We start from the raw sequence: 69,833 nt of genomic DNA, 5'->3' as shown, positions 1-69,833 counted from the left end.
AATAAGATCATACCTCACTCACATAACTCTCTTTTTGGATGTAAGCAGGGTCCCAGGAAACTCAGAACTCCAGGGAATGCAAAGCCCCCACAGATTGGTTTCATGGAAACACCCAGGGAGAGAGAGACCTGTGGTGGGCTTTTCACTAGAGTAGGACAAGGCTGAGCAACTTGGGCTTGTCTGGGAAGTTTTGCATTAAAAGAACTCCTGTTCTCTTTGGAGAGGGTTCAGCAGATGGAAGAAGCAAGCAAGAGCTCTCTTCTATTTTGTTGGAGAGGTCTTCAAGGTGGAAGGTCCAGCTGGTTTTATACACTGACACAGGCAAAACTGAGATCAGGGGCTTTAGCTGAAGCAGACACCAAGGATTTGGATACTGAGCAGTCCTTGGTCCTTGCTGTCCTCCATCCTGGGAGTGGAGTTCCCCCAGAGCTGACCACCCAGGCTGGCAGCCTGCAGCCAGGCAGGGGCTGGGGGAGGGAAGCAGGAGCATCCTGGCCCGCAGAAGTTTAGTTTAATCCCAGCCCCTGATGCACATGCTGCCCTCCTGAACAGTTTCTTTCTTGCAGCTTGAACACTCCACATTGTCCTTCCCCCCTGTTCTGCAGGCAAGGTCCTTCTCCTGGCTGCTAGTGTTAACACAGGTTTCCCTTGTTCTGTCCCTTGAAATTTCCAGTAAAGCACCTTTAATACAATCTCTCTGTGGCTGCGCTAATTATGTGTGAAATATTTTTTTCCCCCATAAACCAAAGAAAACAAATCAACACAGTAAGATCCTTTCTCTCGGGCTGTTTGGCAGGTCTCACAGTCGTCAAAAAAGTTACCAAAGGTCCACACAGCCTCTGCTGTCTTTTCAAAACAGCTACTTTTGGGTTCCTGTAAAAGGACCCAACAAAGGAAAGGGTAAAACAAATCACAAAGCTCTGAAAGATTATTTCCCACCTGAGTAGTCCCAAGCCAAAGGACAGGCTGTCTGCTCAATGTTTGTGCTACGTGTGGGGGCTGAAGAAAGCAGGGAAAAGGGGTAGGGCAGCACATCCCCACAGCCCTCACTCCCCAGTGGGAGGATTTAGAGTCTGCTAACTCTGCTTCCACCTTTGCAGCCTCAGCTGCTGCTCATTTCCACTTTCCCATGCAGTGGATCTGGCTTTTCCTTGCCACCCAGGACATGAATCCAGCCTTTTTTAACAGTGCTTAGGAAAAGAGGGGATAGAAGGTGAAGCACAAGACCCACGAGATGAAATATGGATGCCACTCCTTCCATGCAAGAAAACATTCTTATATCTTTTTTTTATTTGTTTGTTTTTCTTTTTTTCCCCAAAACCATTTAAGGGAACACTATCCCCGTAGGGAGGGAGGGATGGAGGAAGGGAGGAAGGAAGGCAGGAAGGAAGGAGGGAAGGAGGGAAGGAGGGAAGGAAGGAAGGAAGGAAGGAAGGAAGGAAGGAAGGAAGGAAGGAAGGAAGGAAGGAAGGAAGGAAGGAAGGAAGGAAGGAAGGAAGGAAGGAATTACATCACGTTTGGGCTCCCAGCCCGTTCTCTCTGAGGTGACAGGTCCCCTCCTGGGGACAGTGACGTTATCCTTGCAGCCTGACATCAGTGCCATTACATCAAGTGTCACTTCTTGCCCACTCTCAGCTGTCCCAGGGCTGTGACAGCCAAGTCCCTCAGAGGAAGCAGTTTTGACATGGTTTTGGGACAGTAACTCTGCTGGAGCAGCATCATTCCTGAGCAGATATCAGGGCTCTTGCCTCCAGCCCTCAGACAACTCTGCTCCAGTATCAAAGTCAACTCGTGCATTTTGCTTAAACTTCACAGCATCAGAGCAGTGCTTGCTGTCTGCTTCTCTGAAGAACAGGAAAAATCTCACCCAAACCTCCAAGGGGCAGATTAGGGCAGTGAGTAGAGCCATCCCTCTGCCTCCCCCAGCCCCACGAGGCAGGACTGGCCACACTTCTGCAGCAGTGTGGGGTGTGCCAGGCTGAGCCCCAGCCCTGTGCACAGAGGTTTGTTTCTGGGAATGCTGCATCTGGCAGGGCCCTTCCTGCTTCACAAATATTGACACTGGGATCTCAACATCCCAGCCGAGGAATAACATTTCCAGAGAGCCCTTAATCTGCAGAGCTGCTTGGATGAAGATGGGGGAATTTGGATTTTAGTCCTTTGCTTTCCTCTCCACTGTAGCAACTCCTCAGGTGGATCTGTCCAACCCTGACCCAGATTCAGGCACCAGGAGCCTCTGGAGAGAGGCACAGAAATGCCTCCTTGGAGCTGCAGCCACCTCTTTGCAGGCCAGTGGGGGATGTTTCCCAAAAATGTACAGATGCCAGGAGGCAGCAGCTGTCAAAGAGAGACCTGTTTAGAGCTCCAAGCACGGTCCCAGCTGGGTTTTTGAGAAAGCATCAGCAGTCAGTAAAGTAGAATGGTACAGATTGCTGGGAAGGTGTTCTGAGGATTCTCCCCTGCAGCCTGACTTGGGCCAGGATTGGGCAGTGAGCTCAGATCTAATCCCAGCACGGACGCAAAAACCCGGGGCAGTTCAAAATGTTCTCTCCCAACACAAGCATGAGCCAAGGCAAGTTTTTCTTACCAACCACACCACATGTGCCTCAACCCAGGCTCAAACCTCTGAGTTTCCACCTGGAAACTTAGCAGAGGGCAGAAGGAGACATCAGCCTGAGGGAAGAGCCCAGCAGCAGCGAGCTGAGGAAAGGAAGAGGTGTCTGGAGGTGTTTAATAATGGAAACCCACATGAGCATCTCCCTAACTCTGGATGCTTCTCTGAGAACCCCAGTCCAGTGCTGGGGAAAGGATGGGAGGGGTCACAACCTCCTCTCTAACCATGGTATTATTAATGGAAGGTTTATCTGCCCCCCTGAGCACTCAGAGCTAAAAGGTGAGGCAGGTTATTCATTCCACTGGCAGAAAAAGTAGAGGTGTGCTATTAGGAGTAACCCTGAGGATATTTCTGGGCCTTCTGACCTAAAACTCCAGCTCCACCTACCCAACCTACAATACAGAAAGAGAAATGTCCTCTCTTCTGCAGCAAACAAAAACACACATTTGCTGAAGACTGGAAAACAAGGAGTGAAATTATGGAACCAGAGGAAGAGATTCCATAGTTAAACTGAAAAAGAAAGAGAAAGACTAATAATAAATGCAAGAGAAGTGGAAGGAACAACCTACCTGCTCACTGCCAACCCTGAGGTTGGATAATTTATCAAGGTTTCCATGTGTCATGCCTCAAGAAGCCCCCTACACTCTTTTCCATTTGTACAGGTTTGCAGCTGAGTTCTGACAGCTCCAGCAGTTGCAGATAGCAACATCCAGCACTGATCTTACATCCACATCTGTTATATGTGGGTCTGTGTAATTACTGTCCAGCTGAGTGAAGCTTTTAGTGGGGTTTTGGTTTTGAGATTGACTTTTTTACAACATTTTCTTGTTTACCAGAATGAAACCTCTTTCACTTGCAAATTAAGTGAGATATAAATGGGAAAAGAAAAATGAATGTTCTGGGCAGGACTGAGGGGGTTAAGAGGCTCCAGGGGATTCTTGTGTTAATGGAATGACAGAAGAGGCCAAGAGATGAGTATACACTTCTTGCTGAGGACTGAAAACCAGTTAACTGCTGTAAGAAAAGCCCACTGCCTGCTGTGAATGTTCTTGGACAGTCTGCTTAAAAAATGACCTCTGGGCTGTTGCATGCCAGCAGAGCCAAGTCTCCCTGTGATCCCTTTATTCATCAGCTGAAGCTGCTCAGCCTGGAGGATTCCTGGAAAGCTTTTTGCCACCAAGTGCCTTGCTCTAGTCCTCTGCAGAGGCTTTCAATTACCAGCACAGTGGCCATGACCTTAGGGTGAAAGTACAGAAGGTGTTTCTTCCAGCTTTCAGGAGAAACCCCTCCAGAAATGAGTGACCCTGGGTGGGGAGCACACCAGGCACCCCTCAGCAGTGCTTCATCCCTCCTGTTTTCCAGCAAAGCCTGTCCAGAGGACACACCATACCCCAAGCTTGGAGCAGCCCTTTCCATGGGTCAGGTTGCTGCTGGTGTTTCTCTTGAGCTTTCTTTTCACCATCAACAAATCAACTCAATATTTCCTTGTCAAGGGGCATTGGTGCTCAGGTCAAAAGCCTCTCCTGTGACCTCTCCCACCTCCAAAGCACCTGGCACATCCCACCAAGCCCAGAGAAGCTTTTTGAAGAAGGCAGGTGAAGCTACACCTGCTACCAGATCCTACTTACATCCTGCTCTTTGCACTCCCACATCCACTCCCTGCCTCTTCCTCACTGACCTCAGACACGCAAACACTTTCTACTGGAACAAAACAAATGCCATAAAAAACCTTCTTCCACACAAAGAGCAAACAAAGCTACAGGAGAAATTCTGCAGAATTCCCCTGAACAGCAAATTTTACAGGGGGTCAGGAGACCTCCAGGCTTCTCTGCTGCCACAGGCAGAGGTGGCCAGTCCCCCCTGGGAGCCTGGCAGGGAGCTGGGAGTGCTCAGTGTTTGTCCCCTCCTGCCAGGGCAATGGGGTGCAATGGTAAATAGCCAGCCCAGCAAACCTGCCGGGCTTGACGTAACCCCTGCCCAGTTCCAAGGTCAACAGCGACCTGTTTATACTGTGCAGGGTGAGAAGAGGCATTCTGGGAGAAAAGCAAACAGAGGAGATGTCCCATGCCCGTACAAAAGGGGCTGTATTCCCGTGTTGCTCCGTCCCAAGTTGGGAGGAACATAAAATTAGCACTGTTTTCATTTATTCATTGTACAAACATTCTGCGTGGTGCCCACCCCCACGTTTCCTTGCTGAGCCTGCAAGTCTCCATCAGGGAGGCTGGGAGGGGGGCAAAGTTAGGTTCAGTCCAAGCAGCTGATTAACAAGGTGAGGTGAGGGCATGGATGTGGCAAAAGGGGAAAAAAGGAGAAAGGGACAGGCATGTGTTGTGTGAGAGGGCAGGGAGCTGTGCACAGCATCACCCTGGCCAAGGGAGCAATCCACACTGAGCCTCCTGTACAAAAGCTGTTCCACTGTCACCCAGGGATGGCCAGGAAGGCTGGACATGTGTCACACAGTGTGAGCATGGAGCTGGGCAGCAGGAGGGACAGCACATGTGCACCATGGACTGTGAAGTTATGTCTCATCCCATTAACAGCTGCCACCTTGCCACTGTCCCCTTCCCTCACCTTGGAGATATCAGTGCTTCCCTGCACCTCAAAACACAAGAGCAAGCATGCCTGGGGAGCCCTCCAGAAGTGCAGAGGGATGAGCAGCCCCAGGAACTGGCCATGCCATCCCCCCTGTGTCAAGCCCCATCCCAAATGCTGGGGCGAGCCCTGACACCACATATTTTAAGTGATGGTGCCCATCACCTCCAGACCTTCCCTTTGGCCATCCAGGGATAAAGATGAGATGCTGTGCAGCCAGGACAAGCCTAAGAGGCCTCATCTTGGTCATCCAGTGTTGTCCAGTGCCAAATCTTTAACCAAATGTGTCCATCCCCTCTCCCTTCATGCAGCCCTGTTGCGCAAGCGGAAAGACACCAGGGGGACAAGAGAAGCAAAAAAGAAGAAAATATTTTTTTAAAAAATCCCCTGCCAAACAAACCTCAGTCTGTGTGCACCATCCCACCCTCCAGCCCGGGGTTCTATTTTTGTCAGGGGATGAACAAGCCACAATATCGGGGTGGGGGCGAGCCCCGCTGTTTACGTCTGCCAGCGCCGGGACGGGCTGAGAGCAGAAGGCAGCTCATTCAGCAGGAGCTGGAGCCTCCTGGCCACTGCAGCTTCAATGGGGACTTTGTCCAGCTCAGGAGGTGCAGGAAGGGCAGTGTTTCCAATCTGGGATGCAAACAGGGCTGGGAGAAGTCGTGTGTGTCTATGGGGTTGGCTTTTTAAATATGGGGTGAATTTTCCACCTGCACCGACAAGGCTGATATTCACACTGGAATAAAGGGGCACAGGTGCTGTGTTCGGTGGGGAGGTTCCTCTGTGTCCTTTTTACCCCCAGATGTTGACTCATTTCTTTTCAGTCCTTTTCCATGCTTTCAGGATAAATTTTCAGTAGGGAAAGCCTCTCCTGCAAATTTTTAGGCCCATCCTAATTTTTAACTAGAGGTGTGTCAGCACTGCCCCTTTTCATCCCTCCAAAACCATACAATGATCCCCCCTCAACAACAAAAGCCATGACATGGACATTTCTGTATCACACCATGCTTTCCCCATCGTGGGATCTTGGCTTAGAGAAATGGAGAACCCAAATGTGAGAGTCAAAGCTGACATTTTGAGGTGGCAGCTTCACCCTTAGAGAGCATCACTGCCCAGACACAGCTTAGCAGAGCAGCAAACACTCCTGGGCTGCTGCAGCAGATCAGGGCCTTGCTGGCTTTGAAGGAGGGAAGAGGGCTGGGGATGGAGATGTTCTGGCTCTAACATTGGCTTTCCCCATAGCCTGGAGCACACTTTGCTCCCGAGTGTCTCAGTTCAGTGTGGTGTCAGAGCTTTGGTAGCACTGCAGGGCAGCGAGAGCAAATATCGATCGCTGAAGGGAGCTGATCAAGGAGTGGCTGTTGCAAAGTCAGACAGCTGACTGCAAAAGCATGAACAACACTTTTGGGACACAAGCCCAAAGGTCCTGGATTGACCCTAAATCTTCAGAACCTGATGAGTGTTCATAGACTGAAATTGTGCACAGACAGAATTTGTGCATTAATTATTTACACAGAAGTTGTGCACCCCACTCAACTACCTGTGCACAGAGTAGCTGGGATCCCACAGCCCCTTCTCGTGTCCCCAGTGCATTTTTTAAAAATGCCAAATTAGCTTTTAATAGAACACAATAATTCCAGAAATGATAAGTGTTTTAGGGAAACAATACCCTCCTTTTCAAGCTGAGAGATGTGAGATGACTGCTCTGACAGTTGTAGAAAAGGAGCAGCACTTCACAACCATGAGTGGTTTGATTAGCACAATTTTTTAAAGCAGTTTGAAAGGTTTATTGTTTATTCTACTCTTTTGCTATTTATTTTTTCTTTCGCTCCCTCTCTTGGCTTAAAACCCACCCAACTCCACCTTTCATTGTTTTTGAAAAACTGTGACTATCACCTTAATTGACACAACCTCTTTCTGTCTGGTGTTTTTCCCTTTTCTGGCCATTTTCAATCAGTGACTGCTTCCACTATATAAATTCTGGATATTCAATAATTTTCACAGAAAAGCTATTATCCACTTTTCCTTGGCCACAGGGTTTGTTCTCTGTTCAAATATTCATGCTCCCTGAAGGCTAAACTTGACTGGGAATAGACATAATCCTCATTTTAACTGTATAATGACATGTAAAAACCTTACCTAACTGCAAGGACTTTTGCAATGCGTCACCTGTATTTCAAAGAGCCATGAACTGTTGCTTTCCTTCTTTAAACAATAAACAAAAGTCATCTATGTGATTTTTTTTTTGACCTGGCCTCAGCTTAAAGAACAAACAAACACAAGAGCAGTTTATGAATCACAATTTCTCTGAACATATTTAGCTGTTTTTCCAATCCTTCCTGATGCAGACAAAAAACTGGGACAGCCAGCAGGTACTGAGCAGTTTCTATCCCTTTTCTGAAGCTGCTAAGAAACCACTATGTGTGGAGCATCACATTTTCCTAACTGGTCAGCTCTGAAGTGGAATTTTCTCTGTTCCCTGGCTGAAGCTCACCAAAGGTTCAAATGAGGTTTTCTTTGCCAAACCACGGCAGCAGCAGAGGGTACAGAGGGCTCAGTTATTCCACAGCAAAACAACTAAACATGTACATTTCCCAAAAGATCTTTATGTTTCAGGGAGAAAGGGCTGTGGTCAGGATGAGCTGTTTCAGAGTGTCTCACGTACGTGAGTCTGAGCAAAATCAGCCAGGTCACATTTTATAGATCCTGTCTATGTGTCTTTTACACCCAGCTGGAAATGCCAAGTCCTGCCTAGAGCATGAGCTGTCATGCCCCATCTGCAGTGTGTTTTGCCTGCCTCCCTTCATTGCCATGGCTACACCATGAGGAAATACCCCAGCTAGTGATGGGTGAGGCAGGTGATGATCCAGCACAGCCCTGGCTGTCCCAGCCCACCCAGCACCTGCAGGTGATGGCAGCCCTTGGATGGATAGGTAGGTGGGAAGGGCCCTGGTTTATCTCAGCAGATGAAGAATTACATTTTATATGAACACTCACTGATACAGGCTGACAGGCTTGTGAGGTGGAGGAAGCAAGCACAAATACAGGCTGGGCAGAGAACAGAGTGAGAGTTTGCTCTCACTGAGGAGCAGGACTTGGTATTTTGGATAAGAAGCTTAGAATGACCCAACAATGTGCACTTGCAGCCCAGAAAGCCAAAAATGTCCAGGACAAAAGGCAAAGACCTGGACTGTCCTTTCCAAAGCTTTCCCTCACTACCCTTTGGACTTTTAACACATGGGCACCTGGAAAGTTTTGAAATGGATATCTAGTGCTGCAATACTGGGGGAAAAAAGGGTATGGGGGAGATAATCCAAAGGGAAATTTACACCCAAGATTTGGTATTGAATATCTGAGATGGAATAAGGTACCTGCAGGAAGAAGTGAGGCTCCATGCTCTGTGGTCTGGGAGCATTACCTGTCAGGGTGATGGATGCATGGCTGGTGGTTATGAGCCTCAAGTTTAAAAATGAGGCAGTCAGGGAAGAAAGTTTTGAAGTGAGGCATAGGACCAAAATAATTTATGGAGAGAGGAGAAACTGTTATATCACAAGTCAGACAGAAAAGGGGGATCTTGGGAAAAGAGCAGGAAGTGGAGATATTAAAGATCATATTAAAAGATAAATGGAAGGGGAGATATCGAGGGCAGCCACATGGTTTTGGTGCAAGGAGGGCACAGGGGAACCTGCCTGTACTCAGCTTCAGACTTTGCCTTTACCTTAGGCTGGTGGTGCGCTCTTCCATGTTAGAAACAACAGATTTTTCAAACAGAAGTGCTTTACTCAACTCTGAACATCTCAGCAGTTTCTCACCTGCTCCCAGCTGTCATCTGGCCCCTTCACAAGCCAAGGTGTAGGTCTGCAGTGACAGACCCATTTCCTCCTCCCCACTCACAGCTTTTTATCCATCTCAAAGGTAGCAGCAACCCCACAGAAGAAAAAAAAAGCACATTAAAGTCCTCTCAGCACTTCCTCACAACTTCACTACTGCCAAGGATTCTGTTATGGAATCCTCCTCAGTTTTGGGGAAGTCTCTTCAGGCTCCACCATTACTAGGTGTGTGTACAGGTTTCCATTTCTCCACAGTTCACCCCAAATAACCTTTAAACGAACTCATTCCCAAACACCTTCCTTCTCTGCCTGTATATCACTTATCAGTGACTGATGTTCTGGGTGCTTCCCTTTTCCTAATGCTGAGCATCCCTTCCTTCCCTCCATCACCTGCCTCTCTATCTCAGCACCAAGTGGGGCCATGCAGAAGTTCCCTGGACTGTCCTGTTTGCTGCTGCCTTTGGGCTCTGCTCCTTTCTGCTCAGACTGCAGTGATATTGACTGCACTGCAGACACACATACTTTGCTCAGGTTCCTTAATTAGTTTCATCTTATTTTAGTTTGCATAAACCACGTTCTCTTTTTATTACACAAACTATTCCTTCTCTCTCAACCACTTGTGGTGCCCCAGCCAGTTTGCTTCCAAACCAGAGGGCTAAATTTAATCCCCCCACTCCCCATTTGGCTTTCTCCATTTACAGTATTTTTTTTGGTAATGCTTTTTTTTCCCCTTTCTTTTCTTTTCTGGGTTGGGTGTTTGGTTTAGGTTTTTTTTTTTTCTCCTTCTTTCCAAGAGGCTGGGCTTCCTTTTTGGTCCATAAGCCCTCCTATTTCCCCCTGCCCCCTGGATGCCTGCCTACCTTTACTCTAAAATCCAGAGGAGGATCCAATACCCTTGGAGTGCCAGCTCTTCAAGAGGTATCTAAGGAGGCTGACAGGAGTTTGATGGTCTCTTTTGCAGCCAGTGGCAGCTAATGTGGTCTGAAACCCTCTCTCTCTTTTTTGCCATTCACACACAGTACTTACTCTTCAAGCTTGCTGCTGCTGCCACTGCCTGAAAGGACCTGAAATACCACATAGGGAATTTTGATTTCTTCTGGGAAACCGGGGAAGGAAAAAAAAAACCCAAAAAATCAAAAACGCAGGAAAACTCATCTGGAGATTGTGAAGAAGACATACAGTAACAGCAAGAAGTGGCAAGCTCTTTACTTCTTGAACACTGAAAAAGACCTCATTTCTCTGCCAGGTGTATGGGACTTAGATTCTGGAAGCACTGCACTGAACTGTTAAAGGTAATGTATCGCACTTTCCTCCCTTCTCTCTCTTTGGTGTCTTTTCCTTAACTTTGCTAGGTTGTCTCTACTGAAGCAGGCTCTCAGTCAGTGGATTGGCTGTTTCCCTGCTGAGCAACCAGCAGAGAAATGTGAGAAAAGTTGTAAAATTGATTGAGGCAGAGCTTTTCCCTCCTGCAAGCAGCGCTGCTGTGAAGGGGATCCTGTGCCTGGGGCTTCACCTGGGCAGGATGGGTCCCCACCAGCATCCCACACCTTATGGGGAGCAGACCTATAGCCAGGGGCAACAGCTCTGTGCCAAGTTTGTTGGTGGGCTTGGGGAAGGGAGGGAAAGCAAGGATGGATTCAGAGATCCTGGGTCAGAAATGTGAGGTGGGAGAGCAGAGCCAGGGTTATCCCCATTCTCCCTCCCCAACAGACCCATCGGTGTTTGTGATGGATTTCAGAGCTCAGGGGATGTGTCTGATGCTGTTCCCGAGCTCTGGGGATGGAGGCTGCTGTCCTGCTGATTTGTGGCGAGTGTCCCAAGCAGAGCTGAGTTTTCCTGTGGTCGTGGCTTTGCTCGGTGTCATTGCTGGGCAGGCAAAGGGTGACCCTGAGCTGGAGGGTGCTGAGCTCCAGAGGGGCTGACAAATTCAGAAAGAGAATGAAAAGAAGCAGGATGAGGGTTTGACAGCTCTCCCGTTACGTGAGGATGTCAGGGACTGGCGGCTGGCAGAGTCCCCTGGGCTGCTTCCAGTGAGCTGCTCCGGGTGTTCCTCAGTATCTGCCCGTTTTCCAAACCCAGTCACAGATGAAGCTTATTTTTAGCAGTAGTTTTCAGGGAGCTGAGCTCTTCTCCAGAAGCAGAGCGAGCAAAAAAAAGGTTTTATTTGTCTCTATCAGAAATTACTTCTTTCCATTCATTTACTACTCTTTAAGACTTCGAATTTAAATCTTGTGCTCAGTAGAGCTCTGCACACGGTATAGAGAGTACATTTTAACCTTTCCCTTTTGAGTAGTTTAGCCAAAAAATGTCACTTTGTAAAGCTTTCCTTGGTTTCTAAAATAGCTTTGCCAGATGTGGAAAGGGGGAAAGATCCCACAATGAAATAGCTGGGAGAGAGGAATTTCTTAGCATTCCTCACCACTTTGGTTTTCATCTATAAGCTCCCTGTAAAGGATGTCAGCTGGGCAGAGGGGCCAGTGATTTGGGGACTAAAATTTGTAGGATCTCAAATCCTGCAAAGGCACTATTGGAAGCTGAACTATTTCTTTCTTTGCTTTGGTTGTTTGATGTTATATTTTCCTTCTGGCTTGAAGAGACTGTATCTGCCTGACAGGTCAAAGGGGACATTGCCCCTTTCTGAGATGTTTAAAGTTGTTGTCAGAGTGGAAGAGGGGAGGCATCACCTCCCACCATCACTGGATGGGACAGAGGCTGAGCTCTTTCTGCAGCCTGAGCAGTCTTTGGGGGGAAGCTCCATCTGTTCCACTTGAACTGCTGTTTAATGTTTCATATAATCACCTCTGTGTACAGTAGCCAGGTTTGACAGCAGCACGAAGCCTGGAGGATGAATGGGCAAAGAGAGCAGACAGGATAGGAAATTGAGGGTGTGAAAGAGGTGGAGGGGAAAAGAAGACACTAAACAAAACTCAGCAGACTTGGATTCCATCAGAGCAAACAGCAGCTCATTGCTGTAAAACGCTCCCAAGGGCTAAGGAACATTAAGGGGTTTAAAGGAAAAGAGAATGGATGGTATCACTTACAAGACAGAAACAAATGAATGTACACTTGAAAAAAAAAAAAAAAGAAAGAAAGAAAAAAAAGGTTAGATAGATGTTCAGTGCTCTGGTCTCACCCAGGAATGCACATAATAATTAGGAACCCCAAAACTCCAAAATCCACTCCATTATTGGTCTTTCCTCTTCCCTCTCCGGGGCAGATCCCCTGCAAGTCTAAGTTGCACGGACCCAGGATCCAGTCCTCCCCTTGCTGCCTGCTCCCGGCGGCAACGTGTGCTGGTGCAGAGCCAGCTGGTCCCTCTCGAAAAATCAACGGGACCTTTCTTAGCTGCCTGAGGCATCTTTTCCACCACCACCCCTCCGTCTCCTTGCTTCCCCCTCTCCCTTGCCAGCGGTGGGACGGCTGCTCTACCACAAGACAACCTAACCCAAGCTGCTCTCCTCCTCCTCCTCCTCCTCCTCCTCCTCTCCCCCTCCCGAGCCCTGTGCAGCCTCCACGTGTGGAACAAGCCGGGCTGTGTGTGCCGCTCTCCGGCAGCTTCCCAGCAGCACCAACAAAAGCCGTGTTCATGGGCTCGGGACCACATAGGGAGCAGCGCACGGCGGCTGCAGAGCCCCGAGCAGCCGGGGCTGTTTAAAGAGCGACGGAGAGAGAGGCGCAGCAAAGAGAGAGGGAGCTGTTATATATTTAAAAAAAAAAAAAATTACTTGAGCCCAGCGCAACAACGGAAACCTTAGAGTTTACTTTGAGAAGCTCAGAGGTTCCTTGTGAGCGGGCAGAACAGCCCGGTCTGTGTGTGCGGGGCCGGGCTGCGGCTCCGCTGTGTGCACAGGGGCGGTGTGTGAGCGCTGCCCCCTCCCTGCTCTCAATGGGCTCACAGTATAAATCTAAAGAAGCTTTTTGTTGGCCTCATGAATAGCCAGGGGGTTTTGTCGCGCTACCCGCGCAGCCTTTTTTGAGACGCTTCACACCGAGATTTTTTTTTTTTTCCTTCTGTGTGCTTTTCACTGGACTTTCCTTTTTTAAGAAAAATTCCACGTCTCGCTTGCATGGCATTCCCCCTCCGCGGTGATTGCTCCGTCCAGAGCAGAGAGCAGAAGGGTGGGGGAAGGATGAGAAATCCCAGAATCATTCTGCCTGGGCACCCAGGACTCTCCAGGTGCTTTAGCTGCTGAAATGCCCTGAGGTGTTAAGTAGCAGCCCCATGGCCCGCCTTGCTCCCGCTTCCTTCCCCTGCTTTACAGCCCAGCTGCTGTGCCATGGGCTGTGCCATCCAGTGCTCCCAAAGGCTCAGCACACGGATGGAGGCAGCTGGAGCCCTGTCACTGCTGCTGTGCCATCCAGTGCTCCCAAAGGCTCCAACACACGGATGGAGGCAGCTGGAGCCCTGTCATTGCTGCTGTGCCATGGGCTGTGCCATCCAGTGCTCCCAAAGGCTCAGCACACGGATGGAGGCAGCTGGAGCCCTGTCATTGCTGCTGTGACCAAGCAAGGGTAAGGGACATGCTGTGACTTGAGCATGTTGGGCACACAGCGATGTCCAGAAGGCACCAGGACCCCGTTCCTGCTGTACACACTGCATGGAAGTAGCCTGGAGCTGGCTTTGCCTGTGGTTTCCATAGTTCTGGCAGTTCCTGAGGCTGGCTGAGGGGGAAACCTTGCTGTGCTAGGGAGCTGGGCAGGGGGACAGCCACAGAAAGAGTTCTGCTGAGAGAAGGGAGCAAGAGATGAAAGTAGGGTAATGAAAGACCTCTGACAAGCATAATCCTCTGGGTGTTCACCTTTGTAGTTGCTCTTGATGTTAACCAAGGCACAGCAGCTCCTGGCTTTTCCATCAAACCCAGTTACAGAGCAAGCCAGAGGGTACTTGGGGCAATTGAAGTAGGGAGAACTTTGGGTAAGGCCCAAAATTAACTCAGGTAAATGAATAGCTCTACCTCACTGCTCAGTTCCTAGCAGGCTATACCTGTGTCCTGACTGCCTGGGGCTTGTGATGGAAAGGAGCAGAGATTGCTGTGAAGAACTTGGGCCAGGGGATGTGCCATGAGAGGCAGATCTGCACAGCTTGGCCCTGGTGCTTGCTGTGATATTAGTGAGGCACCACCCAACCCCTGAACACATGGATAGTCCTGGTTGTCACCATGTCATCAGGGAGCCACCTGGGAGCCAGGGACCTCCTGACACCCCTTGGTGTGGGGGAGCTGAGCCCAGCCTTCCTCTCTGCCCAGCGCTGGGTAGGGCAGGTCCTGGAGGAAAGAGGCTTGCTTCAACAGAGCCACATCAAATGACAAGAGACAAAAGGGCATCTGCAAGAGCAACCACCTCATGTCATGAGGATGAAGTGAGCAGGACAGGAAATTTCTTCTGGCAGGGTAGTGCTCACGGGTTAGGCCTGAGAGGAGTAAAATTGTCTATTAAGCCATGCCAAATAAACCTAGTGTACATTAGTGGGAGAATATGGAATGTAAATACTCATGCTTCAAGGCAGAAGGTAACCACTAAATGCCTCGTGTTAAAAAGAAACTTCCTCCTCAGCAATTTACTCCCTATTTTTCTATGATGAGAACTTTGCTCTGAAGTTGGTTATATGGGTCTTGTCTAAGACAGGATACTGGTCTGAAAACACACCATTGGTTTCATCTGGTCTGGCAATTTCCATGTGCCTACACCATTGATTTCATCTGGTCTGGCAATTTCCATGTGCCTTTGGCTTCCCCGGTGCCCTTGCTTAGCAGTGGGAAAAAGACTTGGACACTTTATTATTAGTGTAGACAAAAATAATAATTTTTCATGGGCTGTAGGATATACAAATTTGATTTAATAGGAATAATTTGATAGGACACAAAAATCTGTAGGGGAAACTAAAAGGAAATAACCAAGGAACATCTCCTGCCTGAGTTTAGATCACAGACTGGATGAGAAAGGTGTGTGGGAAAAGATGCAAAGGCCAGCAGCTGATAAACAGATGAAAAGGTTGCTGATCCCTTCCAGCTGGAGCTCCCATCCATCATTTGCACCTCTGCTGAGAGAGCTGTCGCTGTGCTGGTGATTGAATAACCTGTAATCCACAGCAAAACCTGTGGCTCCTGCTGGGATCCTGCACAGGGTCAGGGATAAACACCCCTGGAAATCCCCAGGCAGCACAGGCTTTGCACAGGGCAGGGCAGATTCAGGAGTTTTGCTGGCATAAATCTACTGACTGCAGAAGATTATTGCAGCTTAGCAGTCCTGTGGTAGAGCAGCTGTAGATCTCAGTATAATTAACATTACATCATCCATACCACAGTTTCAAGGTTGAAATAATAATGTGGGTTACATATTGGAAATTACAGAATGGCTTTCATATAAATGATTAACTGTCACTGTTACTTACCCCCAAAAAATAGTTTCTCTGGTGTTTGGTGTATAAATAATACCCTGTACCTCTATAGTGCTCAGCTTCAAAGTAATACTTCAGTGCTCTACCACCACAAACACCTCCCATTCTGTAATAACCAGTCTGCAAATGATGTCTTTTCCTCTGTTGTAAATTATACCATGCAGTTACTGCCACTGCTGCTATTGCATTCGGTCTGGTTAGTAAATAATACTCTTTCCCTACCATTGTATCTGGGGTTTAAATAATAACCTGTCCTCATACAGCAGTTGGCATGAAAGCATCACCCTCATCCTGCCTGGCACTTTGGAGTGCACAGGACATCCTGCTGCTGCAGAACAAATTGTAGCTTTCCTGTCCATAGTATTTGCCCTCTAAATATTGCTCTGCTGTTTTGTATAGCGCTTATTGTATAAATAATACCCTGCTGCCTTGTAGTAATTGATATGTAAGTGATCCTGATAGGCTGCAGGGTTCTTACTCTGCTAATATTGCCTGCTACACCAGCACTGTGCAGGGAGGAGCACTGGGCTCCCAGTTAGCCCTCCACCACTGATATTTGGGCCTTCTCTCAAAAAACAGGGTGGTCAGTGGCCACAGAGCTAATGCTACCCTGCAACCATCACTGTGTGTCAGCAGGAAAAGGGATCACCCCTTTGCTTAGCCAGCCAGCCCATGGGATTGTGACCCTTCCTCGTGTCCTTCAACACCAGGAGCCACGTTCCAGAGTCAGGACAAAATCCTTGTGCCTTCATAATTCCCAGGTTCCCTGCAGTTTGTCTCCTGAAAAAAACCCTTGATGCTACTCATACTCCCTGCCAGTTTTGTTGTGTGGCTTCCTGCCTGTTACAGGAGACATGAAAGGATTCTGCACCACCAATAATGTTGAGATGTGTTCAGCAGAGGACAGAAGGGTCTTCATTGCTCGGCTCTGAATCTGTCCAGTGTTTTGAAATGCTCCAGACCAACCCCAGCATGCCCTTGATCCCCTCTGCAGTGCTGTACCCATTTCATCTGCAAAGTCATTTGTGTACCAGCACAGAGCTAGGCACACACAACTTCCTCTGTAGCCATCAGCACATGAATGTGTTTTGGACCATTTTGGCCATTCTTTTGCCATATCCAGGTAGGAATGTGGATTACAGACACAAAGAACCTGGAGTTAACCAAGATCCTTATTTCAGCTCACCTTCAATGCTCTGCTTCCAGCTCTCACTGGCACATACAACATATCTGAATTATTCGGCCCAGGCACCATCACCCCTCTGAGAAATAAGGCTTCAAGTTCAGTGTGGGCTACAAACCCTTCCTGAGAAATAAGTTCTTGAGTGAGCTGGCCTCTGCCGAACATCACAGTGCCCTTTTCCAGCTTTTAAATCCACACAGGATACCTCACTTCTGCTCTTGTTTTGATCACTTGCATACAATTGCCATTGGCCTCCTACTTGGAACTGACAAACGCATGTAATTCATGAATGTTATGCTCAGCCCTTTCTTTCCTAGATGCCAAGGTTCTCCACTCCTGCATGTTCCATGGCATCTCATCTGTTCAGGTATTGATGGAGAAAGAATGTTTTAGCAACATCAGAATCACAGTCTAGCAGAAAAGACAAGGTTGGGGTTTTTTATGCTAGAAATGGAAACTTTCTCACACTGCAGTCTCAGATTAGCACTGAAGTTTTACCCATTTCTCCATTATGTGTATTGGCAAAAGTGAAGATAAATACATTGGTTGGCACCTTCTCTTCAACCCTGGCACAGTTCATTTCCAGTTTCTTCTGTTCTCCAACTGGATTGCTTCCTGCTCTGTACCATCAAGTGCAGCTGACTGGTTTCCTGTAAATCTGCATGCAGTAGCTCACCCATCAGAGATGTCTCTCTCTTCTGTGCTGTTGGGTATAATTAAACAATAATATTACTAAACTGGTTGGGTATGAGGGTCATTATATGCTCACATACCTGATAGGATTTATCTCCCTTATAAAATCAGTCCTTTTCCAGAAGTTGCTTTAGGGATTCAAAGCCAATTTTACAGCAGAGTACCCAAAGACAGAGAGAAGCAGTTCTGCAAACTCCATTATGTGCCTTGCTCATCCATTTGCACCTCTAAATTCTGAAATACCATGCACAGTTTGGCAGACCATCAGAGTTTTACTACAGTTTTGACATTCCCAGAAATCTCATGAGAGAAAACCCTTTGCTATAGTGTCAAAACTTGTACTCAAGATCCTTGAAAGTGCCAAATAGAAGCAATCTGTTAAATTTGTGAATGACCAGCAGGTCTGGTGTCTCTTGCTTTCCAAAATACTTGCTTTTAGTTTTCATCCCTTTTGCAACATCCTTATGGTGGGGAGGAGATTCACTGAGTCGTGCAGGGCTCACAGCCTGAGGATGGATTTAGTACAAATTTAGTACAAATCCAGCATGGATTTTGTACATTCCCAATGCCCACAGGAGGCTCCAGGGACTCCAGACATTGGCTGGACAAGGCTGGAGTGTATGGGCCAAACTTAAGGGGCCAAAGTGCCCTCACCTTCCCATTATGCTTTCATTAAAAACCATTAACTGAAAGCATGACTCATTCAACTATGTTTGCAGGAATGCTCATCCTAAATTTTAGAGAATATTTTTGGTTTGAACATTTATCTGTCAGCTATTTTTCCCAACATGTCTCCTGTTGTGTGGTTTATTTCAGTGGTGCATCAATGTCCACTAATGCAGTGATGGCTCTTGAGTGGCAGCTGTGGAATTTTCGTGATCTGCAGGCTGCTGTGTGACAGTGCCCAAATGTTATATATGATTTCATCCAATTCTCACACTGTGGGTAAAAGCCATAGAGCATTTTCCTTGCTATATTGTCTTAAGGAATCAATTCTTCTTCTGTCTGAAAGCAGTGTTCTCTGTGCCAACTTGTGGGGATTTAGACATCCTTTTGAGGGCTCTCCCTGCTGTCTTTTCAGGACTTGCAAGCAGTTACCTGTCTAGACTAGGTTTTAATAGAAGAATTTGGGATTTATGTTCCCAACCTCAGAGGTAAATGGCATCTTTAGTACTGATTCCAGTGGTAACTGTATCTGGCCACCAGAGAATTTACCTGCCCATCTTATTGGAAGAATTACAAGATAGGCTAAAATAAATCATAATTATTACTTGCCTTTGAATTGGTCTTTTGTGCCAAAAGTACAAAACAAATTTACTTTTATACAGTTTCCCTTAGTATCATTGCATATTTGAGTTAAAATACCATCATAACATGCTCCAGTGTCCTTTTAAAGCCCACACCTCCTCCATCAATGCTGGACCATATTTGCAGATTTTAAACAGTTTGCTAGGCAGTTATTCTGCCTACAAGGGGATCTGTGTTGGTGCCTTTCTGTTCCTCAAAATGTGGGCACTGTTGGTTTTAAGGTGTTCCACATATCTCTGTAAATACAACATTCTCTGTTGCCCTTACAGAACATTTCACTAAACACTGGACAACATTTTGGAGCTCTCCTTCAGCCACATCTCGTACACAGGAATTTATTTACCTCTCAGAAAACTTGTTTTTCCCACCTAATTGCTGTTTGGGTTTCCTCCATACCTCACTTTCTCTTTTTGAAGGTATGACATATGGACTTTGCTTAGCAAACTGCAAATTTGGGCTTAGCAGCAGCAGCTCTCCAAATGTCTGTGGCTTGTATTAAGGTTACTTTTCTTCCCCTTCACAGTCTACACCTTACAGAATAATTTTATATTTCATGTAAGAGCCTTGCTTTTATTCAGGATTCCCGTGGTCTCCCCAAATTCACATTTGGGCTCTCTAGGCTTGGCCAGCAGCACCTTTCTAGATTCCAAGATCTCTAAGGGAGAGACTGTCATCTGTCTGTGCTGGGGTTATTCAGTGGAGCCCAGAGATGTGAGCTATAATGAAAAGATTATTGATTTTCATTCACTGACCCTAGACTGAAACCCATTTTGGAGAGGGTAATTGTCTTCCTCGTGCTCTCTCTTTCAATGTCACATCCACACAGTTTTCTCCTAAGTTATACCATACCTAAACTCATTTATAAGATTTATAAGATTAAAGGATCACTATATACAAAATTACATTCAGGTCACAGGGTTTGGCTGGATTTCCAGTGCTGTACCTCTGTTCTTTAGGGTAGTTTCACCATGTGTTTGAAGGGAACAGACCTTTCAGTGTGGGCAGAGTTTCAAGAAGACACTGAGATGTCCTTTGGAAAAAAAAAAAAAATGGAAAAGGCTGTGATTGAGTTTTGAACTGAGCAATGGGTCCTTAAAATTTTATCCTTTTATCTTTGTTGCTTTTTTCAGGAAGTGTTTGTTTGAAGGGTTTTCTTGGTGAAGTTTTGGTCTGAGGGAAATCTCAAAATGCGAATCTCAAGAGAAGGAACTAAAACTCTTCTGCCTCTTATTCTCTCTCTTCTGATGACGAGTCCCATTACCTTTCCTCCTGGATGGGTGAATACATCACCCAGAGAACAACATCCACTGCAGGGAGGGGTCAGAGGCTGAGAAAGGACAATTTCTTGGACATCTTTTCCATCACCTTGCTCTTTTCTTTCTAGCTCCCTTGCCAGTCTCATAAAACAGGACTTAGAGCTTTTGAGGTCTGTGATGGATGGTCCTTCTCTGTGGCAGCCCCAAACCCAGCTTGTTTAGCTGTGAATCATTTTGTCATTATCTTCTTTCTTGTCGAGGTTTGTTCTCTGCTGTACAATTTGGCTTCCTTCTAAAGCACCACTACAGCAGAAAAACACAAGAGAGAGATTTATTTTCTGCCTGGAATCCCTGTTGGTTCCTTCCCAAGGAGAAAAGGACAGTCTGAACCAAAGGCAGGAATTACTGTTTGGACAAAGTGACCTGACAAGTGAATGGGAGCAGGGGATGAGTGTCCGTGCCCCATGGAAGTGCCCCAGCACGGAGAGCTGAGCATCCCCTGGTGCTCCCTGCACAGTGAAATCCCCTTGGAATGACTGGTGCAGGACAGCACAGCTGACTGCACTCTGTGCCCCAAAAGGAACGGAGCAGTACTAAATCAAACAGAGAACTTACTGACTGAGCCAGATAAATTAATTAAACACACACTATGTGTCTTAGTTAAGAGTGAAGAGAGCACTGCACACCAGAACTGACTCCTGGTACAGAAACAGTTTGAGCACACAAACAAAGGAAGGAACTGTACAGGGATGCAATGCTGTGAAGATGCTCAGGGGTCTGGAGCACTTCTTGAGAGGCTGGCTGGGAGAGCTGGGATTCAGCCTGAAGAGGAGAAGGCTCCAGGGAGACCTCAGAGCACCTCCCAGTACCTGGAGGGGCTACAGGAGAGCTGGAGAGGGACTGGGGACAGGAACATGTAGTGACAGAACAAAGGGGAATGGACTCAAACTGACAGAGGACAGTTTAGATTTGATATAAGAAGAAATTTTTTCCGTGAGGGTGGTGAGACACCAGCACAGGTTGCCCAGAGAGGCTGTGGATGCCCCATGGATGGAAATGTTCAAGGCCAGGTTGGGCAGGGCCTTGAGCAAAGCAGTCTAGGGTAATGTGTCCCTGTTCACAGCAGAGAGGTTGGCACTGGATGATCTTTAACATCCCATCAAACCCAAACCATTCTATGATTCTGTGACTACCAGGTGCCATGAGATGGCAGTGGCTGGGAGAGCGACTGGGGATGAATACAAAGGGAAAACATGAAAGAAGAGATTATCTGGTGAGATTTCAACAGGGCATGAAGCCATCCACACACTTACAGAAAAGCCCCTGGTTTGTACAGCCAGGCAGCAGCCTCAGGCACTGCTCCTGCTCAGCACCCACCGGCTGCTTGGCTCCATCCCTGGACAGGACCAAGAGGCAGCGCTTTGTCCATGCTCCACAAAACCTTTCACCACTGCTAAAGCTGTCAAGAGGGGGACAAAGTGGTCTGGGAGAGCTGGTCAAGGAGGAAATGAGAGGAGACAGCAAACCATTCTCCTGCTGTCATGCATGAGGCAGTTTCAGGGGGTGCAGTGCCCAGCCATTGATTAAGTTTTCCTAGAACCAGAGGTGGGAGTGAAAAGCTGCTTCTCTTCCTTAATCCTTCCTGTACCATTCAACCTCCTAGAGAAATACAAGCTGGCATGGCTGTTTTGTGCTCAATTTAGTTGTCAGAGGTTTGCTGGCAGAGGAAATGGAGAAGTAGGAGAGTCTTGTTCAACACAGCCAAGGCAGCAAAACCCTCATTTACAGTCTGAATGTGAAGCTTGTGGTCTCTTTATACTGTGTGCCCTCTCCATAATCTGGAAGGCAAAGTGAGCCCAGTACCTCCAGAAGTGAGGGTGATCATGTCATTCCCAGACAACAGACCACTTTGGTGAAAACCCACCCCAATGCTCTGGGAAAGACCCTTCTTTTGACGCCAGTGTGTGAGATCCTTCAGCGGCAGTAGCAAAACTCACACTTGCATTGTGGCTGGGGGGGTCACGTTGCTGCCAGAGAAATTATCTGAAGTCCCAGTGAGTAGAGGCTGAGAGGAAAAGCTCTTTTACTCCTAGAACTTCCTCTGCTTGCCTTGCACAAAGAGTGTGTGTGAACGTTTGATATGCATTTGGTTTTCTGAGGAGTCACAAATACTTTGAGGATTTGGATACAGGAGAAAATAGTCATCCCTTGCTTCTCCAGTTAAAATGCCAATGATCTGCTCAGTAAGAAAAGATTGTTCTCCAATTTTTGAAGCTATGAAGGAAAAAAAATATGCCAAGAAATTGGTAGATTTCAAAAGTTGCAGATTGTTTATGGCAAATAGTAACAGTCTCTTGGAGCACTGAGCAGCACATGGCAGGATGGCTCCCCTCTTTCAGCCAGGCCCTCTCCCATGCCATTTGCCCTTTTGTCTTCCAGGTCATCCCGAAGGGAGGATCAGTTTGAGATTCCACCTTCCTAGCAAAACTAAACTGTTCATGTCTTGAATTTATGAGACAGGAAATCTACTTGGGAGGAAAACTGGGGCTGAAACAGCCTCATTTAAGTAAATCTAAGCACAGTGTTTACACAATGTCTGGAATTAATGCAGAGAAAACTTTCAGGTGCCAACTTTGGAAAGAGAAAATGGGGAGCAAAAAGAGGCAGATACTGAGACTGTGATGAAGCTGGAAGCTCTTCCTCCAAGCTGGATGAAAGGTTGCTTTTACTGCTGTTGAGCAGCATGCTGTGCTCTGTAAGGCAAGGCACAGATAGGATGTGATTGCTCACCCATCTCTTGTGTCCAAGGTGTGACACTAGAGGTTTATTCCTGTGTGTATTCCCAGCATGGACAGCCTCACCAAAGATCATGGTGGAGTCTGATGACTGCAAAGTGTCCTTAGCAGGAGGTTGCTGCAGTTTTGTATCTTGTGAGAGGTGCCCATTCCCACAAAGGGACATCCATGCAATGGGGCCATGTGGTCACAACATGTCATTAGTGTGATCCCGTGGGCAGAGAGACACCACAGCCACACACATGATCCTGTGGCTCTCACCTTGAGTCTCATGAGGTTGTTGTTATTCCAAGCTAGCACGATGTTTTCTGTCTACCTGGAAAAATCATTGTGAAGTTGGCAGGAACCAGCTTTGCAATGTCTCTTCCACCCAGTGCCCTGTTAGGTGAACTTCCACATGGTATGTGTTAGGAGCATCCAAGGTGATTTTGGTAGCAGAGTATTAACAGTTACCAGATCTGGGCAGGAATAAGCAGAGTTTGTGAAGATTCAGGTCTCCATGCCTACAGATTCTCTAATTATACACAGCTTCCAACAGTTTATTACTTTCTGAAGGCTGAGCTGGGCCAGAGCAGAAAAGTTGTCCATGAACTCTCTAAGGTCTGTTCCGACCCAAACCACTCCATGGTTCTTTGGAATCTTCTGCCAGAATAGAAGCACTGCAGAGATTTTCTGTTCTACAGTCACATTCACATCTTGTTCTGCAGCTAGAGAGGGATGATTTCTCTTTGTTAGGGCTACATCTTTGCACAAATGAGGTTTCAGCCTTCTTCTGAAACAAATGAGAACTCAAATTCTGCACAGGGTAAAATCTCCAGTGTAGCCTGTGCATCATTCAGCAGAGCAATTGGATATCCTGTGGTGCTGCCACTAAGATGAGCTTTTTCCATATCTCTCAATCTTTTCTTCCTCCTCCTCCTCACCGAGCTTTGGTAGCTCGGGTCCTGGGTGCACACAAACAACAGCTTTTGTGGTTTTCATGGGATTTATGGTGAGCCAGTGCATTTGGATGGAAAAAGTTGTCAGTTGAAGGACTTGTTATTGACTTCCTTGGATCATAGCCCAAACTGCCATCTTCACACCTCACATCTGGGGAGGATCTGGTCTCTTTTCTTTTGTGTTGTGCTGGTTTTGCTTCCCATGTCTGGGGGAGTTTCATTTAAGGCTGACAGCAGCTCCAAAAAAAGAGTCTACAGGATATAAGGAGACTTTACGAAGTGCATAATCACCCACCAATTTCTAAATATTAGATGTCTAACAGTGCTCCAGGCTCCCTTGCTAGCTGACAGAAATGTCTGAACCTCTCTTTAAAGGTTCTCAGCTGAGACACCTATTTTATAAGGAGATTAACTGCTCTTCAGAAGTTTCAATTCCTCCTCTTGGACAGGAGAGGATTTTGAGTGTGAGCTTCAACCAGTCTCAAAGGCTCATTGTTCCCTTGAATTCAGAGGCTCCAGTGCCTGTGTGAGTGGAGCTCTGGCTTTCCATATCAAGCAGACACTTGGAGCCATGGCAGCCCAGGGCTTGGTGCTGATCCCACACCTTGCCTGAAAGGCTCCAGCTGTCATCTGCTTCCCATAGTGGGTATTTTACAACTTCTCTCTCCTTGAAGGATAGAAAAATTACCGTGGTGAGTGTTGCTAGTGGCAGATAGTTCTGGTTTTCCTGCAAGAGGGATAGTTTTGGAATGGCTGGTGGTATGGGCTTCTGCTGTCCTGGTGTTTAATTTGTTGCTGAAATCAATGGACATATAATGTAAAACCAATGTAAATCAGGGAAAGATGAGAGCTGTTCTGTGGCAGATATCAGAAAAGAGATAAATGCTTGGGAAACCTTTTGTGTTCAGTAGGAGTTTGAGCTTGGATCACTGGCTGAGCTAGCACAGGACTGTTTAGGCTTTGTTAATATTTCCTCTGGAATCTTGCTCGTTGAAAGCACAGGCCTACAGCCATGAGCATTTTGGCTTTTCCTTTGATGTGTGAGCAATAGAATCAGATAAACAGTCAGACTGTAACAGACTGCAACTGTTCTACTGGAAGAGAAGTCATAAAGACACTGAGAAGGGAAGAGCATAGCACCAGCTTTGGGTGCTGTGTCAGAGGACACAGAGGAGCTCTGGAGCTCATGCCATGCTGAAGGCACCCTGGTACCATCGCCAGGGTGCGTCAACAGATGTGTCTGATCATGTCCAGACCTGCAGTGACAAGGGGTGCTTGAGGACAGGAGCCAGCTGAGGCTTGAGGTGGAACTTCATATTATCTCTAATCTTCAATAAATACTCTCTGTTTTGTGCACTTACAGTGCCTCAGTGCCACCAGTTTGCCACCCCCTGGAGCAATCCATGCAGCCAGTGCTGCAGGGCTGTCAGGACCTCAGTGACAAAATTTCTGAGTAGTTGATGCCATGTGTCTTTCTGATTGGGGAAAAAAAAAAAAAAAAAAAAAAAAAAAAAAAAAAAAAAAAAGAAGACTTTCTTGTTGCAGGGATGGTTTCAGAAACTGAGCAGGCAGGAGCAGCATCCAAGCTGCTCTGTCTGCACATAAAGGCCTTACAGAATGGTTAGGAAGCCAGACAGAATGGAATATTTCTCCTATTTTCTTTACAGCTGAAAAAACATGAAAAATCACAGGAGTGTATTTATTGCCATATTTCTGTTCCAAAGCTTTGCCTTATTTAAAAAGAGAAGAAGAAATAAAACGGGTTTTGCCCACCTCATTCACTTCAGCCACCCCCCTTCCTTCCCTCCCATTTCCTGGACCTGGCTGAGGTTTTTAACTGAAAATCTCTGAGTCCAGCACAGAGGCTGAGAACACACAGAGGGACAATAAAGTGTTTCTTTGTAGAGATCACAGGGTAACAGTCTGTAGGTTTGCAGAGGAGAGGAAAAATCCCTGTTTGATTCCAAAGGGCATAGGATGTGCTCTCCTGATGCCCCTGCTGGGTGGTGGGGACTCCTCAGACCTCATCAGACCCCTGGTCTCAAGTGCTGGTGCCTGAAAATAATAATGCTGAGATGAGGCTGCATGGAGGTGACCACATGTCCTAGAGAAACTATGGTCCATTCCCTGATGGGGAATAAACTGGGGGTGGAAAACCAGAAAAGAGAATCCAAGACTTAATAAACACAGTTGAACTTGACTTTTGCTCAGGAGCTTCTTTATATCCATAATTTTAAGGGAAATATTGTCTTTGGACCTTCCCTTATGTCCAGGTATATCTTCTAGGTAATGAGTGATATTTTATTAGCTGTCAGAAGCAAAATGTAAGTGCTTTCCAAAACTGAGAAAGAAGGAAGCTTAAAATGACCCATCTGCCCCTACTAAAAAAAAAAAAAAAAAAAAAAAAAATTAAATTTTAAAAAATACAACAATTGCAACAAGGGTGATTAACATGGTCTGGAGCAAGCAAAGGCCACAGGAAAAACTGCAGATGGGACTCAATTAAAATAGACTAGAACAGAAAATGCTTTCTGTCAAGCAAACATCTTCGGCTGTGCTGCAAACAGGCCATCTGGCTATTTTCCACTGTACAGAATCACTGTGTAGGTACTTTGTTGAACTTTCACTGTAGTCACTTTTCATTTTCTTGCTCCCTCTACAGTCCTCAGCCCTGTGAAAAGCTGGGGATGTGGTTGGAAGAGCAAGGGATTAAACCTGTCTGCACATAGGTACACATTTCGCTCCACACACACTTAGATTCTCAAATAAACATATTTATATGCAGCCAGTTTAGGACACTGCACACAAGCTGATACAGAAGCACAGTCTTAGGAGTAAAATGGAGTGGCAATAAACTTCAGTGAAAGGGACTGTTGTTCTCTGGGGTGGGGAGCTCCTGAGCATACCAGCAATTCCCAACCCTGTCCTTTTCAGGAAGGCAAGAGGTTTTTTTTCCTGAATTCTTCCTGGCCCAGACTGAATTGGAGAGGGCCTTGTTTCTGTCTTGGGCACTGGTTAGAGATGGTAGGATGGCCAGGATTTTTGTGGCAGTTTGGTTGGATTCTTGCTGCTCCAGACTGCTCAGTACCCACACAGGGACAGTCATCTGGTGCAGGGCACAGCCCTGACCTTGTGAAACTCATCCTGCCTCCTCCTCTCTTCTCACCACTAAATCTGCCTGCTCCAGCTCAGAAAGTGCAAAGGGAGTTTTGCAGGAGAGCAATCTGCAGGGATGGGAGGTGTTTTTGTAGCATGGACCTGGCAGAAAGCACAGTGTGATCATTGCTGCCAGTCTGGAAGGCTCTGTGCTGCAAGAATTCCCCCTCACAGTGCTCCCCACTACAGCCTGGACAAACTTCTCCTTACAGCTCCACCAAAGTGTGTGCAGAGCAACTTCTCTTCAGGGTGACTTCTGCCAGAAGAGAAGGACCTGGAACTGAAGTGGAGTTTGATCTGGTTGTTGCTGTGGGTGTAGGAGCTCACCTTTATCTAGCAGCCAGAATGATTTTCGAAGAAGTGATCAAAGGAGGTTGTGTCCAGAGGTCTGTGTTATTTATGACACATATGGTAGGGGCATTGACTGTATTCCCAGCGTGTTTCCACTTCTCTCCTCAGCCATTCAGCTACAGCTGGGGGCCAACCAGCAAGATCCTGAGCAGAGGATGTTCCTGCCACTGCTCAGCCTGCTCCAGACTGTACTGTGCCTTTACTCAGTCTGGCAGCTCAGCCACTTATCCTTGAGCACTTTTCCTCTGTGCCAGATCCCACCTCAGAGCACACACTGATAGTCCTGCACAATGAACTGACCTTCCTGCTCTCAGTCTGAACCTACACCTGTGTAAGAGAGAGCAGCCACACCTGAGCTAGTCAGCTCTGCCCCACAGTCAGTGCCTTCAGGTGCTGCTTTAGAATGACCCCACCTCCCCACTTCCCCTGTCAGGACACACCAGGTCTCATCATCCATCTGCTCACACAGACCTCCCTCTTTACTCACCTGCTTCCAGAGCTGCTTCTTCAAGCAGCTGTTTTCTCATCAGCACGGGCCTGGACATGCCACTGGAGACACCACAGAGTGGAAGTGTTGCAGCATGGAACCTCTGCTGAGACAAAGGGACATTAATCACAGGCATTCCCAGCACAGAGAATCCCAACCAGAGCTGCGTGCAGACTCAGGGCTGGATCTCCTTGGCATGCTTCAGGGGAATGAAAAATGAAGATCAACATTGCAAACAACACCCTGAGGAGTAGGTTGGGTTTCTTACTGGCAGGGACTCAACACTTTCGCAGAATACACCCAAACATTGTTATTCTGATTTGTTAACCACTGCTCACAAGGAAAATCCATTTCCTCTGGGCTTCTGTGGGATAGGAGGAGGTTGGGTTTTTTCCTCCATAGCTAAACCAAACTGCAAAGATACTGCTGGTCCCAGCTGTTGTCATATGAGGCTGTTTTTCCCTGTGGAAGATCAGCATAAAGATTGGATAAGATTAAGAGTACATGATCTTGTCTTACTTTTTGGGACAAAGAAAATTTCTTGTTTAGGGCATTCTGTGCTGTGATGTCCACCTGATGAGCAGATGAACCTGCTCTCCTCCTATCCACTGTCAATGTACACAGAAATACCAACTCAGAGCAATACCAGTTTGCTGTAGCCACAGACCCTATAAGCCTTTTCAGCAGCCAACTCCTGTTATATTCAAACATCTCTGTCTCCTTGCTCTGGGATGTTTCTATCCTTAAGCAGGTAACCCAGGTCTAAAGCTGCCTGCCTCTCTTGGCTGAGTTTATCTCATGACACTCAGGGCTATTCAGCTTACTTGGAATCTGACAAAATGCAAGTCAGTGAAAGGTACCTCATCTGAGCAGTCTGGAGAAGTAAGAGTTTTTATTTAATACTCAAGCAGGTATTTTACTAGTGATTAGGAGTGTCCTCTACCAAAATCCCTTCTGCCCTGCAGGATCCATCCATCCTGACAGAAACTCCATCACTGCCTTTGGTACCAGTTTCAGTGATGCATCACCCACTGTGCAGAATGTGGGCTTTGTTTCCCATTTGAGTTTATTCAGCATATGTCTCCCAGCTATTAGTTCTGGTCATGAATTTCTGCTAGATTAAAGAGCCCTTCAGCACCAGCAGCCTCTGCTTGAAACAGAATTTGTGCACAGTTGTCAACTTCTCCGTTTTTGTTTTTTTATTTGCTACAATGATTAGGTTCAAACTCCCTGCTTTGTAGTCTTCTCCCATACAGCATTCTGTCCAGCCCTCAGAGCCTTGCTAGGGGATATTTCTTCACCACCTTTTTCTGATCTCTTCATGACAGCCCAAAGATGTGCAAAGTATTTCCATTTTTCACCTCTAATGCACAGAGAGGAATTCCTGTTTTATTTACTTCTGGATAATAGCAGTATCTCTCCTGAGTGACTTCTTTCTAGGATTCAACATCCCATTGTCAGGCCTGTGTCTCTTGTATAATTTTATATTTGATTCTATTGAAATACAGTCTATATGGAAACCCGTTGGATCTAATACCAATCCCATTAGAAATATTTCCCTCAAGGCCCCTCAGATGGATCCCATCAGGGACCCACCAGCCTGGCTTCTGCTAAGCCATTTTAATGGATGTACTGCTGATGTTACACATCTTCATATCATAGAACCCTGTAAAATTCAAACCTTATCAAAATCTAATTACATTGTGTTGCAGCCATGCAGGCAGCTTTATCAAACAAGCTTAGAATCATGCCAAATAATATAAGGCTGGAAGCACCTGTTTTATACACAAGTGCCTTAACTAAGATTAGTATTGCATCTATTCTTCAGTGCTTAATGAACTGAACACTGTATCAGATTTTCCATTATTTTGCCTGGAATTTATGTCAATCAAGCTAGCACGTATTTATGAGGCTCATCATTGTGTATCTTGGCTGTCTGTGCACTCAGTGCTCCAGCCCTTGGGCCCTGCCCCAGCGCTCCAGCAGAGATTATGAACAAGCATCAGTGGGCCAGCAGCTCACTGAGCCAGCTCTTCAAGGACTCCTGGGCACAGCTGCTTGGCCAAGCTGATTTCAGGCTGTTTGTCAGAGCTCATGGTGTTTCCAGCTCCTCTTGCTTTAGTGAGGAGCAGAAGGCACCTCATTGCCCCCACAGCCCATCCTGTGGGCACAGCCCCCTGACCCAGTGCTGGCTGACCTGCAGAGGAAGTTTGTAATGCATTGTTTGGGCACCCCTCAGCAGAGAGACACCCAAACACAGGTAAACTCCCAGAGTTCTCCCTGAGGTTAGCACTTACCTGAAATTGTATTCCCATGCACAGCAGAAAATGGGGTATCTCCATTTGATTCTGTTCAGCCCTACAGCTGCAGACTCCACACTCCTCTGCCAGGGTGTTCCATCCCTCTTCTCTCCTATTTTCTGCCAGTACAGCTGTCTCTATTCACTAAAGATAAGGTTTGTGGTGTGTCAGATTCAAATGAATGAGTGCAGTTTTTTCACAAGTGAAAGGTTAATCTGAACTGTACAGGATGGGGTTTATTTTTGACCTTTTCTTGTGCCAGTGAGGATATGTAATGGAGTTTTCTACAAGACCAGTAGGATATACCTGGAATGTTACCTGTCAGCTGAAGTCATCTGGAATCTTTCTAGATCACAGGAGTGAAGCAGCCAATATTCAGACCTCAAAGGAAACACCAGTGATTCAATAGGTGTGGTCCTTCCTTCTGAGTCAGGGATGAAAAGTGATGCCAAACTGTGCTGGGTTACCAGAAGACCTTGTTTTTATTTGCAATATTGAAACCAACCTGAGTCTTTGTGGTGATTTAAATTGGCATGATATGATACTGGATGGTAATCCAGTTAGGATTAAATTAGCTGGCCTCCCTATATTGCTTCTGTCACTCAATGTCAGCAGGAGGATCCGTTCTTTTCCTGAAGACTTCAGAAGAAGCAGGTTGCTCTGGCTAATTGAGACATCCCAAGAAGATATTTTTAGGGTGGAATTATGATGTCCAGAACTGCATCCTGTGGATTTCTTGTATTAGTTCTGGATCAATTTGTACTTGAGGATATGCTAGTTCTCAGTGCAGGAGTGTTGGACAAAAGAGTTGTAACATTTGACTTTTCCACCATGCAGAGGGCAAATTTCCCATCAGAGCATTTTAAGGAATACAAAATTCTTCCAACCCTTTGGCCTGAGAGCCAGTGCTGGCTTGATTTGGGATGCCCAGTGAGGGACAGCTCCTGGTCTGAGACAAAAGCTTAGTGGATGTGATGGTGCCTCGAGTAAATATGTAATAGGTGTGTGGAGACCTGTTGTAAAATTGTATTTCTGCTCCATAGGTAAGACTGAATCACAGGAGAGAGAGTGGGAAATATGTAAAGTGATATATAATAACATTTCAGACTGTTGTACATAGCAGAGCATCTTATTTATTTGTCTCATGGGCTGATTTCCCAAAGCAAGAGGCACTTTGAGGCAGAATCCTTCCCCAAGGACAGGCTTTCCCTGCTGGTGTGAGGAGTGTGGGAGGCTTTAGGGGCAGCTGAAAGCATTGCACTGCCCCACAGCAGCATCCACAGCACTCAACTCCCTGTAAACATACACAAATCCTTTCTCCCTGTTGTTTCTTGCAGGTAAATTATGACCACTTTACTCTTAGTGTTTGTGTGTTTGCAAGTCATCACTGCAGCGGACTCTGTGGAGCCCTCAGGTACGTGTCCAGGGCATGGCCAGGCAGGGCTGAGCCATGTGCTGCACTCTGGTCCCATCCCCAAGGACGGGCAGCCCCAGAAATTACTGTGCCCAAAATCTGTGCTGTGCACACACAAGGCTCCTCTGTTTGGATGGCTGCTGTGCCACAGGCTCTCACTGCTCCGGTGTTTGGGAAACCAGGGAGATAGCTGCAGATTTGTGGGGAAACTAAGAGAATTCCAGCATTTCCCTTTTGAAACATTAGCAGGTGTGATCTCCTAGTGTGGGAAGCACCTAGACTGCAGCAGAGCCTTTGCTCCCTCATTCCCATATCCAGCACTGGTCCAAATCCCAAAAGCAGCCATGGTGCAGTGGGCATTGCCATAACTTCCCTCTCTAGACCAGACCAAAAAGGTCATGTCTGAATATGTGGGCACAGATTTGCACAGCAGATGTAGGCACTGGATCATATGGAAACACAGGATATTTTGCACTACATGTGTTATTGATGTAACCATTGCTCTGTTTGGGAACTGGCAGACAGCAGTGATGGCCTGGAAGTCAAGATACCTGAGCAGTCTCCCCTGCGTGTTATCCTGGGAAGCTCCCTGAACATCCCGTGCTACTTCAACATCCCAGAGGAGCAGGACAGCAGTGTCATGCTGACCCCACGGATCAAATGGAGCAAGCTCTCCAACGGCACCGAGGTCGTCTTGCTGGTGGCCACCGGCGGGAAGATCCGGCTCAACAGCGAGTACAGGGAGGTGATCTCCTTGCCCAACTACCCTGCCATCCCCACGGATGCCACGCTGGAGATCAAGGCGCTGCGATCCAACCACACCGGCATTTACCGCTGCGAAGTGATGTACGGCATTGAGGACAGACAAGACACAATCGAGGTCCTAGTGAAAGGTGGGATCCTGCCCTTGCTCTTTTCTCTGTGTCTTGCTGCTTGGCCTGGCAGAAGGGAGGAAGAGGCACTCAGGCAGGGAATGCAGTGTTCTCCTCATGGGGATAAGTCCTTTCTCTCAGGTCACATACAAGGTCATGGGTGGAGAAGCCACAGGCCAAGTATTTATTCTAGCAGGCTAGGACCAGACTAAACAAACCAGTAAAATGACCCATGGCAGAATATGGCAAGAAAATGGCTCTGCTGGCAGAAGGTGAGTTACAGAGACAGGAAGATGACATCCTTGGCAGGAGGTGGTACTGGATACCCTGGGCTATTACTCAAGTGGGTAAAGCTGGAACAGGGCCCTTATCAGACCTTTAATTTTTTCCAAACATTTTAGGAGATGGGATGCCCTCATCTGGAGAATTGGGCTCTTCTAGAAAAACTCCATTGCCATATTGCAAAGCCTATCCTAGTAACAGGTGGATAAAATAATGAAAGTTTTGTACAATCCTTCTCTTTTTGTGGTTTTTGCTTTCTGATGTAAGACAGGGAGACAGCTTCCACTGCAGGACTGCACAGGATGAGGTTTAATTTTGCCTTTTTCTTGTGCCTTCTCTGGAAGGTAAGGGGCTGATTGTGAGTGATGTCCATTGTCTTTTCCAGGCATCGTGTTCCACTACAGAGCAATCTCCACAAGGTACACCCTGAACTTTGAGAAGGCAAAGCAGGCCTGCATCCAGAACAGTGCTGTCATTGCTACCCCCGAGCAGCTGCAGGCTGCCTATGAGGATGGGTACGAGCAGTGTGATGCTGGCTGGCTGGCTGATCAGACTGTCAGGTGAGAAACCATGCAGGGGAAGGGAAAGCCACAGCAGCACAATCAGGGAAGGACTCCTGTAATGAAGCCACCAACTGAAAAGGGTTGCTAAATCACAGTGTTGTAACTGCTGGTGTGCAAGGGGGTGGTAGATTGCAAGACATTCTCTGCTAGAGGGGAATCTCTAGTAGGAGAGCAGAGTGACCCCTGTCCTCCTTGGCTGGTGGTGACAACTCAGTGGACAATGGCTTCATCCTGATCCTCCTTCTTCCCTGAATAAAACCAATGCTGTGCCAAGATGCACAAATTTGGCTCAGCCAGACTGAGCTGTGCATCCCTCGCGGGGGGGGGCACCTTGTCCTGATGTCTTTGGTCAGTGTTCCAAGGACCATCAGATCATCCTTTCCCTTCCCCTCAACCTGGGAAAAGCCATAAATCACCACAGTGGACAGGGCTCTGTGGCTCCCTCCCAGCCCTCTGTGGCTGCCAGGGCCCTGCCCCTCACTCCTTATCCACAATCTCTCCCTCAGGTACCCCATCCACTGGCCCCGGGAGCGCTGCTATGGCGACAAGGATGAATTTCCAGGAGTGAGGACCTACGGTGTCCGTGAGCCAGATGAAACCTATGATGTTTACTGCTATGCAGAGCAAATGCAAGGTGATTTGGGACTTTTATCATTGCTAGACACAGCAGCAGACAAAGCCCTGATCATGCCTAGACTGGACAACAGCAAATAGAGAAAAGACAGGTTAAAGCTCGACAAGCACATACCCTGGCCAGCCCAGATGTTCTCTACAGTCTTTTTATTAGACCTTGGACAATTCTAATGTCAAATGACTAATGCAGTACAGAGGGTGGAGTCCGTCTGACCTCCACCAGAGTCCACGCCGTCCTGCCTGGTCAGCCATTTGAGTGTGTGACATTCAGAGGTGTCAATCATCCATGCTTATGACAGGGATCCATTGAAATATTCAGCACAACAGAACTGCAGTTGTCCTTTATCTCCCCCTTGCCCTCTAGCTCCAGCTGGTGTTGTGTGTTTTGCTCAAATCTGCATTTGGTCTGTAAGACTCACTTTACAAAAATCACCAACATGGACTTGCATTTCAGTTCTAATATACAAGAGTCTTCATCTCATCCAAACTCTTAGGAGTAGGGACGAGACAGAAGGGAATTGGGATTAAAATCTACAGGCAATTTCTGTGCTAATGGATGGTGTGATTGCAGGCAAAGTCTTCTATGCCACTGCCCCGGAGAAGTTCACCTTCCAAGAAGCTTTTGACAAGTGCCGCAGTTTGGGAGCGCGCTTGGCCACCACGGGAGAGCTGTACCTGGCCTGGAAGGACGGCATGGACATGTGCAGCGCGGGCTGGCTGGGCGACCGCAGCGTCCGCTACCCCATCTCCAGAGCACGGCCCAACTGCGGCGGCAACCTGGTGGGCGTGAGGACGGTGTACCTGCACCCCAACCAGACGGGCTACCCGCACCCCGACTCCCGCTACGACGCCATCTGCTACGGCGGTGAGTGTGCGGGGCTGGGCGCTGAGCAGCGCTCTGCACACCAGCCAAGAGCAGCTCCCTGCCCGGAGGAGCCTCTTTGCTGCGGGGGGTAATGGTTTGAAAGCAAAGCCAGTGAGACTTCACGTTAGAAATACAGTTGAATAGGGAAAAAAGGGAAAAAGTAAAATGCATGCAATAGGACAAAAGAAAACCACTGACAGAGTCAGAATACAACCTGACACCCCGCTAGTAAGGGTGGGGGTAGCAGTCCAGATGAAGCGGTCTTGTTGAAGTGGTGATCCTGTATAAAGGTAGCTCTTGTCCTCTGGAAACCAGTGGGAAAAGGCTGTTTTCATGTTCCTAATCTCAGTTTTTATCTAGGTAGGAAATGCTTGGCTCCTCCCCCTGGCTGGAGCATCTCCCAGTGGGATGATGTAATTTTATCAGTCATGCAGTGGGACTCAATGGCCCATTAATATGAAATATCTCCCTGGAGGATGGATGGGTTCTGGAAAATATAAAGAACACTGCCCCACCTGATTTTTAACAGATGGCCCATTAACAGAGGATATCTCCCACAAAGAATCACGGCCCCATCTGGTTTTAACAGATGGTGATAGAATACACACTTTTGGGCACATCTTTACATTGTAACCCAGGACACTGGGTTTAAAAAAAAAGAAAAAGAAAAAAAGAAAAATAAAGAGAGGGGAGAAAGCAGGTTTGGCAAAGGACTTAGTTCTTTGCTGGTGTTGAGGTAGAAAGCAGATCTAGAAAGGCTGCTTGACCTGTACATGGGGGGCTCTGCAGAGGTGGGTGCAACACAGTCCATTCTTCAGTCCTCCTGCTTTTAAAGCACTCCTGGAGACACGAAGTAGAGTTCAGGTGCTTCATAGACAAGACTTTGAATGCTGGAGAAGGAAGTGAAGGAGAAAGAGAACAGGTCTGACCCTGAAGCTGTGTGTAGTGATGAGATGTGATGTGGTACAGATGCGTGACTGAGTTTCCATGCTGGGATAAATCTGAGACTGACGCAGTCTCTGGGAATTGTGGATTAAAATTGCACCCAGGAAGTAAAGAGCATGCCAGCTGCTTCCCCCTTCTTCTAACTGCACACTTTTCCCTGTAGCAAGAAGAGGGGAAAATAGCGATATATGGTCTATTCAGGGCAACCAGAGGCCAACATTCAAATAGGATTGTGATGGTTAAAAAAATAACAATATTTAAAAATATATGTTGAAACCCTTCAGATCAAATCTGTTGTGCCCAGACACATCTCCCAGACCCGTATAGGTACCCAGTTATGTGACCAAGATAAAGACTGGTCCACCAAGCCCCAGCCTTCTGGTTATCTCAGAGTTTGCTTCTGAAACTGCTGCATATGGTCAGACCTTGTCTGAGCATCTTTATAGAAATTTCTGAATCCCTTGACAACTGAAAGGTTACTGGCTAAAATGAACTAGCAATAAAATGGAATTGGAAATAGATCAGGGAAAGAATTGAAAGAAGAGAACACAGGCACTGTCTCACACTTTTCCCCTCCCCAGCCAAGACCTGCCTTGCTGCACATCCAAGATGTGATCCATCCCTCCCTTGGCTACCCTCACAGTTCTGTTTCATGCTGCTCAGCAAACCATTGTCCTTGTCAGCTGAGGTGCTCAGTGCCATGTTAAGCACATTCTCCTAGACACAAGGGGTGTGACTGGAGCAGGAAAGTGATTTGGAAGGGGAAAGGTGGGAGCTATCTGAATGTGTTTGGTACAGCAAGTGGCCTTGGTTGTCCTGGCAATGGGTTAGGATGCGTTTATGGGATGAGGTCTCAAGCCATCGCATAGCAGAGCAGAAGGAGATCGTGATCCTGCTGGGGTGTCACATACCGAGTGTGAGGATCCAGTTGTCTTTCTCCCACGGCTCAGAAAGCTCTACCGTGGTTATCCAAGCTCCCCGACTCCCTCCGTCCACCTTAACTTCCTTGCAGCAGGCACTAGAGGTCAGCACAGACTTGGCTATGGCCAAGGTGTTGGTGGGAAGGAGAGCTGGCAGGAGTGCGGGCTGTCCTGGCTGGTTAGCCAGGTTTGGGGCATGAGGTGGCTCAGTGCCTCCTGACCTTGCCCTCCGATGTACACAGCCACAGTGGAGGAAGGAAAAACATTTCTTTTACCAAACTGTCTCGATTTCCCTAATCCTCTCAGAGCCAGAGATACCCAGCTGCTTCTTGGAGGCAGCACCAGTGCAGTTCACCTCTCAGACTGACATGATCCTCTCTGACTGCTGCTTTGTGTCCTGATGCAGGGGATGACATTGAGAGCCCGGTCCCAGGGCAGTTCATCGACGAGCTAGGGAGCGAGCTGGGCAGCGCCTTCACCGTCCAGACTGTCACCCAGACCGAGGTGGAGCTGCCTCTGTCCCGCAATGCCACGGAGGAGGAGGCGCGGGGCAGCATCGCCACCCTGGAGCCCATCGAGGTCACCCCCACGGCCACCAGCCCGTACGAGGGCTTCACTGCCCTGCCCGACCTCTTCACCACCCCCGCCACAGCAGAGACAGCTGCCACAGAGGAGGAAAATGTCACCAGGGAGGAGGTCACAGCAGCGTGGACTGGACCTGAAGAGGCCACCACCATAGATCTAGGCACTGCCATCACCACCATAGCTTTAGGCACTGCTAGTGCCGCCGAAACAGCAGAGGTGAGCTCGGTGGAGGAGGTCACGGGGGTGACTGCCACGCCAGGACTGGAGTCTGCCTCAGTGTTCACAGTGGAAGATCAGCTCGTGCGAGTGACAGCTGCCCCTGGTGCTGGTCACCTTCCTGAGCAGCCCATCTCCCCCACAGGTAAGGGACAGGACTCCCAGAGGCCTGAAGGTCAGTTCATTCTAGAGGTAATTGCCATTCAGCTGAAAACAGCCTGAGTTTCTGCCATCACAGAGGGCATCCTGGTCCCTGGAGGTGCACAGGCCTGTTTGGGGTCAGGGACAGGCTGAGAGCCTCCAGCACAGTAGGGCAGGAGGGGAGAGGAGAAGGCTGTGGGACACCCCATCATGTGCTGGCCAGGGCTCAGGGGGCTGATGCTTGGGCTGCAGTGGTCGCACTCTGCTCTCCCATATCCATCAGACTCCAGAGAAAGGGAAAGTCAAGGCAAAAGACCTTAGATGAGGGCTAAAGAGATCCCCAGAACATCATCCTCAATGGCAGCAGAGCTCCATGAATGAGGCATTTCCACCAAAATGGGTTTGGGAGGGCCTGGTCCTTGCACTGGGTTTTGGAAGACCATTTCTGGTCACGCATCTCAGTGCAGGGGGCTCCTGTACCTGCTGTCTCACCACAGCTTCTCTTCCCCCAGGCGTGGTGTTTCACTACCGCGCAGCCACCAGCAGATACGCCTTCTCCTTTGTGCAAGCCCAGAAGGCCTGTCTGGAGAACAGCGCCGTGATCGCCACCCCCCAGCAGCTCCAGGCTGCCTACGAGGCTGGCTTCGACCAGTGTGATGCTGGCTGGCTGCGGGACCAGACAGTCAGGTAAAGTGACACTGGCATGGGGAAGACACCCTTCAAAGTGACTGAAACCATGAAATTGAAGCTTTTCTCTGGTTTGTCCTGCTGGTCTCCTCATCTACATCGAAGGCTTTGCTGACCTAAAATTTTCTCCAGGCCAATAGATGTGTTCTTGTCCACTTCTTTTCCTCATTTCCTAACCTGTCTATACATCTTGCACCAGTGAACCCTCCTGGTGTGTAGGAAGAGTAGCAGGAAATTTGTATTTATTGCCTCCAGCTGTAAGTGGACTTGTCTCCAAATCACACTGGATGCTCCGAGCACCTCAGTGAAGAGTTCATGTCTCGCTCCCAAGCACATTGAGGTTCTTTAGTCCTGGCTACATAAGGTTGACCTTGGATTACCTCCTCTCTTCCTTTTTTTGGTAGGTATCCCATTGTGAATCCCCGAAATAACTGCATAGGAGACAAAGAGAACACTCCAGGCGTGCGGTCATACGGCATGCGCCCGGCCTCGGAGACCTACGACGTGTACTGCTACATCGACAGGCTCAAGGGTACATCCTCCCCTGTCCCCTGCCAAAAAACGTGCTCCACATCTCCACCTCCGCCTGCCCATGGCTGGGATGCGGGGACTCACCAGTGTTTTCCCTCCCACCCTCAGGTGACGTGTTCTTCGCCACGCAGCCGGAGCAGTTCACCTTCGCGGAAGCGCAGCGGTACTGCGAGAGCCAGAACGCCACGCTGGCCTCTGTTGGGCAGCTCCACGCTGCCTGGAAGCAGGGCCTGGACAGGTGCTATGCGGGCTGGCTGGCCGACGGCAGCCTGCGGTACCCCATCGTGAGCCCCCGCGCCGCCTGCGGCGGGGACGCGCCGGGCGTCAGGACCGTGTACCAGCACCACAACCAGACCGGCTTCCCCGACCCGCTGTCCCGGCACCACGCCTTCTGCTTCAGAGGTACCTGCCAGCCCTGCAGGGGCAGAAACCCTCGGGGAAAGGGGTTTCCAAGGGGAGGCTGGGCATGGTGGGGTGCTGGTTTGAGTGAGGCGCTTCACCGGTGTCTTGGATTGTGGATTTTTGGCAACTCCCTCCAATGCTTTTTTGTTCCAGCTCTGCCTCCTGTGGAGGAGGAGGGGGTGACCCCGTTCTTGGAAGATGTGCTGGCAACACAAGTGATCCCTGGAGTGGAGGGGGTGCCCTCTGGGGAGGAGGTGACCATGGAGACAGAGTCTGCCACTCAACCTGAGAATCAGACAGCCTGGGGTACGGAGGTCTTTCCAACCGATGTGTCACTGCTCCCAGGTGGGTTCAGAGCTTCCTTGTAGCTGTGTCATGCTGGGCTGGGTTGGGACCCTCACAAAGCATAAATAATTTTCCCAACTCCTTCTCTTTGTCTGCTCTTTCTTTTCCAGTGAGCCCATCTGCTTTTCCCCCAGTTACCATAGTGCCAGAGGAAACAAGTACCAATGCTTCTGTCAGCGAAGTGTCAGGGGACGTGACTGAATCTGGAGACCATCAAGTGAGTGGTGAATCTTCAACATCCGGGTGGGTACCTGGCGTTCCAGATACGAGCAGAGAACCAACTTCTGGAGTTTTTGAACTTAGTGGAGACCACTCAGGGACTGGAGAGAGCGGATTACCATCAGGAGACCTGCATGCCAGTGGTTTCCCACCTGCAGAAAGTGGGCTGCCCTCAGGAGACCTGAGTGGTGTGTCTTCTGGCATTGTTGATATCAGTGGCCTGCCTTCTGCAGAGGTGGAGATATCAGTGCCTGTTTCAAGGATACCAGAAATCAGTGGGATGCCACCTGAAGTGGAGAGCAGCGGGCTGCCTTTTGGAGCGAGCGGAGAAATCTCTGGCACTGAGCTCGTCAGTGGAGTGTCATCTGGAGAGGAAAGTGGGCTCACCTCTGCTTTTCCCACCGTGTCTCTTGTGGATACCACTTTGGTGGAAGTTGTAACAGCAGTGACAGAGCAGCGACAGGAGGGGAAAGGCTCCATCGGAGTCAGCGGTGAAGGAGATCTGTCAGGGCTCCCATCCTCTGAGTGGGACAGCAGTGCTGGAACCCAAGGCTTGCCCTCAGGAGCTGAGCCCAGCGGGGAGCCCTCGGGGGTGCCCGAGCTCAGCGGGCTGCCCTCGGGAGGGTCTGAACTCAGTGGGCTGCCCTCAGGACTGGATGCCACTGGAGAAACATCTGGAACACTTGGGATCAGTGGCCTGGTGGACCTAAGTGGCCTTACCTCTGGTGCTGAAGGAAGCAGCGAGGCCTCTGGCATTACCTTTGTAGATGCCACTTTGGAAGAAGTGACAAGCCCGCCAACCACAGGAGCAGAAGCAAAAGAGATTTTGGAAACCAGTGGGTTGCCTTCAGGAGAAGAAGATGGCTCAGGCATGGTGTCTGGGAGATTAGACATCAGTGGTGAGCCTTCTGGGCATGTAGACTTTGGTGGGAGTGTTTCTGGAGTGCTGGAGATGAGCGGATACCCGAGTGGAGTGACGGACAGCAGCGGAGATCTCTCTGGAGTTGATGTCACCAGTGGTCTGCTGTCTGGAGAGGAAAGTGGACTCACCTCTGGCTTTCCCACGGTGTCTCTTGTGGATACCACTTTGGTGGAAGTTGTAACACAGCCATCAGTGGCACAAGAAGTGGGGGAAGGACCATCTGGGATAATAGAAATCAGTGGATTTACTTCTGGAGACAGAGGACTATCTGGAGAAGGGTCTGGAGCTGTGGAGACTAGTGGGTTTCCTTCAGGGGCAGGAGACTTGAGTGGAGAGTCATCTGGAATCCCATACATCAGTGGAGACTTCTCTGGAGCCACAGATCTAAGTGGACTGTCTTCAACAGCAACTGATATCAGTGGGGAGGCCTCAGGGCTTCCAGGAATCACTTTAGTCACTTCTGATTCAGTAGAAGTGGTGACAAGACCAACAGTATCACAGGAACTGGGTGGGGAAACTGTCACATTCCCCTACAGTTTGGGCTCAAGTGGTGAAGCCTCTGCATCTGGTGAACTAAGTGGGGAAACATCTGCACTGCCAGAAAGTGGTCTAGAAACATCAACAGCTTATGAAATCAGTGGTGAAACATCTGCATTTCCTGAAACTGGTATAGAAACATCCACGATGCATGAAATCAGTGGGGAGACATCTGCATTTCCTGAATTTAACACAGAAACATCAACAATTCAAGAAATCAGTGGGGAAACCTCTACATTTCCTGAAATTTTCACAGAAACATCCACAAGTCAGGAAGCCAGAGGTGAAACATCTGGGTATCCTGAGATTGTCATAGAAGCATCCACAGGTCAAGAAATAAGTGGGGAAACCTCTGCATTTCCTGACAGTGGCACAGAAACATCCACAATACAAGAAATCAGTGGGGAAACATCTGCATTTCCTGAAATTAGAATAGAAGCATCCACAATTCACGACATCAGTGGGGAAACGTCTGCGTTTCCTGAAATTAGAATAGAAACATTCACAAGCCAAGAGGCCAGGGGTGAAATATCTGGCTATCCTGAAATTAGCATAGAAACTTCAACAGTCCACGAAACCAGTGGAGAAACATCTGCCTTTCCTGAAATCAGCATAGAAACTTCAACAGTGCATGAAATTAGTGGAGAAAGTTCTGCATTTCCTGAAATTAGAATAGAAACATACACAAATCAAGAAGCCAGGGGTGAAACATCTGCCTTCCCAGAAATTAGCATAGAAACTTCAACGGTCCATGAAACCAGTGGGGAAACTTCTGCGTTTCCTGAAATCAGCATAGAAACTTCGACAGTGCATGAAATCAGTGGGGAAATATCCTCCTTTCCTCAAATTAGCATAGAGACTTCAACAGTCCATGAAACCAGTGGTGAAGTAGCTGTATTTCCTGAAATTAGAATAGAAACATCCACAGGTGAAGAGGCTCGAGGTGAAACATCTGCATTCCCTGAGATTAGCATAGAAACTTCTACAGTCCATGATATCAGTGGGGAGACATCTGCATTCCCTGAGTTTAGCATAGAAACACCAACAAGTCAAGAAGCCAGGAGTGAAACATCTGCCCATCCTGAAATTTTCATAGAAACATCCACAGTTCAAGAGGTCAGTGGGGAAACTTCTGTATTTCCTGAAATTAGAATAGGAACACCTACAAGTCAAGAAGCCCGAGGTGAGACATTTCCTGAGATCAGCCTAGAAGCATCCACAGTCCATGAAAGCAGTGGGGAAGCATCTGCATTGCCTGCTGCTAACATCAAAACAGCTGCCACATCTTTTGCCAGTGGGGAGCCCTTTGGTACTCCTGAGGAGAAGGAGATTCCTGACACGACATCTGGAGCTGTGACACACTCTATCACAGGCATTTCTGGGGAAACCTCTGTCCCAGACATCGTAATTAGTACCAGGACTCCAGATGTTGAACCAGCACAGGGACTCAGGAACCCTGAAGAGGCTCAGCTTGAAATGGAGCCCTCCCCTCCTGTGGTGTCAGAACAAGAGACAGAGACAGCTGTTGCTCCAGACAATCCCCATCTGCTGGCCACCACCACTGCTGCCCTGCCCCAAGTCTCACAAGAAGCAATTGACGCATTAGGACCCACTACAGAAGGTAATGTGTCTCATATGGAAGGGAAAACTTTGTGGGAGGGAAGGAGGGGGCACAGCTGTCACTTTTTTTGTTTTTCATACAGCAGAGAACATTAACACGGAAGCAGACTTGAGCAGAACATTGTTCTGATGGAAAGCCATAAACATGGGGTTTTCCACAGGTCATGAACACAGAATCACAGAATCGTTTAAGTTGAAAAAGACCTTTATGATCATCGAGTCCAACCATTAGCCCAGCACTGCCAAGTCCACCACTAACCCATGTCCCTCGGTGCCACCTCTACATGTCCTTTAAACCCTCCAGGGATGGTGACCCAACCTTTTCCCTGGGCAGCCTGTTCCAGTGTTCCATAGATTGGCTCCACCTGCCAGACTTTTCCACCCTGCATGCAGCTGAGAAGTTGGAGATGATGGGCTGCTAGTCTCAGTCCTGTTCTGTTTCTCTTTCCATGGTGGGCTGACTTGCTGCCTACAGCTCAGTTGTGGCACCCTCTGGTCTGTCTTATGCTGCTCTCTGCAGCTACAATGGGATAAACGTGTGAGATAACGCTCAGAGCATCACTAGCTTTTGCCAGCTCTGTTGATAAATGCCCTTCTCTCCATCCTGCCTTTTTAGTGTTTTAGTGCTCTGTCTTTGGTTGGGCCCCCTTGTTGCCAACTACAAACAGACACAATATTTAAGCTTGATTAACCATTTATGGTGAAAACGCTCTGCTGGCATTCTGATGAGGTCCTGGCATTATGACGAGCATTTCCTAAGAGTTCACATGCTGTGAAAGTACTGCAGTGAGAAAAAAAAACAAGATGCAAGAAGTTATGGCTCTTGGCCGGGGGAGATGCTCAGCTCTGGTAACACACGATGTCCTGCAGCATCCCTGGACACAGCTTGGTTTCCCTTTGCTGCCATCAGGAGCTGGCACCTGGGGACAAACCTGGTAGGAAATAAGTGCACCCATCAGTGCTTGTGCTGTTGTATGAATGTCCTGCATGTGCTCAGTTCTCAAAGGGACACATGTTCATGTAGGGCTACTTAAGTATGGTACAAAACGTGTGTGCAAAGAGATTTGCTCTCTTCCTTCTGGCAAAAGCATCACCAATTCTACCCCTTCCCACAGTACCTCCTAGACTGCTTGTTCTGGGTCAATTTACACCGTTCAGCACAGCTATCTCTGCACTCAGTAAGGGTCTGTAAGTGCAGGGTTTTGTGAAGCTCAGCCTGGTTTCTAACGTCATTTCCATCCCCAAAGTGTTTCCAATGAGTCACTGCCATTTCCCTCTCAGGGAGCACAGGTAAGGACAAGCCTTTGCTCAGTCCTGCTCACAGCACATCTGCAGTCCCTCTGTTTGTGCAGATCAGCTGCCCCCAGGGTGCTGCAGCCGTGGGTCAGCCCCACAGCACTGGTCCAGCCTGGCACAGCACCCAGGGCTTGGCAGGGTGCTACAGCAGTTATGGACTCAAAAATCCTTCCTGCAAAAGCAGGCTCTGTTTTTGGGCCATGCCCACTGCCACGTCCAAGCCCAGAGAAAAAAATAAGCCAGCAAAGGCAGCATTGAGGGGCAGGAAGGAAGCCAGTGAAACTCAGTAAAAATAAAAAAAATATAAAAGATATTGGCCCCAAAATATAGATTTTATTCCACTGCTTTTTCTTTTTAAAAATTAACCACAAGGCGATTGCCAGATTCCTCAGACCATTTGTTAGCCAACATTTTTGTGAAGTATTTTGAAAGAAAACCATGTGTTCAGCAGCTCATGTGTGAAGAATCTTGAAAAATGTTCTGAAATTGGAATATGTGTATTTGCAAGTCACAGAGAGGACAATGTAACAGCTGGGGTTTCTTAGCAGGAGACAGCAAGAGGTAAGCAACCATTGCATGGAGTTTAATTGTACATTTTATAAATTAGAAATGGGCTTGGACACGTGTGTGGCTCATACTCGCTCCAGGGATGATATTCTAGGGCAAAACTTCTCTTTTTACTGGTAAACTTTACTACAGTGTCCCTACAGAGTTAAATGCAGTCCTGGTCAGGGTGTGAAGGAAGCTCATCCAGGTGGCAAAAAAAAAGTTTGTTGACCATGAACTCAAAACACCCCTGTAACAAGGCCAACCTCTTCTAGAGAATTACAGCAGAAATTACAAAAGAAGGAAAAAAATACAAAAAAGAAAGAAAAGGAATCCTAGGTTTCCTTTTTTGGGGTTGTTACTTTTTACAGAGCTCTGGGGATTGCGAACATGGAAAGTCTACAAGGAAGAATCGTAGGCTGGATCCCAAACTGCTCTTTCCCATGTTGTGGCTGCCTTTTCACTTGAAGCTTCCCAGTCTTGAAATTTAGCTCTTGCAAATAAAATCAGCTCCCATAGGCATGCCTTGTGCTGTGCTCAGGGTTTGTAGGGTGCAGTGGGTGCCCATGCAGTGGAATTTGACTGACATTAAAGCTCAGGTGAAGCTGGTTCAGCTCTACAGGAGCTTAGAGTGAGGAACAGGAAGAAATGTGGATTTTGCCCTCTGGCCCTGTTGCTGGAGGGTTCCAGTTAGATCCAGCAGTCTATTTAGTGGGATGATTTAAGAAGAATGATATTATTCTGCTCTGCTGGAGCCTAAAAGTATCTCTAAAAGCTAGAGCCAGAAGACTGGAGATTAACACTTGGAGTGCCAGTATGTTTTAGTGTTTAACCAAATTGAAGGCTGTGCATGTACATGGCCTTAGTCAGCATTTGATTCCTTCATGAGGACAGGAACCCCACAAGCTGAAAGAATTGTCCATAGGCTTGGCTTCCTCACCCAGGGTTTTGCCAACTCAGCAGGTCGTTTTGTCTCTGGTAGCATTTGAAGACAAATAATTATTAGCTGAAAATACATGCTGGCACTTCAGTGAAAAGCTGTGGTTTGGAGCTCTCAGACCAGTCAAGGACTAAAAACTTCAATTGTGGGGGGAAAGAGAAATGTGCTGAAATGGCATCTTTTTATGTTAAGTTTTCTTGTCTCTGGTGAAACAAGTCCATGAAGTCTGTTGCCTACAGCCCCACACAGCAGAAGGTTAGAATACAAATGAGGAAAGATCTTCAGGAGCTTCCCTCATACTTCACAACCTGGAAGTCCAAGGGATTGAGTTTTGTTGGTCCAGAGAAAAATCATCCCTTAAAAAAGTCAAGAAAATATTCTCCTGATTCAGAATGTTTGACCCAATGTGGAATGCAAATTATGGTCTCAAGAAGGAGATGGGGGTCCTAGTCCTGGCTGAGAGGCACAGACCCTTTGTGGCTGAGCAGATCATTTGATGTCTCCTGGACACACTGTCTGCTTTGCACCAGAATTTAATTTGCTTAAACAAAATCTTTCTCTGCAGAGGTAACCTACAGTCTTGGACTAGTGTTATTTACACACCCGTTCACTTTTACACATAGTATTTTGGAGACAGAGATATTCAAATTTCCTGAGCTCTTCTTCCATGAGAGCACTGGGCAAATTGAAGGTTCCAGCAGATCAACAGGTCCTCCTGGAGACTTGATGGTGTCTGGTAAAATAGACTTTTTTAAGGCTGCAGCAATGCCTGCCCCTTCTGCTGCATGGAGGCTTTGGTTCAATTATTGTAGTTAATTATTTTAATTACTTAATTGCTCATTGTAAGTCAGTAGCTGGCTATGTGATGTTCAATACTAGCATTTAACTTACAATGTGAGAGAACAATTTCCCCAACTCCTCCTATTCTTTTCTTCTAGGAGTCACCCTACAATTGCTTCAATGTTTTCCTTTGATGTTTGAGCTATCAGATCAGTAGTTCAAACTTCCCAGCAGACTCAGAAAAGCAAATTTAATTTGTACCTGGATGGTTTTTTTCCTCAGTCTCTAGGAGATAATTATCTAGTTGGTCTGTGACTCCCTGTTTGGATAATTGCACTTACAAGGAGGCCTATAAAGAAAGGGTGAGGGGCACAACAGGCACTATTGGGCATCCTGAAAATGCCTTGCTCTTCTCTCTGACCTTTTCTGCTCTGTAGAACAAAAACAGGAGGATATAGAAATACCATAGAATATGTTACTAAACCTGTTACTCACATCTTCAGGGAAACTACAGTTTGTTCAGGGTTTGGGTGATAGCATCCTCTCTGTTCACCAGCTGCTTATCCTTACTAGATGTTTTAAGCACAAAGCTGACCTTGTTTAATGGGTGTTCTTGCTCATACAGGCAGCCATGGAGAGAAATGCACAGACTGCCCTCTTCTAGGAAATGGTAGCATTGTTTCTGGTATTGCTGTCTCAGCTTGAGATGAGAATTTTAAAAGCATTTCCTTCTCACCACTGACACTGCATGTTCACTTTTACATGCCATTTGCCTTCTGAGCAAAACCAGGGCAAATCTATTTTTCTTTCCTTTCTTCCAAGTTTCTCTTTCCAATTTCCATTATCTAGTACAAAATTTTTTTTCAAAAGCATTGGGACAATCATAGAATCATAAAATGGTTGGAAAGGACCTTAAAGATGATCTAGCTCAAACCTCCCCCTACCATGGGCAGCGATGACAAGAATGCTTCTCTTGTTTTTAGTTGCACCAAAATAAAATTATTCTGACTAAATATAGTGTATATCTGGCAATGGAGAAGAAGTCTTAGAAAGAAAATGGTGGAACAAATTCAAACTTTGTGTTGCAGCTGTGTAACTCCCCTTGCTTTCTCCAGCCAACAGTTTACATCTTCCAGATGCAAGACCTGGTTTACATTGGCCATTTTATTTTAATTGGTTTATTTAAAAAAAGAAAAGCATCTAAAAGTAAGACCTTGGGTCCCATTAGCAGCAAAAAATAGGAAATGTTGTGACAGTAGAATTGAGGAATTTTTGCAACTTCTGGGCAATATTAAGTGCAGCATGAATCCTCTTTAGAAGAATTGCTAATTCTGCATTATCCTTAAGAAGAGAGTTAATAACATGTTCTAGCTGGGTTTCCTATTCTTGGCACCGCGAGGCATTTTCTCCCCGTGTTTGTTTTACAGCTGCAGCTCTTGAAAGCGAGGGCTGCCTCCCCTCTGCATTCCTCCACTATCGCTGTCCTTTGTTAGCTGGGGTAATAATAGCAGTGGTCTTGTCTCCTTGTCAGCTGATAAGCACTTGAGTTGCATCGCAAAGCAGGGCTGACTTTTTGGATGACTGCTCAGCCAAGCAAATAAATAGCTCGTGTCTAAATCCTTGAGTGTCAAGGTACCTGGCAGCTGGGAGTGGGGGCTCAGCTCAATGCTGAGCAGAGCTGGCACACCTAGCGAGCTGCAGGCTCTGCAGCTGCTCGAGAGGTGTGCACTGATTTGCTAACCTCATCTAGCTCTAAACAATGTGGAAGTAGACACATTCATACTATATAAAAGGTTGTGAAAAAAAAATAATGCTAAGTGTTGCGTGATAGATGGATTTTTTTTTAATGTTCTCACCTCCTGTAAATCGTGTTTGTGGCTTAGATGCCTTAGATGCTTTTATCCTAGAAACACCCACAAACTATTTTGCCAGGATTTCTACAGGCAACGTCATTGCCAATTTTACCATTTAGATCTTGATTTTCTGAGATGACCAGAATCGGCAACACTTCCTCCAACCTGAGAGATATATTTGAGTTTTCCAGTATCAGCTTGGTGAGGTGATTCTACATCTAGATGGAGAGAGGGTCACTGCCTCAACATCCCAACAGGCTCAGGGGGAGTTTGGTGTTATTGATCACCTCATGTTTAAAACATCTCTCCAGTCATTTGAAGCACAATTTTGGGGGAAAAAAACCTGTCTGTGTCTCACTTGTATTTGCTGGTTTTTTCTCCAACATTACTTACAAGTACACACCCTTTCTCTACATGTTATATATAAAAATATATATGTATATGTATGGAGAAATATGTAACATATATATTATAATCAGAGATTTGTTTTTACTGCATATATAATATGTGCAACCATATTATATGCGATATGTGTAAAAGGAAACTCTGCTCCAGTCTTATTTCCCAGCTGGAAATTTGTGGCAATGACTTTGCAGATGTGTGCCTGCCCCCTGCTCCTCCAGGACTGGGGATGGCAGCACACAGCAGGTCTCCTGCATCTCAGAAGAGATCCTGGACACGCCAAGTTTTATTCCACATGGCCGAAGACAGCTGAAGGCTCATTATCCCCAGCTAAACATCCAGCTTGAGCTCTTGTGAGTGCTTCACCCCCACCTCTGCAGTGTTCTTTCCACTTCACGGAGCCTGACGAGAGAAGGAAAGCCTTTCCTCATGTTCAGCTGGAGCCCACCAGAATCAACATGAACTTCTGCTGCCACTGCTGTTGGGAAGCCCAAAGGGCCTCTTGAGTTGCAATTATTCCTCAGGATACCTCGTTTTTCTTTATGCTCTCTATCTTCTAGGAACTCCGAGTGTGACTAATAAGCAATGCTCAGCCAAGTTCAGCTCCTCTATTCTTCCTCTAGGCTTGTGACTCCTGTTTTGTTCTGGGAAGTCTCAAAGTATTTACTAGTATCATGGAAACAGGAATTATCTTCACTATGCAGTGAACAGAGAAATCCAAGAAGCTTTCGTGGGATTTAGAAGGGTAATCCAGAGTGAAAAATTCCTTCTCTCAAAGAAGAACTGCAAAACTGGAGTAAGAGGCTCATCAGCCATCTGAGGAATGATTTCATTGCTCACAGAGATACAGCCCAGAGTAAAGATGACAATCTCCTTGCTCCAAAGCACACACAGATTTACCATCCAAGGTCAGAAAGGATTTTTTCCATCACTTAGGCACGTTACAGAACATGTCAGCTTTTAGATGACGTTTCAGACCTTGGCCACTGAGTCACTAGACAGCCACAGGGGATATAACGCCCATCTGTTCTCTTGTGCCTGGGGACACTGAGCAGCTGGGCCTCAGCTCCAAGAAAACAATATCCAACCAAATACACCCCAGTCAGAAGATGAACACAGATCTTGGGGAGCCACTGCTCCGCTCTGCTATTTCCACAGCCAGCATGGTTATCATCTTTGAATGTTTCCTCACTAGCCCTGTCATCCACAAGAGGAGTATGGAGTGTTAGTCATTACTTTTAAAACCTTACATTTCTCCTGAGTGTGAAAGAAATGCTGTCTCACATGAGGATCCAACCAGCCATCATTTAACCCAACCTGTATGGATGTGTCCCCATTTCCTTCCTTAGTCTTCCTTGTTTCTGAGTTGAATGTGTCTGAAATCTTTCTGTTCTGAATGACCTTTCTTCTGATTCCAAAGCTCTCTCCACCAAGATGGAGCCCACATCTGGAAAAGACGTACCAGCTTCTTCCATCCTCACCATAAACAGAAGAGCACATAGTGGGGACAGCTCTGGAGAAAATGTCACTGCATTCCAGTGTCCCTCACCAAGGAATAATCACCCATAGCTAGGTCTAATATCCTCAAAGAGAAAAAGTTGAGGTGTTTGAACCACCTTTGAATCCACATTTTTTCTTCTCTGCATCTTCTTCATCTTCACTGAGAAGAGATTTCTTGACGCAGAGCTTCATCTACATTATGGTTAGGAAGAAGCTATTAGTGAGGATGGAAAACTAAAACATTGGTTAGGAGATAGAGATCTATTTGAGGACATTTCCATCACTTATGGAAGAATTCCACATGCTTCCTCATAGACCTTTAGCTGGTGGAGACACAAACACAAGTTTGCATGTTTGATGCACCAGGTAGAGGAAAAAGAAGAATTACCACAGCCAGTGCTGTGTGTTGGACACATCCTGCTGAGCTTTCTTCTGATATCTTCAGAGTGATGTTCAACCACCAGAAAACCAATGTCTTCCTTGTAGGGTGGGTTGGGTCTCTTGCCTTCATTCTTCCAGCAACAGTGGCAGTATGTTATGAAATACAACCCTCCCAAGTCCCCCCAAAACAACTGGTACTCCCTCCTAATCAAGCAAGGAAACACGTTCTCCTGTTGGTGGAGTTGCCTGCCCAGAGCCCTAATGGAAGCCCTTGATTTCTTGCAGACACCGATGTGTGCCACTCAAGCCCCTGTCTGAACGGAGCCACCTGCGTTGATGCCATCGACTCTTTCAAATGCTTTTGCCTTCCCAGCTACGGAGGGGACCTGTGTGAGATCGGTACGGCCTGCCTGGCTTCAGCTAATCCTACTAACTGCTGCACCACCTTGTTCCCACACCACCCCCCCAAAAAAGCTGGCCCCCAGTTCTCCCATCAGTGCTGCCCTCATCTCAGTGAGCTAACCTCTAACAGCAGCTTAAAACACAGGAGGGAAAAGCTTTGAGGCTTTTCCGTGTCTGATTTGATGAGTTTGTTCCTCTCAGCACCACGTCCTCTGAGATTCCTAAACAGAAGCTTCTGGTGTCTTCTTCATCTTTCTCTTTTTGAAGTGTCTCTGGTGAAGCTCCACACAGATCAAACAGTGTTGATCATGGAAGTTGCTGTCTTGTTGGGTCAAGGGTCTTTCTGTTCATCTGTAACAGTAGGGAACTTTCTGAGTACATCTTCACCCCAGGCAAACTTGCTCTGCTAGGCTGGAATTTCGTGGAAGGATGCTTCAACTGAGCCATGAAAAATGATTGTGTTTCTCTTGGGGAAGATGCAGCTGAGAGAAGCATCATTCACTCCAGGAATCTCCACTGATTTGACACAGCATGACATTTTTGTCATCTCCACAACATGGCTTCCTGTGGCAAAATCAGCAGGGAATGTATCTTTGAGTAAACAGGAAACAACCTGTATTTCCATCAAAATTAGGCATTCTGAGCTGCACTAATACTTCTTTTTGTTTCTACAAGGAAAGAAAAAGAGTTTTTTCCTTAGAGCTGATAAAAGTCCAAACTTTTATCAGCTTAGCTGAGGGGATGTTCTCCTGCTTGCTCAAACAAAAGAGAAATAAGGTTGCAGTGTCTTCTTCACCTTGGCATGAGTAATGATAATATATGTTGGATATTCTCCTTCCCTTTCTCTGCATCTCTTACTGCTTCCAATATAAACATATGGAGTAGACCATGAGAAGAAGGCTCAGGATCACTGGACCTTCTGGGCAGGAGTTGTGCTGTCTTAACATCAATTTTCCAATGCAACCTCATCAGTTCTATAATTTACCCACCCATGATGCCTGTTGTTGAAAATCCTTGTAATGCAACCAGAGACTTTGACCCTGTGACTGTTTATGGTCTTGTTTCGTCAAAGCCAGACTAAATTTTCTCTTTTCTCTCAATTATGGGCTCTGATGCCTGGGAGATGCAAGAGGAAGCCAGTGCCCCAAAACTCATGGGGAATGTAAATCTTCATGTTCCCATGAGACAGACCATTCTTGCTGTTGGTCTCCAAGAACAACAGGATTCTGTAGGTGAACAACATCTGTGAAGTGCCTGCAAATCTCCAACTGGAAGAACATGAGAAAGGTGGATTAGGAGGAATTAGTGTTACTGAAAGTTACGAGTGCTTTGACCTACCAAGTTTAACAAAGAAGAAAGAAACTGAGTACAGAAAACCTTACTGAAAAGGGAGAGAGGCATGAGGGTTCATGGAAGCCCGCCACTCTGAGAGCAGCAAGGGCCTGAGAAGGGATGGTAGAACAGGCATCTGAAAGGCTGAGATTAAACAATTTCATTTTCTGTTTCCTTCAGTCACATGTAGCAGATAGATGTGTGGTGTTGCATTGCATGGGAAGTGTTGAAGGTCTTTTCTGGTGCTTTCTCCATTTGTCTCTACTTTGCCCCATCTGTGGTTTTATTTTTCTTAATGAGTGTGTTCAGTTCCTCAATATTTCTCAGATGGTAAAAGGTCGTCTGTAAACACAAGAAATGTTTGTACTTCTTTAGCAGCTTCTAAGCTTTTTCATTGAGATTTAGTTCTCTCTGTCCACTATGGTAATAGCCTCCCACTATGGTAATAGTCTCCATAGCTCTGTCTCCATTTCTTTTCACCCATCTTGGTCAGTTTGTTTCTTCTCCTGAGCAACAGAAGCACACCAAGTGATGGAACCACCCAAACCTGGTGGTCCCCTCTTTAATTTTCAACACATATGCATTGATTCTGGACATCTGGATATGGGGTTTGGAGGGCTTTTTCCAAAGCAAGAAAATGCTGCAGGCCAGCACAAATGGGAAGAGAGGTGTTCTTGCTAGGCCAGTTCCTCAAAAGCAGACTTTGGGAACATTACACAGTGATTGAATTTCTCAGTAACAAGTCTGCATCATTCAAGCTCTCTGGTAGCACTGGTTGTGTCACTCCAGACACAAGGCCTTCCACACAGGCTGCCCTCTCTGCGTGCCTTGGATGCCTTCTGACAATTTTCCCAGGGAATTCCTACAGGCAACAGTGTCAGGGTGTGCTTTTTAGTCAAAATGACCATGTGTTGTCCCATGCCATGGGAGCATGAGCTGCTAAGAGGTGAGTTGAAAGCTGTCAGACACATGCACCAACTCCTTTTCATCCCTCCTCTGTGTGTTTCAGACTTGGGAAACTGTGAGGAAGGCTGGACCAAGTTCCAGGGCCACTGCTACAGGCACTTTGAAGAGAGGGAGACTTGGATGGATGCAGAGACCAGATGCCGACAACATCAAGCCCACCTGAGCAGCATCATCACCCCAGAGGAACAAGAATTTGTGAACAGTGAGTGCTGAGGGCAGCCTAAGACTGGGTATGGCTCCAACCACTGGGCTCTGACTCTACAGGCAGATTTATCCAAAGTGGTGTAAAAACCACCATTTGCCCCGGTGGTGCTCTTATGAATCCTAACAAAGCCTCATCCTTGTGTGGGTGCATCCATGCTCATGGCAGGTGGAGTGGGGAGGGAGCTGGACAAACATGGAAGAAGGGAATATTGACTGTGAGGTAGCTGAATGACCCAGAGACTCCAGGGACTACTGAGATGGCAAAGAAATGCTTCCAGCAATGTGTAGGACAGCCATGACTCTTTTCTCCCTCTCCTGCTCTTCCAGGTCATGCACAGGACTACCAGTGGATCGGCCTCAGTGACAGAGCTGTGGAGAACGACTTCCGTTGGTCTGACGGGCACTCCCTGGTGAGCCTGGAGCCCACAGCACGAACAGGCACCAGCTTTTGGGCTGGGAAGGGCCCCATGGCTTACATGTTGAGTGTTTGGGTTGGGCATTGAGTGGAGGCAACCCTAAATTTTGCAGGGCTCATGGTTTTTCCAAGCCTCTAGAAAAGCTGGTTGGGTCCCAGGCAGCATCACAACAGAAATAACTGGTGTGAGGGCAGTGCTGGCAACCCATGGGCTCTGCTGGAGAGAGGTGTGGGAGAAGTGGGCAGAGGATGAAGGAGGGAGTAGGAGACACCAGGGCCCAACCTGAGACGAAGGACTGTCCTCTCTCGGCAGCAATACGAGAACTGGAGGCCCAACCAACCCGATAACTTCTTTTCGGCGGGCGAGGACTGCGTTGTGATGATCTGGCACGAGAAAGGCGAATGGAATGATGTTCCCTGCAACTATCACCTCCCTTTCACCTGCAAGAAAGGAACAGGTCAGCACCCTGTGCCATACTGGCAAGGATGGGGGACTCAGTAGGTGGCTGTGGGTCTGGAGCAGAATGCCCAGTGCCCAGGAATGTGGGTTTTGTTACTGCAAAGGGTGATCAAAGAGATAGAAGGAATTAAAAACAGAAGTTGGCCAAGGCTCTAGGACAAAGTTTCACAAGGACTTGAAAATAAATAGGACAAACCATTGAGATTCAACATCCCCAGGCAGAGTCATACCCTGGCTGCAGCATCCCTCCCACACATCAGCTCTATGCCCTCCCACAGACACAGACAGCTGTTGTGATGCTCAGCTCTCACAGCCTCTCCAGGAGGCAGGAGTGGAGCACTGAGGCAGACCCCTGTTTAATTTCAAGTCACAGAATTTCCATATCCCCCTGCCCCTAAGCTTGGGGGACAGAGGCAATCTCAAAGGGAGCCAAGGTTTCATTCATGGAGGAGTGACGAGGCTTTGCACACCCAGCCTGCCCTGGGTGTGAGCTGCCTGCTCAGCCAGGCAGATGTTCTCTCACTCACTCTGCATTCTCTGCCCATGTCCCACAGTGGCCTGCGGGGATCCCCCTGCGGTGGAGAACGCCAGGACCTTCGGTCGGAAGAAGGAGCGCTACGAAATAAACTCCATGGTGCGGTACCAGTGCGACCAAGGCTACATCCAACGCCACGTGCCCACCATCCGGTGCCAGCCCAACGGGCAGTGGGAGCAGCCACGGATATCCTGCCTAAACCGTACGTCCTGGTCCCCTTACCTGCGGGGTAGGGCTGGTGGCTCCCTGCAGCTGGAAGGAGCTGGGAATGGGGGGCATCATCTCAGTGCAGGATGGCTCTGAGCCAGGCAGAATGGGATACCATGGTTCCCTTGACTTCTTGGAAGTTTCTCCTGTGATGGGGCCATGAGAGCTGACATCTTCTGGGGAGGTGTGGACCACAGAGCCTGGCTTGCAGGACTGCCCTGGAGACCCACCAAGGCAGAGTAGGGGCAGCTCCAGAGTCAGGAAAGGGCAAAAAGGAGCTTACCTATGGCCCAGGCTGCTCAGAGAAAGGAGAATAAGTGGCTTCTGAAAGGGTGAGTTTTGGCACAACCTGCATCAACAGAGAGAATAGGATGGGAGAGATCTGGGGCCCCCCAGCCCTTCCCCAGCGTTCCCCTGCCCTGGGAGCAGACAGGAGTCCTGCAGCAGATACAAGCCAAGGCACAGGGCTGGGTTCCTGACTCTCCTTCTGTCAGGCCTCCAGCTGATGGCAGTCAGCCTTCTTCCACTGCTGTCCCAGCCCACTCCCAGGCCTGCCTACACCCCTGTCCCATCCCTGATTGCCTGCAGCTTCCCAAGAATTTTGTTGGCCTCATACAAAATCACATCTGTCCAGTGGCCTCCTTGCCAGGTTCTGGTCCAGCTGGGCAATTCCAGATAAGGCAGATTAAGCAATGGGAAAGCCAGGGAAAGCCGATATGGGCTTAAGGGACAAACCTCTGCCCCAGGGAGGAGATGAAAGGAGGAGGGAGGGAGGAGGTGTCCAAGGGCGGCTGCCTGGTGCAGATCAAGATGCTGATTCCTTTGGCTCTGCTGTGGGTCTGGGGAGCTGCAGGCTGTTCCCAACACGGATGGACAGCGACCAAGAGACCTGGTCTGCTCCCAACCAGCTTTTGCTGCTTACACCAAAACCCTCCTGCAATTATCACACCAGAGCACGCCAGCTTCCAGTGAGACTGGCAGCAAAGATCAGGCAGAAACCTTGTCCCTGCCAGCCAGACGGGGCTGTTTCCCCTCCTGCGCCCTGAGCACAAATGCATATAGGGGTTGGGGATTTAGGAATTGAGTGGGTGATATGGGGAAGAGCTGCCCTGCTGGCTGGGCACAGGGAAGGGATGGGACAAGCAGCCGTGGAGATGATGCTGTGGCCCAGGCACCTTGTCCCCTGGGTGAGCAGGGCCGGGCAGGCGAGAGAAGGGCCGATTGTGCGGGTGCGGGCGGGCTGGCGCCGGGGCGCACACAGCCGGCCCCGGCAGCGCTGCTGCGGCTGCCCGTGTTTGTCCGGGCAGCGTGGGACAAGCAGCGTCTCTGTGCCTCTCCTGCCAACAAGGTGCCTTTTCTTCTCCTGCACAGCCTCCAGCTACCAGCGCAGGCTATACAAGAGGAGCCCCAGGAGCCGGTCGAAACCCAGCGGCAGCGCCGTGCACAGACCCACCCATTAGAGCGGGGCGAGACACCGAGGGGAACGCGAGAAAGAGAGATTTTTAACGGAACAGTTATATTAACAGAGTCGATTTCTTCTTCTTCTTGTTGCTTTTTTTTGTCATATAAGGAAAAAAAATTATATTAAAGACAAACCCACCTTTGTGTATATATATATAAAAAAAAAATTGTTTTTCCAAGCACCAAAGCAAAACGAATTAGATCTCAGTATTTTTACTAACCGTCCGGTTCCAATTATCTCCGTGCCTTTGGGGACAGGGAGGGGGGTGGGTTTGCAAAGGGCAGGGGGTTAAGTTAAATAATAAAGATGATTATTTTTTCCTGATTTTATCCACGAACAATGTAATTATTTCTGTTATTTAATCTCCAGGGTGAACAGCACCTTTCGGGGTTTTATTTTATTTTTTTTTCCAGAATCCTTCTACTGCTGCAGCACGTCAGGACGGGTGGGGAGGGCCGGGGGCTGTGGTGGAAGGAGCTGTGGGAGGAGGGAGGCGGGGGGATGCTGAGATCCGGGTGCTGGAGCTGTGGCCCCTCTCTGCTTCCCCACTGCCCCCTCTACAGCACAACCCCCGTCCCGGGACAACGTGCTCTTTCCAGGGGACCGTGCGGGGCACCAGCGTTCCCTGCACCTATTTATATTTTGGAACATATCCTATTTTGAAAGAATGATAAATAATAAAGAAAGCGAAATCGGAATGGGCACTTTGTCAGTGTTGGTTTTTTTTTTTAGGGAAGAGGGATGTCTGGTGGGCTGGGAGGAGAGGGGTCTCCCATGGCAAGGCAAAAAGAAAGGAAGGGGAACCCAAAGAGGGTACTCCAAGATACACAGGAATGGCTCAGCCCCAGGTAGCACCCAAGGGACCACAAAGGTGGGAGGGGTGTCCCAAGCCCGCACTGGAGAAGGACCCTGGAGTAGGATAATGACCTCCCTGTTCAGCTCTCAGTCTGGGAGGGAGTTAACCCACATGCTTATCTCAAACCCATGGCCAGCAGGAACTGCTTCACCTTCCAGCTTTCAGTCCTGACACCCAGGGGGTCAAATTAACACTCACTAATGAGGGAACACGAGGCCCTTGCAGGAGCTGAGCTGAGCCAGCACTAATGAGACAATGCTCAGCCAAGGATGAGATAGCCAGGGATTCCCAAATCCCTTCTCCATAGCAGACCTTTCTCTGTTGGGACAGAGATGGGGACACAGCCATGTCACTCCAGAGCTTTCTCCACCATTTTATTAGAAGATGTCCAGAAAAACACATCTTTTCATAGCCAATGCTCAAAGAAGAAGGCACCAGAGTTCAAATGGAGTCCAGGCAAGGGGCACATAGAGATAAGGCACTTGTGCTCCGGCAGGGACAGGCACAATGACATCCTTCAGCAGGACATGGGTGGGGCTGAGGGAAGAGGGGCCAGAATGCAGCGGAGATACCCGCTCTCTGCTCTGGCCAAGTCCAGCCTTGCCTCGCTCCCTCACGGCCTTGCCTCGTGAACTCGGAGGCAGGACCAGCCTGGAAGGGCGGGTGGGTGTCTGTGACAACCTGCCACTGCAGGAACGGGCCACCACCCATGGGGTGGCACGGCCAGGTGGGGTGGCAGCAGTAGCCCATGGGGATCATCCTTGCACACATCCCACAACAGGGACAGTCCCACGCTGCCCAGCTGGCAGCCACCCCGAGCAGCTGCAGGTGCCAGCTGCTGAGAAAGGTGTGGAAAATACACAGGAAGGAAACAAAAAAAAACAAAACAAAAAGAAACCTCCCCCCATCCCACCTCCCCCCAGTCACCCCCAGAAAAGCCCTTGGAAACGCCCAACGCTGGGCACTGGCAGGCTGGAAACATCCTTCCTCCAAGAAGGATCCCTCCCGGCTCCTTATCTCTCTCTGTAGCAGAAGACTCCAAACCTGCCCTTTCTGGGGAAGCCGAAGCTGCGGACACCAGGCTCTGCGGGGCCACAATTGGCCCGGGGCGTGACAATGGGGTAGCGGACACTGCCATCTGCCAGCCAGCCGGCAGTGCAGCGGTCCAGCCCCTGGAACTTCCAGGCGGAGTAGAGCTGCCCCACCCGGGCGATCTCGGCCCCTGCATCCTGGCAGCTCTGCTTGGCCTCCTCCAGCGTCATCCCAGCCAGGCGGTCCAGGTAGAAAACCTCTCCTAGGAGGGAGAGCGGAGCGTGAGAGGGGAGCATCAGTGCTGAGCATCATCCCGAGCATCCCGATCTGGAGCATCGCTGCCTGGAACAACCCCACCCAGGCCAAGTCCTGTGGGCTAAGAGGGAGGAACGCAGCACCTTGCCCAGCATCCCAGCCCCCATCCCAGTCCCAGAACCCACCTTTGAGCGCAGAGGAGAAGCAGAAGGCATCAAAGCGGTGGAGATGCCGGTGGCGCGGGCCGTAGCTGCGGATGCCCGGGGCGAGGTGCACGCCCCCGCAGGGCTTGCGGGGCTGGCGGATCGGGTACTGCACCGTGCCATCGGCCAGCCAGCCCGCATTGCACCAGTCCAGCCCCTCGCTCCACGCCTGGAAGAGCTGGTTAAAGTTGGCGAGGATGGCACCTTGGTCCTGGCACACTTGCTCGGCTTCGTGGAAGTTGAGCCTGTACTGCCCGCGGGGAGGCTGGTAGGGGAACACGATGCCTGGGGGCAGATGGGACACTCAGCCGGTTCCGTGGGCAACCCACCCAACCCGAGCCACAGGGGTCCCTGACCCGTGTCAAATTCAGGCTCTGGGGCAGGGACCACCTCAGTGTGGCGGAGACAAGGCTCAGGCATGCAGGGATGGGGCCGCTCCGGACATGCAGGCGCCAGCAGCGAGTTGCCAGCGACATCTGGTGGCACAGGGACACACGGGCTCGGTCCTGGGGACACAAGGACCCCCTCACGGGGACAGCACCTGCATATACAGGGATGCACAGACTATAACGGGGACGCAGGGACCGCCACCACGGGATTGTACAGACCGCGGTTCTGGGAACACAAGGACGGTGATCCCAGAGAGGCATGGACCAGCCCTGCGGGGATGGGGATCTCACAGTCAGGGAGATGCAGAGGCTTCAGGAACAGGGATACAAGGGTCAGCATCATGGGGACAAATCACTGGGACGAGTCACTGTGGGAAGGGTCCAGGGACCAAGGGGTGGGGCAGGGACAAGCAATGGGGACATTTCCACAGCTCTGAGCTTGAAAGCAATGTCAGGGCTGAGTCACGTCCCTGATGACAAGTGAGCAAAAGAGGCTGGACCAGTGACCAAGGATCATCACAAGATGCATCAGGATATCCAGAGCTGGGAGGGGAGGGGACAGCTCCATGTAATGCAGCACAGTGGGAAGATGGGTGGATAAAGGCAGGAAATGCTGCGGCCATGGGGTCACTCCCAGCTCTGACTCCAACAGCACTCACAGTGTCCCAGCTGGGCAGACAGCTCTGGGCTCACTCAATCCTGAGGCCGCAGAGCTACACAGCCCCAAGCCACTGCCCCATCACACCAAGCATCCCAGCCCCTTTCTGCAGTGATCAAGCTCCCCAGCCCCCTTGCCTTGCTGCGTCCCCAAAGGAGAAGGTACCACAGGAAGGCCAGGCTCACTGGCTTGGCACAGAGGGCCGTGTGGTCCCCAGCATGCCCCCACCTTGCAGCCGGAGGTCCACGACATCGTTCTCGTCCTCCAGCCCGTCGATGACCTCGCAGCGGTATTTGCCATCATCCTTCAAGCGCACATCGCTGATGACCAGCGAGGCCTCGTGCTGGCTGGCCTGACGGATGTGAGCACGGCCCTTGAAGTCCCCAAAGGCCATGGAGGTCTTGCCAATGGCCACCAACACATCCTGCTCTTTGGTGTAGTCGTCCCGCAGCTTGGACCACTTGATGCGGATTTTGCGCTTAGGTCCCTGGTCAGGCTCGTAGTGGTAGTGGCAGGGCAGGGTGACATTGGCACCACTGTAGCTGTAGACAGGGTCTCTAGAGGTTTCCACCACTAGTCTGGCTCCATTTAAGTAATCTGCTGGGGGGAAGAAGGAAGGTGTAATAGGCAGATCAGAATCCAGGGATGGGGAGCATCCCCAAATTTTCCCTCTAGACACCACCTTTTCTATCATGAGCATCCCCCAAGTATCTCTGGAGAATTCCCAGCTGCCCCTCTGGGCCCCACATCCCACCAAGTGATGGGTCTCCACCCCACCCAGAGGCAGGGGGGTACTTCAGCCTCCTGTGACAACCTGCCAGCCCCCAGTGTCCCCGGTATACCTTTGTCCTGCCCATTGCCATCGTCATTCATGATGTGGTTGTAGTAGAAGCCGTTGTAGAAGGGGTGGTAGGAGCCACTGGCCAGGTGCAGCAGGGTGGCCTTCAGGAGGAGTGGGAGCAACAGCATGGCTGGGAAGTGAGGCTGAACCCTGAGCCTGGGCTGCAGAGGGGGAAAGGACTCCTGTGACACTCCCAAAGGACTCCTGTGACACCCCCAAATAGCCAACACTGCCTGGAAGTGGTGCCAAGCAGACTTCATACCACGAGTGTGAGGAGAGGGGTGGGAAGAGCCAGCAGAGCAGTTTGCTTACCCACAGGGGAAGGTGCAGGTACCTGAGCCATACCCCTAGATCCACCCCCCAGCCGGCGCTCCCAGTCCCTCCATCCTCATCCTCCCGCCTGGCTCACACCACACACCACCACATTCAGTGCTGCTGCCCATTGTGGGGGTGCTCATTGTGGGGAGCACCTGGCCCAAGGGGCAGCTGGAGAAATGGGATCCCAGGGTGTGCTTTGAACAGGGAGTACTGGGAAAATGTCACGTAGGGGTGCACGGGGAGACAAGGGGCTGAGCCCCACTGTTAAGCAGAAGCTCAGTTTACAGAGGCAGCCGAGCGTGCAAGCCGACCAAGGAATGAGGGAGAGAGCTCGAACTGCCCCAGTCCCGGACAAAGCCCGGCAGCACTCACCGTCCTGACCAAGAACCCCCTAGTCCAACCCAGGACTGCCACTCTGCACCACAGACATGGCTGGCACCGACCCCGTGCAACACATTTGGCTGCCAAAGCACGTCCCGTGGGTGGGGGACAGCCTGGCTGCCCCACGGCACCAGAAATGTGCCCTGCCCCGGACTCTGGGGGCCAGGACACCCGAGGGTGCCCTGCACGGGGCTCACAGGGTGCCACCAGCAGAACTGGCTACTTGTGAGCATTCCCGGAGCCGGCAGAGGGGGCCCGGCACCCGGCAAGCCTCCGGCAGACCCCTTCCAACACCGGGGAGGGGGGGTCTGACATCCGTGCCCTGCTTAGGCAAGGCTCAAGAGTGCCTGCAAACATACCCCGGGCCAGGGGGCTGCGGGAGAGCAGATGCTGAACGCGGAAGACCCCAACACGGGGTGCGGTGGTGCTCTCCAGGGTCCGGGGAGTGAAACCAGCTGCTCTCACCGCAGGTTGCTCAATTACAGACTCTCCTCTCTCAGCGCCTCTGCTCACCGTGGGGTGCAGCCACATTGTCACCCGCTGGGGCCAGCAGAGCCGTGCCCGAGGGTGCAGGGTGCACGCTCTGGAGCGCCAGCACAGCCCCGGGAGCTGGCACAGCAGCGCGGCACTGCTGGCACCGGAGCGCGGGGACACCGGCACCGCCACGTGCTGCCCACGCGCCGCAGGGTGGGCTCGAGGCTCGGCAGCTTCACACCTCGGGCTGCAGGGCGCCAGCCCTGATCCCCCTGCACCCCAGTGCCTGGTGACCCCCCAGAACCCAGCCTTGCAGCGGCATGCAGTGTGCCCGGCGTTCTCGACTGCAGTGCCGTGAGCATCATGCTGCAGCACCCAGCGCAGCGATGCCTGGCACCTGGCACCTATCACAGGGATGCCCAGCTCCCTCCATGGCAGTGCCATCCCCCCCTGCCCTCTGCAGCAAGCTGGGTGCCCATGGCCCCGGCGTGCCAGCCCTCCCCAGTCCCGGCACTGAGGCCAAGCCCTACTCACACTGGTTGCGGGCAGGCTGCAGGCAGGCGTGCAGGCAGGCTGCAGGCAGATGCTCTGTGTTTAGGGCTCTTGCAGGGCTGAGAGGAAGCAGCTCCAGGGCCTGCCTCTTAAAGGGAAACACACGCCTTTCCCAACCCCCTGCTCACAGCCCACAGCTGGGGTGGGTGCCCCCAGCCCCCCTCCTGCCCACCACGCCTGGGTGATGGCCTCACCGTGCATCCACACACTGCCCACTTGCTGCCCATACACTGTTCACACACCTTATCTGCAGTGTGCCAGCTGCCTGCACTGCCCCTGACTTGGAAAGGAGAGTGGGGAGAAACAGTGCCCTGTTGGGGCTGGGGGGATCCTGTGATGTTCCAAGCAAAGCCCTGGTGAAGCCACAGTGCCAGGGAATAAGAGACATCCCTTGTCCCACATCCCACTGGAGGGGACTGGCCACAGTGTCCAGACAAAGGTGATGTCCAGCGCACATGTGGCAGGAGCACTACGGGCACAAGCAGCTCAGGACAGGTGGGCTGTGGCACGGAGTGATCAGTGCCCAGGATATGCGGGCAGTGCCTGCCTGCTCTGGAATTTAGGAGAGACAGCTGAGCTGTGGGGTTCAGCCTCTTCAGGATCTGCTTGGTGCTGTGGAGACAAAGCACAGGCACAGAAGCCAGGGCAAAAACTCTGGGGTGCCCAGTTGCACCCATCTGAGGGGGCATCATCCCCAAACTTGGGCGATGCCCTCCATGCCAGCTCCCACTGGCACACAGACAGGCAGACCCAGTTCCAAGAAGATCCAAACCTCAGGAAGGGCAGCACGGCGGCCGCACCGCCAGGGGATGCCGGTCAGGGGATGGACAGAAGGGACAAACAGAGGAACCACGATGCGGCGTGTGCCCTGACCCATCGACCCGCTGTCCCAGCCCAGGGCGCTGCTTCACCCCCCACTTTGTTGTTTTATGGCAAGGAAATGAGGCGTGGGGGCCCCGGTCCAGCTCTTGCCGCCGTGCAGGATGGCTTCAAACCGGAAAGAAAACAACCCGTGTAAAAATAAACGGCCCGGGGCTGGCTGGGGGGTGAAGGGGGCCAGGACCCCTTCCCGACAGAGCCCGGCTCGGGGTGCGATCCTGTCTGCCCGCCGGCGGCTGCTGATAGCGAGCAGCCAGCAAGGAAGCGGCGTTATCTGCCGCCAGCGCCGGAGCGCAGCCCGGGCTCCCCGCGGGAAACCCCGACAGGGATGGCTCTGGGCTCTGGAGGCACTGCTCTTCCTTGTTCTCCTTCTCCCCGCACAGCCAGCAGCCCTACCAGCCCTCCCCGAGGAGCCGGACTGCCCAGGGACACGGGAGTGTGACGGCCGGGCACGCCGCCTGCTCGCCTGCCCGGAGCAGCCTGTCCCGCAGCCCACAATGCAGGGACAATTACATCTTCCGGCATGGGGCCACTGCAGTGCCTGCATCCTGGCCGAGGGTCCCTGCTACCCCCAGCCCTGCCATTTGGCCGGAGGAGGTGGTGGGATGGTGTCCCAGCTGCACCCCAGTGCCCCCACTGCAGCTGCTTGCCCAAGTTGTTCCAGTGTTCCAGCAATTGGGATCATTCCCTCCACCCCTGGGCTGTGCAGAAAACAGACAGCCCTGTCGGGGCACGCTGCTCCCTGGCATGGCTATCCCATTGTTCCAGGATTGAGGAACAAGCCCCACAGTGTCCTGCACTGCCGGCACCATCCCCTGCCCGGCCCGAGGAGGGGAGCAGCAGCAGGGAAGGGGACAGGGATGCTTCCAGGCACCTCTTTTCAGCAGCAGCTCCTGGTTCACCTTAGGCCACAACTCTTGTCTGGATGTGGCCAATGATTTCTCCATCTCCTCGTAGGGAGCATGAGGGATGACCAGCAGTCCTTGAGGAAGAAGGAATCTCCTTCATTTCTTCCCCCCTCTCACTCTCTTTTTGTTTTCTATTCCCAGAGATTCACCCTGGGTGTGACCACAGGTTTCAGGTTGAGCAAAGCTATGCAGGGTCAGGGAAGCTCTGACCTGGGAGCACATGTTTAGGGCAGTGTATAGGGCTAGCTGAGCATTTGGCTGAACGGCAGCCATAAAAGTGTCATCCTCATCTTCCCCACCTCAGAGTCAACGCCTGACAGCTCTGCTGTGGCCTCACCAGAGATTTGTCCATGAAATCCTTGCACAGGATGGTTCCAGCAGGAACACTCACATTCCTGGTGGGATGGAGGAGCTTGTGATCTGTGCTGGGCTTTCCGGGTGGTGGTGAGAGGATGCTCTCCCCGACGGCTGTTTCCTGAGGAACCAGCTCCCAGCAGCCGAGTCAGCAGGCAGCAGGGTGCCGCAGCGTGCCGGCCATCCCAGCCTTCCTGCCATCCCAGCAACCCAGCCACATCCAGGAAGAGCATCCCAGGGATAGGGACAAGCCACGAGGGCCACTCTGGCTCTCCCAATCCCCCCATCCTGGGGCTCTGGGGGATGAAGGAAATGCCACAAGGCTGGGAAGGGGCTCAGAATCCTTCAGAGAGGCTTGCTTAGGGGGGTAGCAGTGGGCAGGAGGAAGCAGCAGCTGGGGGCTGAGGATGCATTCCCTGCTCTGATGTGCAGCATCTGCTCCTGTCACCCTCTTCATGGAGCCTCTGCCATATCCCTGGCTCACGGCTGTCTTGGCTGGACTCGAAGCGAACTGCTCTTATCTCTGCCTCAGCTTCCCGATGATAAGGGTGGCACGTCTGGAGGTGAACCGGGCAGACTGTCCCCCCTGTCCCTGGCTCTAGCTGTGGCTGCTATTTGTCACCAAGCAGCTGCAGCCACAGCCACAATGAATTCAGCCCAGTCTTCATAAGCAGAGCTCCAGCTCCTCTGATGCCTATGGTTGGCAGTCCAGGGACAAGGCATGAGCCACCTCCCACAGGAGAGGCCCAAGGAGGACATGCCTGGGTAAGCAGGGCACTGCTGGCAGCAGGGAGGTGCAGGAAGATTGTCCAGAGCAGCAGAGAGCTGTGGTAAGACATAGGTGAAACCTGGATATTCATGCCAACTTCAGGGTTCCCCGCCCATTGTGGCAGAATCTGGACATGAGCAAAGTTCTTCTATTCTGTTCACCACAATGCCCCTTCCCTACATGGGATCACATCCTCAATGCAAGCAGATCCTGCTCCAGCAGCATCCATGCCTCAGCCCTCCCCAAGAGGGCTCTGCTGGGAACATCCCCACGGGCAGCCCTTGCAAAATTCACAGATCCCTCCAGCCCTGGGAGTGTGCTTGGGTGTAAGAGTCGATCTAGCTCCAGGCTGGGGGATTTGCTCCAGGATCAAAGCCAAAGGAGGAGACACAGGGTGTGGGGTGCTGATAGAGGCTTCCCCTCCCCAAGTCCCATCCCGCTGCGCCTGGCCAGCTGTGAGCAGTCTCCAGCAGCTGTGACAGGGTGGAGACAGTGGGAAAGATGCACACAAAGCCCTGAGATACCCTGTTTTTCAGGAAGGGAAGGGAACTAGGAGGGTCTGTGAAGGCAGGAGAGGTGCAGGGCCAGCACAGCAGCTGGCCACACCCCAGGATGGAGGAGTCCACGGGCTCACAGGGAATCCTGGAGAATCACCAGACCAGCCGGACTTTGGGAGATGGCCTTCGGGGAGGCACAGAGCAGACGAGACAACACCCCCAAAGTTTCAGCTGGTTTTAATACTGTCAGAGACACCCCAGAGTGGGGCCATCACTGCCATCCCACCCGGGCTCCCTCAGCCCTTGCCAAAGCAAACCCACTGCCAGCCCAGCCCCATGGCTGCTTCACATCCCAGCAGGCAGGGGAAGCATCGCTGCCAGCCCAGGACTGTGCTCCCAGCTGGGACTCACTCATCTCCTACAGCTAATCCTGAGGGCTCCAGCATTGCAAGAGGCTCCCCTCTCCACCCCATGTAAAGGGAAAAAAATCAGGTTACAAAAAGGGTGATGGCACGGCTCTCTGCCCTCTGCATTTGAGTGGTCTAACCTTTCCCATCTTTTCTCCACATCTTTGTGGCTACAAACCAACTCTCCCCACTATCAGATCGTAGTTCCCCTGGTCACCACTGGGCTCTGAGAACAAGGGACGGCCAAGTACCCCAAACTGCAGTAAGATGGGGATGACAGGAATGTTAAGACTTGAGAAGCTGCTGGAGCTGGCATCCCAGGAAGGGGAATGGGCAGTGCCTGCCAAAATGCTCGCTGTGGTGCCTGCCAGAGTGCCCAGCAGGTAGAGGCACCATCAGTGGGGACCTGGTGCCTCTTGACAGGAGCCATCTCATCACTCCACTCCCACTATGTGGTGCTGACATCGCAGGCAAGGAGACTCAGGGCCTGGCAAAATGGGCAGGGGACAACAGCTGAGTTTTTTCAGAGGATTTTCACAGCCCCTGCTTGCAGTCAAGCAGGGAGCAGGAGGGACATAGGAGGCTGCAGCCAGTGGCAGTCCCCTGCCTTAACTGTGTCTTGGGGCTCAGCAGTTTTCAAGGTCTTAGGGCAGGCTCCCCTGGCTTGCTGGAAGCAGAAGCAAGGAGAAAATTCGTCTCCAGGCTTAGCAGAGAAGATAAAGCCAAGCCCTGGTTGCAGGACAGAGTCCCCCAGCAAGGCCTCATTTGCAGGATGGTGTCCCCAAGAAAGTTGCAGGAGGGGGTCTCAGCCCTGGCTGGAACAGCAAGAGGGCAGGAACCGTCCCCACATCCCACCTGCAAGGGCCCCATAAAACGCAGTGCTGCAGCCCCAGCACCAACCCGGGGCAGGGGAGCCCTCTTGGCCGCCTCCTGAGTGTGGGGACACGGGAAGGGGGGTGTGAGGTCAGAGCAGGAGCGGGCAGGGGCAGGCAGGGTGCAGGCTGGGCAGCGGGGAAGAGCAGCCCCGTCCTTCCTCCCCGTGCCTACTCATCGCAGCCCAGCAGCTCCACGCGCAGGGTGATGCGGTTGTTCCAGGCCACGGGCAGGATGCGGACATAGCGGGCGTAGAAGGGCGCATCAAACACGTTCTTCTTGTGTGAGTAGTTGTCACTGTTGCCATGGAAGATCTAGAGGAGAAAGGTGGGTGTCAGTGCTGCCAGGAGCCCAGGGCAGTGGTCACAGCACCGACTGACAGAGTTCAAGAAGCCTTTGGACACCACCCTCAGGCACATGGAGTGACTCTTGGGGTGTCCTGTGCAGGGCCAGGAGTTGGATTCAATGATCCTTGTGGGTACCTTCCAACTCAGCATATTTTTGTGATTCTGTGACCTCAGCCCCACCACCCATCCCTCCCCACCATGGCCTGGGCCCTGGGAAATCACCCTGCGCTCCCCACACCCACCTTGGTGCTGTTGGTCTGGGGGTCCCGGTACAGGGTCCAGGACGTGCCGTTGTCACTGTAGGCCACCTTGTAGGCTGCCACATACTGGATATGCCCAAAGTCACGGGCTCCCTGTGTGATGATGCCTGTCACCTTCTTCTGGTCCCGGAGGTCAATCTGGCAGAGACAAGGCTCGTCACAGCTCAGCACAGCAGAGCAGTGTTCCCATCCTACAGCACCCTCCATGCTCCAGAGGCAGCCAGGAAGAGCTGGCCCTCAAGGGTCAAGCATGGAGAAATCACCACTTGACCCCCCCCATGCCAATGCCAGACAAATAAATAAGTGATAAACATGGCTGTGAAATATTTGATCCTTCAACACTCACAGAATCCCTCAAAGCAACCGAAAGTGGGCACAAACCCATCTCACCTCCTTTTCCCACCCCTGCCATCTCCACGTATTTTTCCAGAAACATCAGTGTGGGAAGGACAGCAAAAAATCTCAACTCAAAAAAAATACAGGATTCATGGAGGAAGTGCATTTCCACTGGAAAGTAATTCTGGCTGAGAAAATATGCAGTTCAACACAATCTGACATTTGGGTTTGAAGTGAGATAGTTTCTATTCTCTTTACTCTGCTACACTGTGTTTACGTTACAGGGTAAACCACTGAAGGACCTGAAAGGCTCATTAATTTAGTTCTGTTTCCATGCTCATAGAAGGCAGTTCCAGCTACATAATACACATAAATCCTGAGTGTACATGTAAATCTATACACACATACACAAACAAGCAGTCTGTGGTACAACAGCCCAGCTCAGCGTGTCATCCTGACCCCGTCATCAGCCAGTCTCGATAAGCTGGTTTATTTAGAGTTGGGAGGCAGCTGCTTTTAATCATTTCCCAAATAAAAAGCGGGACAAATATCTAAACTGCTTTGTCCTATTATGTCATGGAATCATGTGAAAAGTACAAAAACAGGGGAGGAAAGGAAACTGAGAAGGAAATTTCAAAACTATTTGTTTCTATTCCAGACTGGGAAGAGAAAAGCAAGCCTGATATTTTCCTGCAGAACAGAAAACACGGTGTTCTGGGCAGTCAGATGGTGTTGGGATGGTCACTCCAGGCTGGGATGGCATTTCCTCAGGGGGTGAGACAGAACTGGGGTGCTGCAGGCTCGGTGCACCCTACCAGAAGGTGCAGATACAGCATCCCACAGAACACACACATCCCACCCTGTCCCTATGGGCACTGATTCTGACCCAGAACTCCAGGACTGCTGCTAAAACCGGAGGTTGTGGTCTCATCCTGACCTGCCCCTGTGATCCCAGCTCGAGGAGAGCATTGCTGGACTTTGTGACCCACAACAAGGCTCTGGCCACACCAACCCAGCTGTCCCAGCTACCCTGAGACAGGAGGTGGCCGTAGGCACAGCTGGAGGAGCTGGTGAGGAGCTGGTGAGGAGCCAGGAGCTTGCAGGAACCAGGACCCACCTGCAGCCACTCGGACTGGTCGTTGTGCTGGGCTGTCCAGGCGTTGGTTTTGCCGGTCATGTCCAGGCGAGCGTAATGAGGGTGCCAGGTAAAGGCATCGATGCCCCAGGTCTTGAAGACGCTGGAGGCTGTGATCTGCTTGTCGGAGATGAGGCGGGATTTCATGCCCAGAGGCTCCGAGCAACCTGCCGTGTTGAAATACACTGTAACACAACAGTTTACACAGGCAGTGAAAAGGAAAGAGACAACAAAACCCCGCAGACCTGCCAGAAACCATCCCCACATTCCCATTGTACTGCCCATCAGGGTCGGGCAGGGAAATGCAACAGATATGCAGGGCTGCCTTTAGCCGGGATTTTTAGCTCCCAGCTATTCCCTGGCTCACAGTGCCTCCTGCTGCAGGGATGAGTGGATGTCCCCACAGCACAGCACAACCCAGCCCTGGAATACAGAAAGCTTTGGCAAGAGGCAGAGAAGGATGTGGAAAGAGCAACGCAAAGATATCCCCAGGCAGAAGCACGGATGGCACCACAACCACGCAGCAGCAGGACAGGACCCAAACCCCAGCATCCCACTCCCACACCAATCCCACTCAGCTCCCAGGAACGTGCTGCAGGGCAGGAATGCAGCAGGGACAGGGAAAGGGCTCAGGCGGACGATCCCTTGCATTTCCCAGAGGACTTTGATCCTCTGCTGCTTTTCAAGCTCTCTGGCAGGAAAAGCAGTGGGCTCACAGCTCAGAAGAGGAGGGGGCACAGTAAAAACTGCAGGCTTGGGAAGGTGTTAGCAGCGTGAGAATGCAGCTCGAGCTGGTTGAGCCGATGGGATTAACGGCTTGTGCTCCCCA

The 69,833-nt window shown here is 49.8% G+C and overlaps 3 protein-coding genes across 5 annotated transcripts in view; 1 reads left to right on the top strand and 2 right to left on the bottom strand.

The window, feature by feature from the left end:
• The first annotated feature begins 10,023 nt into the window (after positions 1-10,023).
• ACAN (aggrecan) lies at positions 10,024-56,719 on the top strand. Its single transcript, XM_033071121.1, has 18 exons — positions 10,024-10,328; positions 31,238-31,314; positions 31,836-32,207; positions 32,854-33,028; positions 33,538-33,665; positions 34,236-34,529; positions 36,801-37,340; positions 37,849-38,023; positions 38,428-38,555; positions 38,663-38,956; positions 39,110-39,301; positions 39,412-42,600; positions 50,583-50,696; positions 53,041-53,199; positions 53,529-53,611; positions 53,930-54,074; positions 54,631-54,813; positions 56,190-56,719. Exons 2-18 carry the CDS (start codon positions 31,245-31,247, stop codon positions 56,276-56,278), a joined length of 6,330 nt encoding a protein of 2,109 aa, XP_032927012.1. The 5' UTR covers positions 10,024-10,328; positions 31,238-31,244; the 3' UTR covers positions 56,279-56,719.
• A 1,307-nt stretch (positions 56,720-58,026) lies between these two features.
• On the bottom strand, positions 58,027-62,310 carry HAPLN3 (hyaluronan and proteoglycan link protein 3). Of its 2 annotated transcripts, none has more exons than XM_033070718.2 (5): positions 62,222-62,310; positions 60,516-60,675; positions 59,902-60,273; positions 58,609-58,911; positions 58,027-58,430 (listed from the first exon to the last, which is right to left on the bottom strand). In XM_033070718.2, exons 2-5 carry the CDS (start codon positions 60,640-60,642, stop codon positions 58,150-58,152), a joined length of 1,083 nt encoding a protein of 360 aa, XP_032926609.1. In that variant the 5' UTR covers positions 60,643-60,675; positions 62,222-62,310; the 3' UTR covers positions 58,027-58,149. The 2 variants fall into 2 exon arrangements, with proteins under 2 accessions (XP_032926609.1, XP_032926610.1); XM_033070719.2 differs by having other exon boundaries at positions 59,902-60,270.
• Positions 62,311-65,866: 3,556 nt separating this feature from the next.
• Positions 65,867-69,833, bottom strand: part of MFGE8 (milk fat globule EGF and factor V/VIII domain containing) — an 11,038-nt gene continuing 7,071 nt past the window's right edge. Inside the window, exons 8-10 of one of the 2 annotated variants that reach the window (XM_033070972.2) lie at positions 68,987-69,189; positions 67,516-67,671; positions 65,867-67,240 (exon numbers count right to left, since the gene is read on the bottom strand). In XM_033070972.2, coding sequence (XP_032926863.1) covers positions 67,097-67,240; positions 67,516-67,671; positions 68,987-69,189 — 503 coding nt within the window. In that variant the 3' untranslated portion in view covers positions 65,867-67,096. The remainder of the gene's footprint in view (positions 67,241-67,515; positions 67,672-68,986; positions 69,190-69,833) is intronic. The other variant, XM_033070973.1, reaches the window with a different exon arrangement.

Source organism: Catharus ustulatus, chromosome 12, assembly GCF_009819885.2.
Source record: "Catharus ustulatus isolate bCatUst1 chromosome 12, bCatUst1.pri.v2, whole genome shotgun sequence".
Lineage (NCBI taxonomy): Eukaryota > Metazoa > Chordata > Aves > Passeriformes > Turdidae > Catharus > Catharus ustulatus.
Note: the sequence above shows the minus strand (reverse complement) of the source record. Positions and strands in the feature narration are given on the sequence as shown.

Coding starts and splice junctions, on each gene's coding strand:
- ACAN (XM_033071121.1), top strand. CDS start 31,245: ATGACCACTTTACTCTTAGTGTTTGTGTGTTTGCAAGTCATCACTGCA. Junction 53,612..53,929: donor GGTCTGACGGGCACTCCCTG/GTGAGCCTGGAG, acceptor CTCTCTCGGCAG/CAATACGAGAACTGGAGGCC. Junction 54,814..56,189: donor ACGGATATCCTGCCTAAACC/GTACGTCCTGGT, acceptor TCTCCTGCACAG/CCTCCAGCTACCAGCGCAGG.
- HAPLN3 (XM_033070718.2), bottom strand. CDS start 60,642: ATGCTGTTGCTCCCACTCCTCCTGAAGGCCACCCTGCTGCACCTGGCC. Junction 60,274..60,515: donor TGGCAATGGGCAGGACAAAG/GTATACCGGGGA, acceptor TCTTCCCCCCAG/CAGATTACTTAAATGGAGCC. Junction 58,431..58,608: donor CTTCTCCTCTGCGCTCAAAG/GTGGGTTCTGGG, acceptor TCTCCCTCCTAG/GAGAGGTTTTCTACCTGGAC.